Source organism: Papio anubis, chromosome 1 (assembly GCF_008728515.1).
Source record: "Papio anubis isolate 15944 chromosome 1, Panubis1.0, whole genome shotgun sequence".
Classification (NCBI taxonomy): Eukaryota; Metazoa; Chordata; class Mammalia; order Primates; family Cercopithecidae; genus Papio; species Papio anubis.
The window spans coordinates 98,096,968-98,169,056 of record NC_044976.1 but is presented as its reverse complement, the minus strand read 5'-3'; the positions used below and the strand labels follow the sequence as shown (position 1 = coordinate 98,169,056).

General features: G+C 37.4%; 1 long non-coding RNA gene across 1 annotated transcript; it reads left to right on the top strand.

Moving 5' to 3' along the window:
- Positions 1 to 36,259: 36,259 nt before the first annotated feature.
- Positions 36,260 to 61,226, top strand: LOC103887102. Its single transcript, XR_002515163.2, has 3 exons — positions 36,260 to 36,516; positions 49,459 to 49,557; positions 60,104 to 61,226. It is a non-coding gene; the product is annotated as an uncharacterized LOC103887102 (long non-coding RNA).
- The last annotated feature ends 10,863 nt before the right edge of the window (positions 61,227 to 72,089 follow it).

The following is a 72,089-nucleotide window of genomic DNA, read 5'->3' as shown; positions in this document are numbered from 1 at the left end:
ACATGAATAGCCAGTTATTTCATCACTATTGAATAAGGAGGACTTTTCCCATGGCTTGTTTTTGTTTGCCTCCCTAAAGATCAGATGGTTGTGAGTGTATGGCTTTATTTCTAAGTTTTCTATTGTGTTCCATTGGTTTACGTGCCTGTTTTTGTACCAATACCATGCTATTCTGGTTATTATATCATTATAATATAGTTTGAAGTCAAGTAGTGTGATGCCTTTGGCTTTGTACATTTTGCTTAGGATTACTTTGGCTATTGGGGCTTTTTTTTTTGGTTTCATACGGATTTTAGAGTAGTTTTTTCTAATTCTATCAGGAATGACATTGTTAATTTGCTAAGAATAGTGTTAAGTCACTAAATCTCTCTCCAGTGTTGTTTTGTGCAGTATTACCATTTTAATGACATTGATTTTTTCAATCTGTGAGCGTGGAATGCTTTTCCATTTATTTGTATCATCTCTGATTTCTTTCAGCAGTGCTTTGTAGTTCTCATTATAGAGATATTTCACTTCCTTGCTTAGCTGTATTCCTAAGTATTTCATTTTCTTTGTGGTTATTGTAAATGTGATCATGTTTTTGATTTGACTTTCCACCTGAACATTATTGGTGTATAGATATGTTACACAGATTTTTGTATTCTGAATTGTACTAATATAATTTACTAGTTCGAGTAGCCTTTTGGCAGAATCTTTGGGGTTTTCTAGATATAGAATCATACCATCAGTGAAGAGAGATAGTTGACTTTTTCTTTTCCTATTGAATGCCTTTTATTTCTCTCTCTTGCCTGATTGCTCTGGCTACAACTTCCTGTCTCATTTGTTAATGCATTAAGGAAAAGGTAACTAAATACTTCAGAGAAAAGTAATAGCATATATTAGCAAATTCCTTAGATTTTGTCTCTTCCAGAGCTGTCAAAAGAACTTTTGCCATGATGACAATATTCTGTATTTGTTTTATCCAATATAATAGTCATTGGCCACACATGGCCACTGGGCACTGGAAATCTGGCTAGTACAATAGAGGCACCGAATTTTTAAATATTGTTTAAAATAAGTAATTAAAATTTATATTTAAATAACCACATGTGTCTAGTGGCTACTGTATTAGAGTGCATGTCCAGAAGAATATATGCTTAATTAAAATTAAAAATAAATTTTAGAATTAAAATTTAAAAAATTAAAATTATAATTTTTGAGATAAGCTATTGATAATGTCAACAAATAAGACATCAGACTGAAAGCAGAAAAAGAAACTCAAAAATTGTAGTATGGGAATTTTAAAAAGCAGCAGGCTTAGCACTTACCATGTGTTAGACCCTGTGCTAGACCCATTCACATTTATCATCTCAGTGAATGCTCATAACAACTCTGCAAGTAAATATTTTATCTACACTTTATAGGCAAGAAGTCAGATATTACAATTTCCTCACTGAAAAAACTTAAACCCATCTGGTTTCAAAAGCCAGACTGTACAATTTGAGTGAGCAGAAGAAAAATATCCAGATATAATTATGAATGTGCATCTTATGAGAGGTGAGGTCAGGCCTGGAATGAATGTCACATCCAAATATTGCTCAGGAATTTCTTAAAGTCCTCATTGCTGAGTCTAGGCTTGGTTTCTGATGATGTAACAGTCCTGAAGCTAAAGGTGGGGTCAGGTGGTCCAAATTGGGTAGAAGAAGGTGAGGCTGGGGACCAGCCAACTGAAAGAGAGCACTGATGTTCTGGGTGACCATCACTCTTGTAGAACATTGCCTTTCGGGTACCTGAGCAACAATTGCTAGACTTGCTGTTTTCATTAGAGGTGCTGACTTATGACAGCATTCTCAGCTATAATTTTATGGTTGAGTACTTTGATGTTATTTTTCTCTCCAGTAATGCTCTGTGACCTGATTTTCTCCTCATTTGTCAGATAGCTTATGTGATGTGGCTTTCACTTGGTAATTGCAATTCGGGGGCATTTCCCTGTGGTAATGTGTCAAGAAACAGCTTCTGTAACACCAGAAAGCATGCTTCCTTATCATGAGGAGAGTGGAGATGTGCCTCTATGTGTTGACTGTGTCATTAAATCTAATGCTTCTGGATGCATATGTCTAGCTGAGCACCTAAATAACGTGTATTCTACATCCTTAGAATAAAAGGGTATCAGCATTTTTCCTGCTGGTCTTTGGAGTTCGTGCCACAAAAGAATGATACTTTGCTACCTCAACTATTAAATGAAAGCGTCTGCTTAAAGAAGACTGAATATCTTGGTTTAAGAACTTGACTTTCCCAATGATTGAAATGAATTCGATAGGAATGATGGCTCGGGTATCTATAGTGGGCTAGTCTTGTGTCTTGCTATCCTGGGATTCTTTTAGAACTAGAAATACAATACCAGAACTCTTTGATAAAGATTCAGATTCTGAGATGAAGCAATCTGATCCAGGCAGTTTAGGATTGGGGCTAAGTCTCATTTAAAAATGGGGCCATGAGTGGTCAGAGGTATCTGTGGAAGCCAAATATGAGTCTGTTGCAAGATGGGGAATCCTTTAACAGATTAACAGTCCATGGAATTAGTGGTCTAGGAGGCAGCACGCTAGCCAGAAATGGGATATGAAAAGGATTTCTGAAGTGCAGATAAAATCGTGCTTCAATCTTCACAATCTTCAGGGCCAAAGTAGGAGGGGAGCTGGAGAAGGAACACAGAATCAGAAACAAGATTGTTACAAGGTGGTTAGGGAGCAAATTGCTTGAATTGCAGCCCGCTTACATTTGAGCAAATGTGCTTCCTGGAGCTGGGGGCTTGTTCTTAAAAGAGCCAGTTCCGTAGGACAGGTAACTTGCCAAAGTCCAGATCGACTTCAGCGCCGGGAGGTATAAATACATTTTGCAAAATCCAAATGTTCAAGCTGAAAGAGAGCCCAGTTCCTAAGAAATGATTTTTTTTATTTGATATTCTTAAGTATCAACCGTATATTAGACAATATGTAGCCTTAGAGAGTTGCATGAAATTTCTGTAAGCACCATACAATTGCTGGATGTCTCCTGCAAAAATAAGAAGAAATTCAGCCGAAAACCTTTTTCTCTTCCTCTTTCCCCTTTATAAAGAAGGCTAATAGATCTCTCATTTTTCAAAATGTATCTCAGCTTCGGAATGGAGAAGTGGAAATGTGTTTTTTCTATTTGAAAGGAAGGTTATCTAAACAGTGTAGTGTGTGATTCTATTACAGCTTGCTTGATTTACACTCTGAGTGTACCTAAAACTCTCAATTCTACTTCACGTGTGGAAAAAGGTCAAATTCAGTCTTGTTCTACCTTCCAAACATTTACACTCCCTGTCCACCTTATACGGGAAGACAGACTATTATTCGCCTGTGGAAAAGGCATACTGGGATTCATGTCATATAGAGAGAATATTTATTTTTCTCTTATTTTGCCAAGCCGATGGTGGTGGTGTCTGCAGTACACAGCTGACATGGAGCTGAAACTAGATGTGGTCCTATGATAGGCAGGACAAGAAGCAGAAAGGCTGCTCTTCTGCTGGCCATAAATATCAGCTCACATTTCTCTTTCTCCTTCTCTATAAAATTCTCTATACATGTATACAGGCCTGTCAACATATACAAAGACATGTCAAACAGATTAATAGGATTGCGAGTTAATTCAAATCCAGTCGTTCTTTCAATATACGTAAATGTTGGGCACATTATTTGAGCAAGTGCTGCCCACATGAATTGTCTCTAGACATTCATTTTTTTTTTTTCTGCTGTATTTTTCTGTTCCTTCTTAGTTTAAGCAGATAACTTTTGTTTTTTGCTTCAAAGACATTTGCAGAATGGAAGGTAGAAACTTTTTGAAAGCAACCTTTCTGCTTTTTCGAAAAGACTATACTCACTGCAAGTGGAGAAGCGAGAATAGGAGTGTCATCTTTAGTGTCTCCAAGGAAGATTGGAGAGGCCTCGGACTGGGGTGGGGGCAGAGACTGCTGGGCCCACTAGTAGAATAGCCCTGCCCTGTTTCCTTGGCAGCGTCTTTGGGCAATGGCAACCTAGAAGTAACATCCAGAAAGGCTGTTCTCAAGCCATGGAATTCCCACTCCCAGAAAACATTCCCAGACCCCAAGCATAGGACAGAGCTGATAGGTGCTAGGAAAGAAAATGTGAGAATGGAAAATGGGCTTCTCTGAAGAAACCAGTGAGAACCACAAACAGGATGGACCTCTGTAGTGCAGTGCTTTAGGACAGAATAAGACATACCACTCAGATTGTTCATGGCACTAAGCAAATGGGAGAGTTGGAGCCCGGTAATCACTGGGATTAAAACTCTCTTCAGATTGGTGGGATTTAGATTTAAGCTGATTAAGCAGGGATTAGATTTAAGTTAATTTTGAAAAACAAAACAAAACAAAACAGTGCCTTATTTCTTGCACACCTGGATTGGTGGATTAAGTTTATCTGCTGTCATTATAGCAAGGAACACGAATATTAAACAAGTTATTACTGTTGTGAATTGACCTATGAAGTAATATTGTGGGTACTTTGGAAGCAGAACTGTGGGGCCTAATTAAAAGTATGTTTATGGGTAGGATGGATGGGGAGGAAATTATTCCCTGAATGAATAACATTTTAACTGTTATCTATAGGATGAATTAAAGTTAGTTAGCTTAGTTAAAATTAAAGGGTGATCCAGGCAATGAACAGTGCGTGGAAATGTCCTGAGGTGGATAAGAGCTTGGGCCAGTCAGTGTGGCCAAGACATGAGAGCGAGGGGATAAATGGCTGGTGCAGAGGCAAAGAGGAGACAGGGTTCAGGTCACACCGAGCCTACCAGCTGACGTTAAACAATGATCATAAGTGATGGAGAAAACCATGAAAGAATTTTAAGTAGGGAGTGAAATAAAAGATTTGAGATTTCCTAAGATTAACTTTGCTTGCAGTTTAGAGAATAAATTAGACAAGTGACAAAGAGGATTGGGAGGACGAGCTAGTAGGTTTTGTGATTATAATGGATTGAACAAGCTTGTGGCAGGAAGGATGGTGAGAAGTTTATAATGAAGAGATTTTGGACAATCGTATCAATGGACCCTGATGATTAATGTTGTGGTGAGGGGTGTGAGATAGAGAGGGAAAAGTGAGGATGCTTTATAAACTTCTTGCATAAGCAATAAGATAGAGGAAGTGAAATTATGGATCAAGAAACACTAGTGGAAGAACACATTTTGAGTTTGGTTTTGACCACAATGAGCTTGATCTGCTTGGGAGATATTTAAGCTTTTACATGTACATTGTAAGATCTACACTATTGGACATAATAATAATAATTCATTTTTATACTAAAGGTACTTGTAAGGAATACTGTGATACTAATAATTTAAAGGTAGATGATTTTATTTCATTAGATATATTAAAAAGACATTTTAAAAAGGAATTAAAATGGACATGAACCGATATTTTTGACAAAGTTAACAACTTTGACCTAGAAACTGGCCAAAGGTAAATGTTGACGTGAATAAAATTGCTTCTAATTTCCAGAGGAAAACAAGAAGCTGTTGGAAGACACATTCTGAACTGGCTAGCACAACACTCTGAAACTGGAGGATATCAACTGATAAGATATTAAGTTCTCCCTTAGTTTCAAATACACTGGGTTCATAAATTATTAACATAAACAATGGATGTTCCATCAAGTTACCGTGAAGACAGCTAGGTCTGCTGTCTTCACAAGTGTCGACCCCTCCAAGCACATCCTCCACCTGGAACTGGGAACTGAATGGATATATGTTGGTCAGAAAGGTCTTTACATCTTTGAATTGTAATGATCATGACTAGTTGCTGAGTTTGCCACCTCCCTACCTCCCTGCCTTCTACCTTCCAAGAATTATCATTATAAAAATAACCATTTGGTTTATGGCATAAGCTTTATCACAAAGCTTGACCCAGATGAAGAATCCAGGAAATTTCTAGCCAGCCTTTTATTTCCTTCATGCACAGAATCACGGTAGAGGCTTAGCATTTATCAAACTATAGCTTTTCCCCAAAGGAAAAGGGAACGGGAATAGACTAGCTGCTTCAGTAAGCAAAACAGGTAGATAACAAATAAGAGATTATTGGCAGTTTGTCAGAGTCTCTTTGCTAAAACTCCTTGTCAAATGGCTAAGGAGAGACATTGAGAGGAGGCAGGTGTGGGTGCCTTGAGAGCCCGTGAGATCTGTGCTCTTGAAGCATTTTGTACTTTTCTTAATGATGCTTATCTTACTCTACCTTGTAGTATAATTAAAAGGCAAGTTTTCTTCTTCTGAGGTGGCAAGTATAAATTTCAAATCGCAGACAGAAAAGAGTTAAAGGGCTTCTATGTGCCTATCCCAGCCAGCAGCATTTTGTCACAATCTGATTGCAAGGCTGGTTGCAATAGTTGGGAAGCATTTGGCCAGGGGGACAGTTTGAAATGGAAACAAGAAAAGAGTGTAGAGAAGGAAGCCTATTGTTCCCAGCAGTATGGTCTTCTTTATGGCCTTGGGCCTGGCAGCTCTTCTTTCCAATATAACACCAGTGGAGCAAAAGGCCTCAAATTGGGGGTAATGGGTAGTAAAGTTCAGTCAGGGGGCAGTTCAGATCTGTCAGGATGCAAATGTGTAATAAGCTTTGTGATCCAGAAAGTGATGGAGAGACTAGACTGCTTCATAATTATTGTCAGGAATGTTCTGGACGAACAATGTGCTGGTGACAATGGGAGCCATAGATTAGGTAACTTGGCTGGGTATATCTACTCAATGGATTGTTGTGAGGATGGACTGAGACAGTATGCCTGGGATGGTTGGTTCATTGTAAATGCTCAGTAAGTGTTAGCTGTTACCATGATAAGTCAGGCTCATTGCCAGGGCCAGAGATGAGATATGTCCGGCAAGAAAATTTAAACTAGCTGTATGTAGGACAGTACACATTTATTATGCTCAGGCACTTTCCTAGGCATTTTACATATCTACATATCTCCCTTCACTCCTCTATCAAGTATATGCAACATTATCAACATATCCACATACTAGAGGGAGAAATTACAGACTCAGAGAAGTTAAAATGATTTGCTCGAGGATACACAGCTTGTCAGTGCTGGAGCCAGCTTTAGAAGTCTTTCTGATTATGTGCTTTTTTCCAAGGGCTAGTTTTTTTACAGTACTAAGAGATCTGTGTTAGAGAGAAATGAGTTAGAAGGAAGTGGTCTGAACTTTGGAACATAAGGAGAGAGAAATATAAAAATATAAGTGCAGGGGTCCCTCTTCAGTGCTCCCAGGACACTGTGTGCTTCCATAGCTCATTCCATACTGCATTATACTTATGGATTTATTTGGATGGCCTTGTCTAGACTGTATACATCTCAAGAGTAAGGAGATAGCTTTCTATCCCCAGTGCCTTGTACAGTGCCTGGCACTTAGTAGGTGCTTATATATGTTGAATGAGCTAATTTATTAAACCAAGCCCATAATTGTATGGTATAGCAGGCAAACAAAACACGAGTTGAATTAATGGCATTGCAGCAGAGATCTTTGTACAACAAAGTAGCCTGTACTATAAAAAAATTCAGTTTGGGTCAACCAGTTAAACAGAGTGATATACACAGTAACTTGAATGCAGATCCGTTTATGCTCATCTTTGTAGTCCCCAAATTCTCAGAACAATTTTACATTGTAGACATTCACAATTTTTAAAATTCATTCATAAAACTAAGTTAACAGTTTAAAATAATGTATGATATTCATATCTTGCTAGGAATTAATATTTCCATAGTGGTTGAAATTTAACATCTTTAAATCTTAATATAGGAAATGTATATGCCATTTGTCATTTCAAAGTTCAAGTTCACCTCAAATCCAAATCTAGGCTCTAGATAAAAAGTGAAAAATGGAAAAAAATTCTAGGCCAAATGTTTAGATATTGGAGGAATATTTTGCATGATGCAGAAACAGCCTAAAGTATAATATTTTATTTTTAAACCTCAAGCTCAGTCCTACCATGAATATTACATCTACCTTTGCAAATGGGCACAGCCAGCTACCCAGCATTCCTCTGATAACCTCAATTAGTTTAGATTTGAAAATACAAATTGAAACAAGAAAGAAAGCACTTGAGATGCTGGGAAATGGTATTGATAATACTAAGACTCTGGTGCTTTTATTGTGCTGGTAAAAAATAATAATAGGGTCAAGCAATTGAAAGCTCAATGGATGAAAACAACCAGGAGCGGGAAGGAGGAGACAGGGGTGAGGGAAACTGGGAGGTTAGTATCAACTTCCATCTAATTTAGGATTTGGATTAAAAAGCAAAGAAGCTCAAACCTGCTTAAATCATGCTGCCATCTGTGGTTCTGATGTGGCATTTGGAAGAGTAAAAACACATGCTGGAAAATTACCAAGACAAAGAAAAATTCTGGAATCTCAGTACAGGATTTTCCTTTGTGGCTAAAAGGCTGAGTTGCTTTGGAAACATTTGGATTCCTTTTCTGCCTCATCTGTGCTGCAAGGGATCTCTTTTTAAGCTTAGATTTTGCCTTCTATATCAGAAGAAACCTCTGTGGATTAATCAGACATCATTTTCCAGGCTTGTCGAGAAGTTATATCATTAAGGAATATAAATACTGGTAGTCATTGATTGTCTAACAAGGGAAATTTAAAAAGTCTTGTTTAAGTGGCGTATTATTTAATGAGCTGTCAAGTGTTCTCTTTAGCCCCAGTTTCCATGGAAATTATTTAATTCCAAGAAAGAGTTCAAAGCATTGAGATAGACCGCATGTTTTCAGAGCATCTATGCAGAGAAGCAAAGCAAGAAAGATCTGCATCTTTGAATAGAACAACATTTTTTGTGTTACATGCACATCTTCATTTACACCTTAAAAAAGGTCTCCAGAAAGTTGGCTAAAAATGAAAGGCAATTTTAATTGAAAGACTAATTTTGTATTTTCTATATACATGATTCTATTATGAATCAAAATGGACATATTTTTTAGACATCAAAGGGAAATTATGTGGTCTGGGCACGGTGGCTCACGCCTGTAATCCCAACACTTTAGGAGGCTGAGGAGGATGGATCACGAGGTCAGGAGATCGAGACCATCCTGGCTAACATGGTGAAACCCTGCCTCTACAAAAAAAAAAAAAAAAAATACAAAAAATTAGCCGAGTGTGGTGGCGGGCACCTGTAGTCCCAGCTACCAGGGAGGCTGAGGCAGGAGAATGGCGTGAACCCGGGAGGCGCAGCTTGCAGTGAGCGGAGATCACGCAACTGCACTCCAGCCTGGGTGACAGAGGGAGACTCTGTCTCAAAAAAAAAAAAAAAAAGGGAAATTATGTGATTCAAAAATATAATGCAATACTAATTTCTGTGAACTCCCTGGCTTATAAGAAGAGTTTCTTTCAATTCAAAGGAGTTAAAAAAAATTCTTTCTGGACCAGGCTAGTGGCTGCAGGTATGGTTTAGAATGTGACAGATATCAAGGAAAGTATAATGCCCTCAACTCACAAACAGTTTAATACCTTTCCTGTGCCACCTGCAATCAATGTTTACTATATTCAATATCACCCCATTTAGTTACCGTCTCTCAACGGCAGCAGTGCTGAGCCTCATGATGAGGGAAAATAAGTTGGACTTCAGAGCCAGAAACGCTGGGTTCCATAACTGACATTGTTTCTCATTAGTTCGGAGGTGGTTGGTAAGTTACTAAATATCTCCAAACCTCAGTTTTCTCATTTGTAGAACAAGAACAGCATTGGCTATCACAAAGTTGTAAAAATTAGATAAGACACTTAGCAATGCTAGCAATTCTATTCACTGTTTTCCAACAGATAGCTAAACATACCATCCTTTACAAAATAGCACTGTCATAATACAAAGACCTCTTTATATTTGGTGCCCAAATGAAATCAAATTCTATTTTCCCTCTTTTTATTCTTTTCAGTAAAGCACACTGATTTTCTTTTGGGGGATAACTGTTATCATTTGAGGTGGATCCAGGCCTAAGAACACTACGTAGTTCCCCTGGCCACAGTGTTTGGTGCAGGTGACCCAATTTGGTCTTTCAGCTGGGGCTGCAGGCAGGCAGGACGGTGTAGGCCTAGAGTCTTTCTCCTCTGAGGAGCCTGACCATGAAGCCCATGGAGGAAAGAAAAGCTAAAACATCATGGGTCTTGACTTTTTGTGAGCTCTTGGAGCCTACATGTGCAAAGTTAAGTCCATTATATTCTGGACTTTTCATTATATGAGCCAAGAAATTACCTTTTTTGCTTTAGCAAGTTTGTATTGGTTTATAACACTTCCAACTGGAAGGTTTTTGATTAACACTTCCAAAGATGTAGATCAACTTGGGGGTTGGGGTAAAATTTAAATCTGGGGTAAGATCGGTTTTTATTTGCAACCTATTAATGTAGATGTTCCATGTATTGTGTTATTTCTTTAATGCATTTAGGGCAAAATAATCTAGGCTATTATCTTATTTTTGTATTGGAGTTACAATCAAAGAAGCACAGTAGGGTCTTGCATCATGAGGATAGAAACAGTACAGAAATTTTATTTGAAGCATACACAAAATAATTCTGCATCTACGCCAGAAGAAAGCACCCTAGCTGTGTGGGTGTGGCATGAATTAGAATGTGATGACTGTGTAGTTCCATCATGAACTTGCTGAACAATTCTGGCAGTCCATATTGGAGATTTCCCTCCCAGACTGGCAGCGGTAGACAGAGGTAAAGAGGGTAGGTCGCAGTAGAATCGGGACAACAAATTAATGTAACTTGTTATCCTATGGGTTCTATAATACAAATTAATAACGTGGAAAGACTTAAATTTATTCTTGTGAGATAGTGACCTCTTGAAGGATAGAAGACAACTGGAGAAACATCCCGTAATCTTAAGTGTCCACAGAGTGCATGAGGGGAGAGAAAAGACCTCCAGACTCACAGAGTCCTGAGTCTGGTTTAGCCTCTTCAAAACTTGTGTGATCTTGAGCCCACTGATCAATACAGGGTCATGACACTGCTACCTGACATCAGTGTGGGAAATGCGGAATGGATCATTATTTTATTGCTTTAAAAAGACAATGAACAAATTTGAAAGTGAAGTTCTAATATACATAAAAGTCTGCTCCTATCATGGTCACCAGGAATCTTCCTGGGCTAAACCCCCATGGTCATCTCATTCCTCAGTCTTTATTTGACAAGTTATCACTCTCTTTGAAACACTCCACTTCACGGCCCAGATGCTGCCCTTGCTAGATGTTTGCTTTCTTTTACTGGATACTCCTTTTCAGTCTCTTTGCTGGTTCTTCCTTATTTTTTCAAAACCTAAAAGCTAGAGATGCCTCAAGGCTGAGTCTTCTTTTCTTTTTAATCCAGTGTGTCTCCTCAAGGACAATTCTGCTCAGATCAATGGCTTTCTATACTGTCTGTATTCCAATGACACCCCAATTTATATCTCTTGGTGGAATTTCCCCCTGAAACTGGGGGTCCTTGTTTCCAGCTGCCTACCTGACATCTGCCCTGAGATGTCTAATAGGCCCATTAAGCTTACCATGTTCAAAGCTGAGCTCTTGATACTTTCCTGCAAGCCTGTTCTTCCTGAAACTTTCTTGCTAGTTAATGTCCTCTTAATTTTTTTAGCTGCCCAGTCCAAAATGTTGCTGTCATTATTGACTCCTGCCTTTCTCTCCTGTATTGAATTAAATCAATCCTACCAATTCTTGGAAATGTATCCAGAATTTGACCACTCGTCACGACATTCATTGCTCCCATCCTGGCCCAAACCCCCATCATCACTCACCTTGGATTACTAAAATGGCTTTCTGGCTTCCATTCAGATCCTGCTTTTGTCCTTCCTAACACCCACACCACATAGCCAGAATGGTCTGATGTAAGTCAGGTCTTGTCTCTTCTTGACTCAAAACTCACCAATGGCTCCCAACTCAGAGTAAAAGTTGACTTTACATGATCTGACCCAGTTACATCTCAAAAATCATCTCCTTTGTAGTTGCCATGTTGTTCATCCTACTCCAGCTGCACTGACCTCGTCACTATTCCTCTAATAGGGCAGGCATATTTCTGCCTCAGGACCTTTGTATATTCTGTTTCTGTTGCCTGGAATGTTCTTTTCTCAGATATTCATTCACAGGGGAGATCCTTCAACAACCTCAGATTTTTACTAAAAAGTGGCCGTTGTGAGGTCTTCCCTGGCCACTCTAAAATTTCATGACCTTACACAGTCCTTCATAGCCCCTTTCTCTTATGCATGTACTTTTTTTCCTTGAAGATAACTAATTTTTAATTCCAAAAGAATTCTAGGCGCCAGCAGGATATTGGAGAAATAAGGTCCCTCGTAACAGATATTTCTATTGGTGGATTTGCTGGTGTAAAGGCATGCTCACCTTCTGATGACTTGGCCTTGTACTAATAGCCCTGTTCACCATCTGCAGGGTGTGGGTAGGGGTCTTTAGACCCAGAAAGCCTGACCCATGGCACGTAGAGGGCTTGGCTGCCCTGTTAGTGTGCTGAGGCTGCTGCACAAAAGTACCACAAACTGGGTGGCTTAAACAACAGAAATTTATTGTCTCATGCTTTAGGTGGCTAGAAATGTAAGGTCAGGGTGTTAGCAGGTTGATTCCTTCTGAAGGCTGAGGAAGAATCTAGCTTCTGGTGTTTTGCTGGTAACCTTTGGCATTCTTTGGCTTGTAGAAGCATCCCCCATCTCTGCCTTCATCTTCACATGGCATTCTCCCTGTGTGTGTGTTTCCAAATATCTCCTTTTTATAAGGCCATGAGTCATATTGGATTAGGGACTCACTCCATTGTAGTATGACCTCATTTTAACTAGTTACATCTGCAACCACCAAGTTTTCAAATAAGGTCCCATTCTGAGGTACTGGGGGTTAGGACTGCAACATATGAATTTTGGGAGGGGCACAATTTAACCCATGACAGTTGCTGCCTTCACATCTCCACAGGGATGTCCAAACGAAGAACAGCAGGAGGAGCTATATGGAGCATAGAGATTGACTTAGCATTAGGAAGAATTTACATACTGCCTTCTTTGAGGGGAGGGGATCGCCCATTGCAACAAAAGAGCAGACACCAGATGACCATCTGGCAAGAATTTTGTGGAGCAGATTCATATCAGGAGGAGAGCTGTAAAATCCTTTTTAGCTCTGGAATCTGAAGTGACACCAGCTAGCAGGGATGCCTGGGTTTACCTGCAAGGCAAGCTAGTCTACATAGTATCTTGGCTCAAGATTATTGGGCTCATGGCCTCATTTTGAGGCTCGGTTGTACTTGTGCCATTGGCCTTGACAGCTTTGTTCCTTCGGGCTGACCTGCCTGATTCTCCAAATCTGGAGAACCCTAAGAAGCTGTGTGCTCCTGCATATTTTGCAAATATCAGGCACAGGATTTTAAACTGTGGAAGATGCCAGGAAGCAGTCAAAAATCTCAGTGTGAATTGTTATTTGTGGAAGGAGTGACTGCCACCTCACCTACCTTCATAAACCAGTGGTGAATGAATAGGGGCTTTATTGATGCGGCTTGGGAGGCTGTGACTGAGCCCGGCATACATACTATGAGAGCTTGGTGCAGCTGCCAGGAGACAGGGATGAGGGGACCAGCCTCAGTGGGCTCTGCTGCTTGGGGCATTTTGTCCCTTCTTTGTTCTTAGGGGCAAGTGTACAGGGAGAGGGCTCAGCACTTCAAAAACTGCTGCATGACCTCAGAGATTCCCATAGACTCCCTGGACCTTATTTTCATAGTCAGTCCAATCTTTCTCCTGCAGAATGTCACTGAAGACCGTCCCTAACTTCACGCCCTCAGCAGTAAACCCAGCCCAGGGCTGGAAATCAAATGGTTTGAAGCCCTGGCACTCAAACTCTACTATGGTTTTGAGTCTTTGGCATTGTAAGATTTGATGGTGCCACTCGAAATCTCAGTGGAGTTTCCTGTGTGCACAGCTTGCACTTTGGACCACGAAGGAGCTGCCATGGCCTCACCTTAGTGCCACACTGTCCATCAGTTGGATGTAGTGCCACTTCTCTGAAATCTCACTACCATTGTCACATTTCATCTTCAGGTACCACGGCAGTTACTTATTTATGCTTTATCCTTTGCACATAACATTAATATACTGCATATTTTACTTTTTATCTTGTTCATTATCACCTATAGTATAAACTCCACAGGGAAAACAGTTTTTATCGCTTCTGTTTTGTCTGTTCCCTTTACTGCCATACCCCTAGCACTTAGAGGAGTACTTGGCACGTGCTTGGTGCTCAGTACTTTTTATGAATGAATACTGAGCATGATTTGGAGGCTTCTGTCTGCTACGTGTGAGCCCTGTAGTTGCTGGGTGTCATTGTGACTGGGAGATGGAAACTTGTTGGGCAGTGGTATGAGCAGCTGGGTTGGTGGTGGGGACCCTTGAGAAGTTTGGGGCATCATCTATTAATCAACTGGCATAGACGTACTTGTGTAATTTGGCCAAAAATCAGCTCCGGGGGCTTCAACAATTCCTGAGTTTTCCTACTTCTGCACCTTTGCTTAGGCTGTGCCTTTTATATGACTCTTCTCCATAGCTTCCTAATAAAATTTCGCGTACATTCAATATGTAGTTTACAATCCATTTACCTTCTTATATCACCTAAATCAGAATACACTTAAAGTTTTCTCCCAGTTTTATTAGGGCATATTTGACAAAGATTGTTTATATTTATGGTGTACAACATGATGTTTTGATAAATGTGTACATTGTGAAATGATTAAATGAAGCTAATTAACATATTCGTCACCTCACATACTTAATATATTTCTGTGATGAGAACATTTGAGATCTAATCTCTTAGCAACTTTCACCTGTGCAATATGTTATTATTCACTGTAGTCACCATGCTGTACAATAGATCTCCAGGACTTATTTATCCTGTCTAACCAAAACTTTGTACCCTTTGTACCTACCAGAACATGCTATATTTATCAAGGGAGACAATATTCATTCAGCTGTTAATTCGATAATTAATTAGTGTATTCACTGAACAAATATTTTCCAAGTGTTTGGAATATGCCAAGCACTAGAGAATATGCATTCTACTTCTGAAGGTTCTTTTCTTAACTGTTCAAAGAAAAAAAAATCAAAGCAAAATGGAAACCTTTAACTCATCCTGTCTTGTTATCTTCCATGAGCAGGACTAGTTCCACTTTATGATATACACTCCCTGGAACAGGGGAACTTTTGGGGAGAAAAAAATACAATAACCAGAACCATTTTTTCCACGTCATTTGGACATTATAAAAATGTCCTTTTTTTTTTTTTTTTTTTTTTACCACCTTTTGCGGAAGTAAATTTAAATCATTTAGCTTCCAAAGTACAGACTGTGAGAAACTGAATAATAATTATTTCATATTCTCTTAGTATTTTATTTGTTATTCATTTGTGTACATCCCAGTTCACAATGGTTTAAAAGAACTTGAGGAAACATTTGAAATATAGATGATATAGAAGCGAAAGGCAAAAATAGAGCAAGAAAACAAATTGAATAGGAGGTTAAAATTTGAAAAAAAAAATACAGGACACACAGATGAACAAAATTGTTATAAGTGAATACCAACTTTGGGATTAAGTTGCCTAGTAGCTACAGTGAAAAAGTTTTTTTCACCATTTTATACCTATAGGAAACTAATGATATCTGACGAAAGGTCAGTGCAAATAAGTTCCCCATAGAATAATTCATCCTTTCTTTTTCTTTTTCCTCAGGAGAAAATAAATACTTTCTTTTGGGGAGAAGTTTCCCTGGCTATTAAATATATTTAAAAAGTTGAATGCTTTGAAAATAAAACTGCAACAATTACTGTTAACTATTAAGCTATTTATATTAGACTATTTAACTTGTCTTTGGTTGATTTCTATTAGCCTATAAGCATTTAGGCAACATATTTTTATTGGGTTTTTGTTATAATATGAATAGATATTTTAGCAATCCAATATGCAGTTCCTCATTATCTGATGTTATACAGTCACATTTATACAGTTTTCATGGTTGTGACGGCTAATTTTAGGTGTTGACTTTACTGAATTACGGGATAATTAGAGGGCTGGTAAAGCATTCTTTCTGGGCATGTCTATAAGTTTCCAGAGGAATTTGATGTGTGAGTTGGTGAACTGAGTGGGGAAGAGCCATCCTCATGTGGACAAGCACCGTCCAATTAGCTGGGGGCCCAGAGAGAAAAAAAGAGTCAGAGAACCTCTCCCTTCTCCTCCTGTCCTTGGACATTAGAACTAGTTTCTCTGACCTTCAGCTGCTGAGACCTGCAGCAGTGGTCCCCTTGGTTCCCAGGCTCTTCAGCCTCAGGCATACGAGTTACACTATCAGCTTCTTGGTTTGGAGGCCTTTGGACTTGTACTGAGCCCTGCTACCAGCCTCTCTGGGTCTCCAGCTTGCAGGTGATCTATCCTCAGCCTCCATAATCTCATGAGTTAATTCTGCTAATAAATCCCCTCTCATATATTTACCTACCTCTATATTCTATTAGTTCTGCTTCCGTGGAGAACCCTGACCAATACAGATTTTAAAATCAAGAGTGAGGACTCTTGGCAGCATCCACGTGGTGCTAATTCTGCAGGCGCACTGAGTGCATGAGCTATGGAGGCATGCCCGCCTCCCTCTAGATTTCAAAGGATGCTGCAGAGACCTGCTACAGGAGCAGAGTCACTGCAGAGAGTTCCACTAGAGGGCAATGCCTAGTGGAGCCATTGGGGTAGGTTCCACCTCTAAGATCCCAGAATTGTAGAGCAACCGGTGTGCAACACCAGCCTGGGAGGGCTACAGGCTTGAGACTCCAACCTAGGAGAAGTGCTGCATGAGCTGAGCCCACCAAAGCCTGGGGGAGGGGCTGGCCAAGACCCTGGGGGAACCAACCCTCTACTCCAGTGTTCTTAGAAGTAAGGACATGGAATCAAAGGAGATTATTCTCAAGCCTTAGAATTTAGTGTTGTTTTTCCTACTGGGTTTTGTACTTACTTGGAACCTGTTTCCCGTTTCTCCTTTGCTGTTGCTCTCTTTTGGAATGGGAATCCTGTGCCTGTCCCGCCATTTTGGGATGTATCATTGTTGAAGTGAACTTAAGTCACCTGACTGAGGTAGTGTTTGTCAGTTTTCTCTATTGTAAAGTTATTCTCTTTTTCTCCATTTCCATTTCCCATATAGACTTCTCTTTGAAAGGAAGTCAATATGTGAAGTCCACACCGAAGGAGTGGGGTGTTATGATGCACCTCCCTGACAGCAAAGTATTTACACAAACTATTTGGAATTCTTTTATAAGAGATGTTGTCTCTTCCCTCCCATTTATTTATGCATTCAATCAGTTGTTTATCGATATCAATTTGAACTCATGGATATTTACTTTACACTTCAGGTTATAATCCAATAGTACTCTACTTGTTTTGTTGCTCAATTTTTTTTTACCTTTGGCCACTGGGAGCACTTTCAGTTGACTCCTGTGTCCCTTTGACATACCCCCATCATTGTGTGTGTGTGTGTATGCTTCACACTTTCTTACTTTTTGACACAATGATGTACTCCAGGCTCATGTTGTATATTTCCTGCCCCAGTTCTAGAATCAACCATTTCTTTAAGGAACACTGTTCCTTTTGTTAGAATAGTGTTAAAAACCCAAATCACAATGCTAGATGTGTTTTTTGCTACTGGGTGTCATTGCTTCTAAGCCCTCTCAGCAGACAGAACAAGGATATATGTGTGTATACCAACTCATATATATATACACATATGTATAAATGTTTATGTAACCATCTGATCTCTGTAAAGCTACCATGAGTACTGATGTCTTCAACTGTAATCCACTGTCACATAAACCATTCTAGCCTCTTCTTTTTATTATTATTATTATTATTATTTATTTATTTATTTATTTTTGAGATGGAGTCTGGCTCTGTCATCCAGGCTGGAGTGCAGTGGCCGGATCTCTGCTCACTGCAAGCTCCGCCTCCCGGGTTTACGCCATTCTCCCGCCTCAGCCTCCCGAGTAGCTGGGACTACAGGTGCCCACCACCTCGCCCGGCTAGTTTTTTGTATTTTTTAGTAGAGACAGGGTTTCACCGTGTTAGCCAGGATGGTCTTGATCTCCTGACCTCGTGATCCGCCCGTCTTGGCCTCCCAAAGTGCTGGGATTACAGGCTTGAGCCACTGCGCCTGGTCTTTTTATTATTTTTTGTTTGTTTTTAAAATTTGTTTTTAGTTCATTCTTTGTTTATTGCATTTACCAGTTTCTGTTCTTCTACTTGGAAAAGTATTCTTTCTTATTCCAAACTCCCACCCCAACAGTGAGAAAACTGTGTCGACCCCGACCTTATATCCACTTATTTAATTGTTCAGTGTTGTTATGCATATATATAGCCGTATTAGAATTGTTAACCAATACTCCTCTGTGAAAAAAATGTATTAATTAGAGTGCTGTACCTCAGCATAGTTTATTTTCCCATTAGTCTTACAGACTGCACTCATTTTCAAAGTTTCTTTGATCAATAACTCACCCCCATCTTTTCCTTCAGTGAGGCTGTTTTATCCATTTGCAATACAGTTAGATTGTCATGTTCTGTATTTCATCCTGCAATCCCCCAACCTCCTAAACAATTTTAAACAATTTACATACATTCATGTTCACTCTTCTTGTTGTAAAGCTCTATGAGTTTCCACAAATGCATGGTGTCATGTGTCCATCATTATAGTATGAAACAGAATAGTTTAGAATAGTTTCTGAAACATGAATAAAAATTCCACTCTACCTCACCTATTTAATCCTTCCTACCTCATGCTCTTCCCCAATTCCTCCCCTTTATAATCTGGCAATCACTTTTTAAAGATATTTTCTATAGATATTTAAGATGACTTAAGCTGCTATAAATATTTACATACATCCTAAATATCTAGGAGTGTGATTGTCAGAGATTGTAGTAAGATTACATTTAGCTTTGTAGGAAACTGACACACTGTCTTCCAAAACGGATGCACTGTTTTTTATTACCACCAGCAATGAATGAGAGTTCATGTTGCTCTGCATCCTTGACAGTAATCTGTACTGTCGTTTCTTTTTGGATTTTAGCCATTCTAATAGGTGTGCAGGGGTATGCATGGTTTCTGACTAGGATTCCAATGTAATTCTTATTCTTGTTCTTCTATAGGTAAGGTATTTGTCCTCTCTTCTAAGTTCTTTCAAGATTTTCTGTTTGTCTTTGGTTTTCTGAAGTTTGAATATGCTATATCTAGTTATGCTGAAGTTTTATTTGTTTGTTGCTTTAGTATTTATCCTGGTTGGTGTTTTTTGAGCTTCCTAGATCTGTGGTTTGGTGTCTATCATTAATTTTGGAAAGTTCTCAGACATTATTACTTTACACATTTCATTTGCTTTCTTCTTTCTTCTTCTGGTATTCCAGTCCGTTTGTTACACCTTTTGAGATTTTCCAGTTTTTGGATATTCTGTTATGGATTCTTCATCCTTTTTTATTTTGTTCTGTTTTACCTTTGCCTTTTGGTTTGGGAAGTTTCTGTTATCATGTCTTCAAGCTTATTGATGCTCTCCTTGGCTGTGGTTAGTCTCGTGATAAGCCCATCAAAAATGTTCTCCATTTCTGTTGTAATTTTTAAAGATTCTAGCATTTTCTTTTGATTCCTTTCTAGAATGTTTATCTTTTTACTTACATTGTCCATTTTTACTTAAAAAATGTTATTTTAATCAAATTTTTTAATGTACATTACAGTATTGTTAACTGCTAATTTTAATGTACAATACAGTATTGTTAACAGCAGGCACAGTGTGACCCACCTATTCTTGCATGTTGTTTAGTTTTGCATTGGAGCCCTTAACATTAAATCATAGTTATTTTAAATTCCCTCTCTGGTAATTCCAAAATCTATGTTATATCTGAGTCCGGTTCTGATGCTTGCTTTGTCTATTCATACTGTGTTTTTTTCTTTTTGTATTATTTTGTTGAAGATAGATATAATACATTGAGTGGTAGGAACTGAGGTAAATTCTACTCTTTAACTTTGAGGTTATGTAACTCTGGCCAGAACTTGTGCCAAGTTTAATGTCTGCTACAGTTCTAGGTGCCAGAAGCTTTAAATTCCTTTATTATCCTTATTTTGTTGTTTTGTTGACTTTGGGCTTCCCTAAGTACTCTACTGAGGGAAAATCTGAGTCTTGCAATTGTTTCCGTTTTAATCTACTTTTATTGTACTGGAGCCCTATTGCAGTGGTAGTAAGGTATGAAGGAGGGAACATATTCTATAATCTGATGATTACATTTCAGTTTTCGGTGGGCCTGAGTTCCTGGGCTGTGACCGCATTTCTTAGCCTTTTTATTTCCCTTAGGTGAGACAGTAATGCCAGAGGGGGCTGGAGTAGGAGAAATGCCTGCTGCAAATGGGCAAATGTATTTGTAAACAAGTAGTTAATTGTTTGAAACATATTAAATTCTTACTAAAGATGAATAAATTCCCTAGCCAATACTGAACTATCTGAAGCTACTCAACTGTTGTTGGCCCCTGTTTTTCAGCCTTCTCCCTGTTCTTAATAAAGGACAGAAGGGAGAGAGCAAATTTTGGCACTACCTAGGGTTTGTTTGGTTTGGTGTTGACTCCTCTTCCTTGGTTGAGAAGCTCTGGTATAATAAAAAGATCGAGAGAATGCTTTGTGTAGGTCCTGATATTATGCTAGATTAAATCTGAAAGTAGGATATGTCAACTGATATGCCCCAAACCACATGGTTAATCTATGGTGCAGTAAACTCCAATCCAAGTTTTACAATTCCAGATAGGATGATCAGCCATCCCAGCTTGCAGGGGACTGAGGGTTTTCCTGGGACATAGCTAATCAAACCAGGAAGGCCCCAGGCAAACCAGGAAGTGCCAGTCACCCTCATGGGGAATTAAAAACCCTTACTTAAAACCAATTTAAAAAGATAATGTAAGATGATTAATTTTCCCCTTTGCACTTATTATCTGTGTGCTGATAATAAAACTTGCTTAGAGCTCACCTATAGATGTAACATGGCAGATTATAGGAGGAACAGTGTGCTGGCAAACAGTTTATACATTACTTCATTACTCATACCAGAGTCATCTGAGATTTCTGTCTGTCTGACTAAACTAAACAATAAAACAGACAGAGGCTTCTCTTTTCATGGGAACTGCATAAGTGCTAAGCCTATCTGCCTACTAGCAACCTACGCTTGGGTGGGAGTTTGATGGCAGCTCTGAGTAAATCTTTCTCTACTTGAGATTTTAGCACCAGAATCATGAGTGGGAGGAAACAGGATGGGGCTGAAGGGAAAGATCTTTGCATAGCCAGACTTGGGAACAGCTCATCCTTTCTCTACTGTAACCTCCACTGCAACTGGATTGTGTTTTCCTGACTGTAGTAACGGATTGAGGTCACTGACATGTTCTAGCACCCACAGTCCAGTTAATCATCAGAAAGCTTATATTCCCAGGACCCTCAAGAGGGGCCTGGGAGTGTTATTAAGGATAGAATTTCTGGCTGTGCTAAGCTGGTTATGTGAGCCAGGTGCTCTGATCTGGGACACCATCACCACTACAACCGTGGATCTGTGTGCCCCAATTCTTACAACTGGGATTAAAGCCTCAATCCCACTACCCCAATTACAGTTATTGTAATCACCTTGTCTCTTATTTTCCTCCAACCTGGGACTGAGGAATAGTGTTTTTCTAGGCAGTTCCCTCTTCAAAGGACAAAAATCTTGCCAGTGACCCCCACAAAATTGCTTAGGACCCTGTGTACAAAGACTGATATTACCTATCACTTGTAGACTGCAGCTTGAAATTCACCATCTCTTTGAGCCCTCGTGGTCACAGACAATCTGCTTTAAATCTAGTTGGAGATGAGTCTATCTCTTAGGCACTATTTTGTATCCAGCCTGCTGAAATTGCAATGTTTGTTTGAAACTTCCCTCTCACTCTCCTGGTCAGAAGGTCTAGTTTGTGTCAAGCTAAACCCGGACAGATGCCATATGGGTGAGTGCACTGTCTGGGAAACTAGAGCATGGAAGAATGAAGTGGGTTCCTGGAATTTTGTCAAAGGTTGGTTACTTGGGCATCAATCCAAGTGCTTTAATGGAGAATCAGACCCAACAGATGGAAGCAAAATGGGAGCCAGGGAATCAGGAAGTGGTGGTAATAGGACTAGTGGAACTGCCAAATGAGAGACAACTAAGAGGAATTGTGGAAGGGTTGGTGAGCAGACGGGCACTGCAGCTTTTATCCTGGGATGGCTCAGACTCATGGGGCATGTGGAATTTAGTTAAAGGGGATGTAATGAAATGACCACTGACCCGACTTAATAGGCATGTGTATTGTCATATCCTGCACTTTTGTGGCAAATAGTCTTACTGTGAGGGAACAGCAACATCTCCCCAGTAATTATGAATCCATGATTCAGATTTTTGCTTTGTAACCTCCTAATACTCTCATATTTGTTTCATCTAAATAGAGTTCTGTTATTGGCCTTTATCTATGCTGATTTCAAATCTTTAGGGAATACCTATTTAGATGAATTTTCCTCTAAGGCTAGATTTTTGGTAATTACTTAATGATCATGCAACTAACAATGAGAAATATTCTAAAATAATAATTGCCATGTTAGAAAAAAAGAAATTGAGACTGCCTTAGGCAAGAACCCCTAATATTCATGTTTTTACTTTTTGATGTTATGAATAACCATGGAAATTTTTGCTTGAATATTTTCCATGCTTGGAAAAGGAGTTTCCAACTTGTTAGGAGGTAAAGTAGCACCTCTGCCTCATAGTCATTAGAGTTTGGGGGAGGTATTTGTTGATAAGAAAATTTTTTACTGAAAGATCATGTATCTTGTGGCAACCTCTGTTCAGCTGGAAATATTACAAGGATGTGTCCCTGGGGTGTGTGTTTGCTGGGGGAGAAAGTTTGGCTGAAGGCTTTTCCCCAGTGAGCCGTCATTTCAGGGACTTATCTCTATCACTTCGGAGAGAATATTCTGCTTATGCGGTCCCTGTTTTTTTGAAAGAATGCTGCTGGGAGTCTCTGCTGCACCAGAGGAAGGAAGCTCTGATATGACACCTTCATTTATTGTTTAGGACTTTGCTAAAAAGTACCAGAGCACGGCTGGGTATGGTGGCTCATGCTTGTAATCCCAGCACTTTGGGAGGCCGAGGCAGGCAGATCACAAGGTCAGGAGTTTATGACCAGCCTGGCTAACATGGTGAAACCTGGTCTCTGCTAAAGATACAAAAAATTAGCCGAGTGTGGTGGTGCGTGCCTGTAATCTCAGCTACTTGGGAGGCTGAGGCAGGAGAATTGCTTGAACCCAGGAGGCAGAGGTTGCAGTGAGCCGAGATTGCACCACTGCACTCCAGTCTGGGCAACAGGGCAAGACTCTGTCACAAACAAACAACAACAACAACAACAAAAAGTACCAAAGCACAGCTTTTCAAAGCTCTCTCGTTCAGGATCCCATTTCATTGAAATTAAAAAATGTTCTGAGATGCAGTTACTGTGTGTTCGCCCTTGTAGGTTCAACATAAATCTAAGTCTTTTATGTGAAGAGATTCAGGTCCTTATAACTGACTTGGGGAATATGACAAACGGGATGGTGTGTGTGAACGTTGTTTTGATGACTTAGGGGTGGTGATCATATCTGGACACTTCTGAGAACTGTTGTTATGGCTCAATACCTTGCCTCCCTTCCTGTCATTTTTATTCATTTTTATAAACAAATAAAACAATTATTAAGAAAAAGGAACTTAATGAAACCTTTCATTTTAAAATACATTATCCCATAACTAAGAGTTAATGGAATGAATCTAATCAGTCAGTTTGAAAGAGAGCTAATATCCCCTATAAATATTATGCTATTGAACACTTACATGGTGTTTACTTTGAGCTTGGTGCTGGTTTGAGCACTTTACATATGTTTACTCATCTAATTTTTATAGCAGTCATATGAAATAGTTGCTCTTATTATTCTAATTTCATAGATGTGGGAACCGAGGCTTGGAGGAGTTAAGCAAGGTTGGCGGTTGCACACACAGAGCTGACACCAACCCGTAGGGTCTTACTCTGTAACTCTTTTAGACAGTGTTAGAGGAACAAAATTGTCATTTGATCATGATGAGCTCAGGCCTTGATACAGTTCTCTGGTTTGTGTAAATCAACTCTGCATTTTCTCTGCACATTTAAAGTCACACGATCAACCTTGGACAGGTTGTCTTAAAATCCACACCAATGGGAATCATTAAAACAAATGACCTTTAGGAGGATTACATTTACTGACTAAATATGCTTGGGGCTTTAATAATGCCAGTTTTGTTTAGTTCCCATCAACTTCTTGATCATGTGGATGTGCTTTTGTCAACCATTTTTGCACTTATTTTCCTCAGTGACCCTGATGACCTCTTCTCTTCGTTAATTGGCTTCTCATATTCGCATGACCTTACCAGAGTGCTGATGCTTACAGCTGCAAGAACAGAATGTGCTTCTAAATTATAATTATCCCAACACTGGACTCTGAATCTTCTCTTTTTCCTGTCAACAGTTTGTCCCCTCTACAAAGGCCCTGCTGTTTGTTCTTCACTGGCACATGCCCTCTGCCACCTGAAATCCATTGCTGGCCTTCTCACACTCTCCTTTCTTCTTTCAACTTCAACGGCTTTCTAATTTGTCCTTTCTGCCTGTCCTTTGTTATTACTTATCACATCTGTCCTGGTCAGCTTCACCCCATCTTTGTTTGGGTCTCCTTCCTTATTTCTGGGTATCTCTTTCTTTCTATCAGACTCTGACCTTCTTCATGTATTACACTGAAGAACAAATCTTCTACTTTTTCTTTTGTTAAAGTAATTCTTAACCTTTTTTTAAAATCCCAGTCACTAAAATAAGCTAATGAGTATTAATGTTTACATTAGGCATCCCCTTCTCTGTTGCTTCTCTTCAAAATACCCAGCCTACTTAGAACAGAGGCATTTCCAATATAATAAAAATAATAGCTAACCTTATCTGTGCCAGATGTAGTAGTCCACAATAGTCTTTACAACTCGGTGGGGTAAGTATCATTATTATCTTCACTTTACAGATGAGAAAGCTGAGGACCACAGAGGCAAAGTAACTTGCTGAAGTCACACAAGATAGTTAAGTGGTGGAGATAGGTTCTGAATGTGAGTAAGGTGATTCCAAATTCATGATTTTAACCCCTGCACTTTACTGCTGTTTAAAGATAGTAATCTGGCTATGTAGCCCTTGCCATTTCATTGCAATAAATATTTGAGTCTCTGCATCACTTAAGTAGATTGATCGGCATTGCCAAGTATGGAATTTTCTCCTTCTAAAAAATGAAGAGGCCTCTCAGCCAATTTAGTTTTTGTGCAATATAATAACTTGTCCTTTATTTTGAAGGGAATGTCCCAACATGCCTGAGACCGGTGAACTCCAAAGAACTTCATGGGTATAGCAGGCTCTAATATCTTTACAATGTTTATTTCCCTCACTCTGGGGAGTATGTTTCTTATTAAGACAGCTAGAATACTTGCCACGTTTTACTCATTGGGTCCAATTTACATGATGTCATCAATAGAGTACATTCATGTGATTTTCTGCAGAGTGCACAGATTGTTCATGCCCCTTCATATTGTGATAGAGGACATAGTTCTGCAGCAATACCATTAATATTTACTTTATTTACTTGTCCACATCAAGTGAATGCAAAGTGCTTCTGATCTCCTTTCCTAATGGATATTGACTAGAACACATTTACCAAATCAATAGGCACACGTGACCTCCCTGGGACTTCATTCACGTGCTTAGTGAAAACATCAGATCTGGTACAGAATCTGTAACTGGGGCTAGTGCTGGTTATGATTGTGTTAGTCCACTGTCGTCTGTCAGGATCTACCTGTTTTTTCCACAGGCCAAACTAATGAATTAAATGGGTATAAACACGGACCACCATTTCTGAGTCCTTTAAGCCTTTGACTATGGCAATAGCCCATTCTACTCAGATTTTTTTTTTGTATTCACTATCTCAGCTAAATGGCTTCTGATGTCAAACACTCAGAGAGTCTCTCTGTATTTAAATGGAAAATTGTTTAAGTATTAAATTAATATTTAAAGACTGAGCAAAAGATGTGAAATTAATCCATTCTTAAAACAAATTGTTTTTGTATATACCTATTAAAGCCTGGTGAAGAATTTTAAGAATTAGCCATACTTAGAGGTGAGTGATCAATGAAAAATATAAGAAGATATAAACAGAGATTAGGCAAATGAAAATATGGTGAAGAGCTTTAAAAGTCAACAGGAGGTCTGCAGGCAGCATCCAGGAGTTGCTGGAGGGCCTCGATAAGGAAATATATAACTATTACTATTATTATGGTGATGTTTAACATTAATGAACACTTATTATCGGCTAGGCACTTTATTTACATTTTCTCAATTAATCTTTACTTAATCCAATGAATTGAATTCCATTACAGATCTCATTTTACAACCAAGAATACTGAAGTTAAGAAATGTTAAATAACTTACTTTAATTTAAATCTGGTTACTGGTGCCAATGGGGTTCAAATGCTCTAAATTGATGGCTATTAGCCCATGCTCACCACATCTCTATTGGTAGTGATGTGTTCTGCTGGAGACTGTAATAATCTAAGTCTGTGGTGACTGGAGTGGGAGGATAGGTTATTAAAGAGGGGAGGAAGAAAGATGCAGGAATACATGTTAATACAGCCCCTTGAATGCCTGGGGTATTAAGTAATCAGCCTCCACCTGAAGATTATAAATGAGGAGTGAATAATTTCAGCGTTGAACCTGCTGAAGAAGATAAGGGCATAAGAGGAATTTGGTTACTAGAATTCCCGTGTCCTACAAAGGGTTGTCAACATAGCAATACTTTGTACACTTTGTAGATATGATGCAAAGAAGCAAAAGACATTTATGAGGATAACCTCTTGAGAAGGCAGAGAAGGCTTATTACGGTCTCTTTTTTCTGTTAGGTATATTGTAATCCCTCTGTTCCTTGACCACCCTACAAATTAATCATCTAACAGGGTTTCAACTTAATGCTTACTTGTTCAACAACAGTGTACCATTTTTCTTTTGAAATAGGGATGGTTGAGGTGGTGTTTAAATGCAAACACACTGGTTAAAAATGTGGTTTTCACATACTATCAACATATGCTACTGTTTGCTTTTTTAAAAGTAATTTTAAGAAGGCTACGTTAAATAGCAATAATGGAAATTAAATACATTACCCACAAACACCATAAAATATGTTGCTTAATATTTTACTCCCTTCCAGTTCTTGTTAATATGTACATTATTTCTACATAATTATAATCAAAGCAGAAATATAATTTTGTTTTCTTTTTTTCCATCAACCTATGAGCAATTTCCCATATAGCTATTTAGTTTTTTAAATTAACATTTTAGTGGCTGTATTAACTCCATAGAGTTACTGTAGCAAAATGCATTTAACCATTTTCATATCATTGAACATTTAGTTTTTTCTAAATTTTTTTTAATTTTTAATTTTGGTGGGTATGTAGTAGGTGTATATATTTATAGGGTACACAAGATATTTTGATACAGGTGTGCAATGCATAATAATCACATTAGGGTAAATGGGGCATCCATTACCTCGAGCATTTAGCCTTTGTGTTAGAAACAATCCAATTATACTCTTTTAGTTATTTTAAAATGTATAGTTAAATAAATTATTATTGACTATAGTCACCCTGTTGTGCTGCCAAATACTAGTTCTTATTCATTCTAACTATTTTTTTGTACCCATTAACCACCCCACTTCCTCCCCACCCACTAATACCCTTCCTGGCCTCTGGGAACCATCCTTCCACTCTTTTATCTCCATGAGTTCAATTGTTTTAATTTTTAGCTCCCACAAATATGTGAGAACATGTGAGGTTTGTCTTTCTGTGCCTGGTTTATTTAACTTAACATAATGATCTCCAGTTCCATCTATGTTGTGACAAATGACTGGCTCTCATTCTTTTTATGGCTGAATAGCACTCCATTGTGTATAGGTACCAGATTTTCTTTATCCATTCTTCTGTTGGTGGACACTTAGGGTACTTCCAAATCTTGGCAATTGTGAACAGTGCTGCAATGAACCTGGGAGTGCAGTTATCTCTTCATTATACTGATTTCTTTTCTTTGGGGTATATAACTAGCAGTGGGATTGCTGGATCATATGGTAGCTTTATTTTTAGTTTTTTGAGGAACCTTCCGACTGTTCTCCATAGTGGTTGTACTAATTTACGTTCCCATCAATAGTGTACAAGGGTTCCCTTTTCTCCACATTCTCATCAGCATTTGTTATTGCCAGTTTTTTGGATATAAGCCATTTTAACTGAGGTGAGATGGTATCTCATTTTAGATTTGATTTCCATTTCTCTGATGATCGATGATGTTGAGCATCTTTTCCTATGCCTGTTTGTCATTTGTATGTCTTCTTTTGAGATATGTCTATTCAGATTTTTTGCCCATTTTTTTAAGTTGGCTTATTAGATTTTTTTTCTACAGAGTTGTTTGAGCTCCTTATATATTCTGGTTATTAATCCCTTGTCATATGGGTAGTTTGCAAATATTTTCTCCAATTCTTTACGTTTTTGATTGTATCCTTTGCTGTGAAGATTTTTTTCTTTTTTTCTTTTTTTAAATGGAGTCTTGCTCTGTCGCCCAGGCTGGAGTGCAGTGGTGCAATCTCGGCTCAGTGCAAGCTCCGCCTCCTGGGTTCACGCCATTCTCCTGCCTCAGTCTCCCGAGTACCTGGGACTATGGGCGCCCGCCACCACGCCCGGCTACTTTTTTTTTTTTTTTTTTTTTTGTATTTTTAGTAGAGACGGGGTTTCACCGTGTTAGCCAGGATGGTCTGGATCTCCTGACCTCATGATCCGCCCTCCTCAGCCTCCCAAAGTGCTGGGATTACAGGTGTGAGCCGCTGCGCCCGGCCTTGCTGTGAAGATGTTTTTTAACTTGATGTGATCCAGTTTGTCTATTTTTGCTTTGGTTGCTTGTGCTTGTGGTGTATTACTCAAGAAATCTTTGCCAACTCCAATGACCCAAAGAGTTTCCCCAATGTTTTCTTGTAGTAGTTTCATAGTTTGAAGTCTTAGATTTAAGTCTTTAACCCATTTTAATTTGATTTTTATATATGGTGAGAGATAGAGGTCTAGTTTTATTCTATTGTGTATAGTTATACAGTTTTCTCAGCACCATTGATTGAAGAGACTATTTCCTCAAATGCATGTTCTTGGCATCTTTGTCAAAAATGAGTTCACTGTAGATGTACGGATTTGTTTTTGTGTTCTCTATTCTGTTACATTGGTCTATGGGGCTGTTTTAATGCCAGTACCATGTTGTTTTAGTTACTATAACGCTATGGTATAATTTGAAGTCAGGTAACGTGATTCCTCCAGTTTTATTCTTTTTGCTCAGCATAGAAATGGCTATCTGGGTCTTTCATGGTTTCATATAAATTTTAGAATTGCTTTTTCTATTTCTGTGGAGAATGTCATTGGTGTTTTGATAGGGATTGCATTAAATCTGTAGATTGCTGTAGGTATTATGGACATTTTAACAATATTGATCCTTCCAATCCATGAACATGGAACATTTTTCCATTTTTTTGTGTCCTCTTCAATTTCTTTTATCAATGCTTTTATACTTTTCTTTGTGGATATCTTTCATCTCTGGCTAAATTAATTCCCAGGCATTTTAAAAATTTGTAGCTATTGTAAATGGGATTACTTTCTTGATTTATTTTTCACACTGTCCACTGATGGCATATAGAAATGCTACTGATTTTTGTATGTTGATTTTGTATACTGCAACTTTACTGAATTTATTAGTTCCAACAGTTTTTTGGTGAAGTCTTCAGGTTTTCACAAATATAAGATCATTGTGTCTAGTTTTTTACTGGCATAAATAATGATTTACAAGCAAATGGAATTTGAAGTCTGAATGCCCTGAGTTTGAGTCCTGACTTTGCTATTTACAAGGCATGGAATGCTGAGTTAGGTACTTAGGTTCAGTAGCCAACAGTATAATGTACTCACACATATCTGTTATGTTAGAAACCATGCTTGGTTCTGGGTACATAGTGGAGCACAAGAAAGATGTGGTTCTCTCTCTGCACAAATACATAGGTAATAGGTTAGTACAGTCTATAGTGATGATAACAATAACATCTATCTCACATGATTATTGTGAGAAGTAAAAGAAATAACAATTAAACTGCTTAGCATAGTGCCTGACATAGTGTTTATATTACTTTTATTACTATAAGCATTATTATCACTATATTGCTTTTATTACTGTATTATATATGCTTAGTACTTTCTTCAAAACTACTGGTTTTCAAATATTATGAACCTACCGGTTGCTTTTATTATGCATAATTTAGCATTTCTTGAAGCTGCCTTAAGATAGATTGGTTTAAAAGCCTAGTATGGTGCACTTTAAATGACAGCTGCAAAGGAGACCACTGTTTTCATTTAATGAGCCCCATCTATGCACTGTCAGGCACTGTGCCAGGCACTAGGGGTCCAAGAGTAGAGGCTGACCTCCATCCTCACCCAGCCACAAGCTAGGTGTTTCTTCAAGAAAACGAACAGAATTACAATGGTCTCTGTTGTGTTTTACATAAAACCACATGATCAATTTTCAGTGTTTCAGGATATGGAAACCCTGACCTTGTACAGAAAAACTTAAAATCTCTTGTACTAGGACATCACATTTTTAATAAAACAGTATACTCATTTTCTGAAGTTTACTTAAGTCTGCGTGACTTAATTATTATGGTCATCTTGGTGATGGTGACTTTCTTGGGTCACTCAGTATAGTTATCATGTTGGTTTTAACTCCCAAATTATGAGTCAACATTGCCACTATTTAAAACCCCTGGAAAATTTAGCCTTTTAATGTAGCCAAGGTGACATTTAAATAGAACAATTTTATTACAGTATAAATTTTATTCATTGGCTTTATTTCCTAATATGAGACTATATTAGTCACCAAGAGCCTGTGTAATTAATTTTTGCTTATGAATTTAATAACTCTTAAAAATTAAATCTGAACACACATATCTGTGTAGTTTAGTGGAGATGCTTAAGCAGTGGGCTTGTACCATAAGTCATAGTCTGCATGGGAAAGTGGTCAAATGTAGTGTGATCCATGTGCCATTTGAGGAAAATAGTTTATCTGTGCGATTTCTCTTTTACCTCTCAGCCCATAGTTGTTTTGTGCATATTTAAAGTGTTACAATGTAATGTTTTGATATAATATGAACCCAGGAAACCATCATCACAGTCAAGATAATGAACATTTCCATCACTCTCAAATGTTTCCCTATATATACTTTTATAATCTTTCCTCCCCAATCTCTTTGCCTTTACCTTCATCTTCAGGCAACCACTGATGTGCTTTTTTTTTCATTATAGATAACTGTTTTGCTTTTAGAATTTTATATAAATTGAATCATATAATATGTGCTCTCATTGCTTGGCATCTTTCCCTCTGCAGTTATTTTGGGATGCATCCATATTGCATGTGTATCAACAGTCTATTCTTTAGATTCTTTTGATCCTTGAGATTTAGTCCGTTATTTAATACGCTGAGATTTGTTACCCATTACCTATTGAGGGAGGTTTGACTTGTTTCCAGTTTCTGGTTATTGTACATGAAGTTGCTCTGAACATCATGCATAAGCCTGTGTACTTTCGTTTCTCTTGGGTGAACACCTCGGAAAGGAAGGACTAGGTCATGTGGCAGGTGAGCTTTTAAAATATTTAAATATTTGAGCTTTTAAAATACTGAGGAACTGTTTCCTAAAGTGGGTTCCCACCAGCAGTATATTTTCATATTGAGGTTCAAATATATGGCCCTTGCTTTAGAAAATACTAGATACCTGAAATGAGAAATTTAGACTCTGTTAGGAAATCTCTATCTGTTAAGTGCACATTAATCTTACCAGACTAAAGCTTGCTGAAAAAAAAGTGAGGATGTTCCTGTACCCCCAACACAACATGAAAAAGATTTTCCTGATATCTTAATTTTTGGGCTTATGTGAATTGATCTGTATGAGGACATTTATGGAATATCTAACTATGCTTTCTTTTTTAACTTACTGAGAGATGAAAAAGTGGATTTCCTCACATTTCTTTTCTTTGATGCTTCCTCAGGCATTCCTAAGGGGTATTCAACAGAGGAGGAGCATCAAAGTTGGCAATTAGTGTTTTGATCAAGCTAGTATGCCACATTTCATTATTCAGCTTGCATCAGATACTTTAACCTTTGAAAGGATTTTTTTTTTTCTACTTGAAGACCAAAGGATTTTCTTTCATATGTAATAACCTTACTCAACCAATAAGGTATTTTGTTGATGACTTTTTGTAAAAACCAATGGATAAGACACTTGACAAAGGTCAACAATAGTTGAATGTCCAGGAAAGCTCTTGGAACACTTCAATTCTGTGCTTCTCGTCAAGCTTTCTCCAGTCCCTAGAACAATGCTTGACATATGATAGGACTTCAGAAGCTAGTTACTGAATGAATATTATAAATTTTATGAGTCCTTGTGTCATATTCTTGTCTTCTGTCCCTAAAACAAAGATATATCTTAAAAAAAAAAAACAAAAACAAAAACTGAGCACCTTTTAGTTCCATGTTTGCCAAAAACATTTGTTTTAAAATAATGAGAATAGAGATAACTTAATTTATTGAGATGGAGCTATATGACAATACTGTTTGCATTTGTTGCATGAACACTGGATCTCATTTTTGATATGGTCAGAAATAATGTATTCCCTTTTCCTCCATTAAGAAAAAATAACAGACAAGTAAAAAATGATCACCCAAGTTTCTTTTTGAATGTTCAGTGAGCACACTGGAAATGACCACAAGAAACACTTCAGAGAAAAACAATAGTGAGGATTGTCATTTCTGTTAATGCTGTGAGATAAAGATTGTGATGGAAATCTAAGCCTAAAGGACAACAAATTTAATTTGCTCTGTTGTTTTTATAAGCCTTGAATGTAATAATAGTTTTAGTTAGATTTTTCCCACCCCCTTCCTCTAAGCTTTAAATAGACTAGAAAGACAGGAAAGCCTATTATTTGGTTATCTTAATGTGTCCAGTACTTTTGTTTATGCTAAATATTACAGTAGATGCCAAGAAGAACATCTGCTCTTAAAAATTACCAACATTCCTAAGATTGTAGAGCTGTAAAGTACAGTAGAATTTTCACGCAACACTGAGCCACCCACACAGTTTTCTTCAAGCATATATCTTATAAAAAATTCTCAAAATATAATTGTTCATGAGAGCTTCTAAAGTAAAACAAATTGACATTATATATTTACATGTGAATTGCTGTGTTTTGAGATTCTACACCATAATTTCATAAATTAAACTCTTGTCCAAAATATTATCAGGTTATATAAGAACAATATTTCAAACTCTTTCTCCAGCAAAAATTCCCATGCTAATTACATAAGCTTTAACAGTTCAGCCAAGTTTCTTTACTTTCTTATGTCTCTTGAAAAGATGGTGTAAGTCTACTTGTATAGGTGGCTATATATGTAAAATGATAAAAAGATGATTTTCCTCTTCTATCTCTGTATTTTATATTTTCTAGGATAGTGGTACATACAACTGAAAAGGAAGTAAAACTGAAAATGAGTACGATTTCTGTATAAATGCTTTTTTTAAGAGATAGCATTCGAAATAATTTTTAGAAAGAGATATTTTTAGCTTGATAAGTTAATTTAAATAGGCATGGGCAAAGACTTCATGACTAAAACACGAAAAGCAATGGTAACAAAAGCCAAAATTGGCAAATCGGATCTAATTAAACTAAAGAGCTTCTGCACAATCAAAGAAACTATAATCAGTGTGAACAGGCATCCTACAGAATGGGAGAACAGTTTTGCAATCTATCCATCTGATAAAGGACTAATATCCAGAATCTATAAAGAACTTAAATTTACAAGAAAAAAAACTCCATCAAAAAGTGGGAGAAGGATATGAACAGCCACTTCTCAAAAGAAGACATTTATGTGGCCAAAAATATATGAAAAATATGAAAAAAACCCTCATCATCACTGGTCATTAGAGAAATGCAAATCAAAACCACAATGAGATACCATCTCATGCCAGTTAGAATGGCAATCATTAAAAAGTGAGGAAACAACAGATGTTGGAGAGATGTGGAGAAATAGGAATGGTTTTACACTGTTGGTGGGAATGTAAATTAGTTCAACCATTGTAGAAGACAGTGTGGCGATTCCTCAAGGATCTAGAACCAGAAATACCAGTTGTCCCAGCAATCCCATTACCAGGTATACACCCAAAGCATTATAAATCATTCTACTGTAAATACACGTGCACACATATGTTTATAGCAGCACTGTTCACAATAGCAAAGACTTGGAACCAACCCAAATGCCATCAATGATAGACTGGATAAAGAAAATATGGCACATATACACCATGGAAGACTATGCGGCCATAAAAAAGAATGAGTTCATGTCCTTTGCAAGGACATGGATAAAGCTAGAAACCATCATTCTCAGCAAACTAACACAGGAGCAGAAAGCCAACCACTGCATGTTCTCACTCATAAGTGGGAGCTGAACAATGAGAACACATGGACACAGGGAGGGCAACATCACATACCAGGGCCTGTCAGGGGGTGGAGGACTAGGGAAGGGATAGCATTAGTAGAAATACCTAATGTAGATGATGGATTGATGGGTGCAGCAAACCACCATGGCATGTATATACCTCTGTAATAAACCTGCACGTTCTGCACATGTATCCCAGAACTTAAAGTATCATAAAAAAATCAAGCATTAATCACCTATAGTAAATAACTTATAAAAATAATGTAAGACAAATCTAAATATAAGATTTTTGTGGAAATTTATCTCAGCCTTATAGTAGGAAACACTTAGAAAGCATTTCTGAAATGAGTCTTCAAAAATGCTTTTTATTGCATAATTCTTTACTCACTTTAGAGTCTATGTTTAGGGATTAACAAAGAGGTTGGGTGCAGTGGCTCATTCCTGTAATCCCAGCACTTTGGGAGGCCGAGTAAGGCGGATAGCTTGAGCTCAGAAGTTTGAGACCAGCCTGGTCAACTTGATAAAATCCCATTTCTACAAAAAATACACAAATTAGCAGGGCATGATAGCATGCACCTGTAGTCCCAGCTAACTGGGAAGCTGAAGTGGAAGGATTGCTTGAGCCGGGGAGGTTGAGGCTGCAGTGAGCCATGATTGTGCCACTGAGGGTCTTGCTCTGTCACCCAGGCTGAAGTGCAGTGACACAATTTCAGCCTGTGTGACAGAGCAAGACCCAGTTTCAAAAATACATAAATAAATAAATAAATAAATGAGAAAAAAGAAAAGAAAACAAACAAAAAAAAAACAAATCAAAAGAACAACAAAAAATTTATAAAGGTCTATAGATCCCTAGGGGCACATGGTTCTATCTTTTGTTCTGTTTACTATGACTCGAAGATAATTCTGGGATTTCTAATCCAGCTATGTTTCTGTTTTCTCCTAACAATAAAGTTGAATAGATAAAATGTTCTTGAAAATATATTTTGAGATTTCAAACACAATTAGAATATTTGACTAAATGAAATCTCTCTCTTTCTTGAGTTTGTTGATGCTGATATTTATACGTATTTGTTTTCTTGCTTTTTAAACTACCCACTCTAGCATTTCTTATAAATAGTTATGAATAACTATTTATTAGTCACGTTAGCATCAACTATTTATGAAAAGTAAGAGAGTATCTAGCATGAAAAGTCATAAAGTTATAATTTAAATGACAAAATGTGTGCTTTGGTTTGCCATCTTGAATTAAAATAGCTGTTCATAAAAGTTTTCAAATGGGCAATAACAGTTTTCTGTTCTTGTTCACAAATTTTGGTAAAAATGAAAGTGGTGTGGTGGCTCATGCCTGTAATTCTAGTGCTTTGGGAGGCCAAGGCAGGCGGATCATCTGAGGGCAGGAATTTGAGACCAGCGTGGCCAACATGATGAAACCCCGTCTCTACTAAAAATACAAAATAAATTAGCAGGGCATGGTGGCATGCTTCTGTAATCCCAGCTACTTGAGAGGCTGAGGCGGGAGAATTGCTTGAACCCAGGAGGTGGAGGTTGCACTGAGCCAAGATTACACCACTGCACTCCAGCCTGGGCGACAGTCAGAGACTCTGTCTATAAAAAACAAAAAAAAGAAGAAAAGACAAGGGGCTATGCCAATCAACCTCTCAAAAACACTAACCTTCTTATAACTGTCAGCCAAGCATGCTATTGTGGGTACTGGAATTCTCTGATTATTGAACTAACCATGTTCTTAATGCATCTCTTTAGGAACAGCATCCAGCTGTGGCAAAAGAGAACATTAACTGTAACTTGAAGACTGAATCCAAGGTGAGCATAAGAAGAAAGCTACTGGCATCGAAGTCCAGATGGCCTCAGTTTCCAGGACTATGTTTCTTTAATACTGTCTGCCTGGAGTCTCCTCTCCCTTTAATCCCCTTCTTACTCCTACCTTGTCTTGACATCAATCCTTACATGTTTTCTGGCTCCTGACAACCTGCTTCAGAGAGTCTAGTCCTGTCTCTGGCAGTGCTGCCTGGGATCTCTGTCCAACGCAGAAACCAACACAACAATACTTGGGAAATTCCTAAATTAATAATAAAAAAACTTAGCTTTTTTTTTTTTTTTGGAAAATTAGATGAACATTAAAGAGCACAAGCTTCAGAGAAAAACAGATTTAACTTAAATTCCTCTCTCTGTTATTGATTAGCACTGTGGTTGTCATCTGGAAAGTGGAGGCAATCATAGTAATATTATAGGGTTATCATAAGAAGTAAAGAAGATAATGCATATAAAGTGCCCAGTGCTATACCTGCATAAGGAAGATAATAATATATATCTATTTTATAACCATGTGCATGCCACAGGTCCTTTAACTAAGGGTTCATTTCACAGCCAAAGGCAACAGGCAGTGCACAATTTCTTTTCGTAAGACTATGTGCTTGGGGCCCATCTTTAAGTTTTAACATCCCTTTATCATGAGATGCCTTCAACACATTTATACCTTTAACCAGGCAGTCAGAGGTCAAAGTCACTCTAGTGCACGTAATAAAAATGGACTCAGGACCCCTAGCACGCACTGCACACAGCGTGAAAGACTGTGGCTGACACAGTTCCAAGACCCACTTAGAAGTAACTTCTCTGAACCATCTTTTCTTTCCTGGAGGGAGAGCCCCAGTTAGCTCCTCTGAACTGGCCTGCCCACTTCCCACATAAAAGATGCGATACATCAGAGTAAAAATTGTTGTAAAAACCCACATGAGTCATTCTCAGGAAGCCAGAACTATTTTAAAAGGAAGATTGATGTAGCATTTTAGGATACAGAGGTTTGGATCCCGACTTTGGCATTTCTAGCTATGTGACACCAGGCACATGACTTATTCTGTGTCTCAGCTTTCTTCATGGTATAATGGGAGATAGTATTGTTAGTGAGGATTAAACAAATTAGTATGCGTGAAGCACTAAGAATGGTGTCTGGCATCTAGTGATCACTAGATGAATATTAACTATTATTATTCTGCTGAGGTCAACCAAAACAGTTTATTATGATTTTTTTAGAAGACCTGATTCTCCACTTTTATTTCTTGTTTCCTGTAAGTTTTGAAAACATTAGGAAGTACATTGACTATCTTCAGCAGTAACGAGCCACTTGAAAGGTTCTCGGTGCTATCCAAGGAGGTTAATATTATGTGGTATTTCACTTGGAGCAATTACATTGGAAGGAAGTTTTCTCATTTCAGGGCTTAAGAGCAGTATGTTCCCATGTTTAACGAGGAAAGTTTTCAAAGCTGCTTTTGTGAACTGTTGGAAATCTGAAGTTTAATTCTTTAAAGGGGAGAGTAACTGTCATTAAACTAGGTAGGTTTGATCAGGGACCAAATCTTTTTCAAAATCTTTTTGAGATTTTGTTAAATAAGCATCCAAAAAACATTTAGTTTAGCTTAATTATTATCACCAAATCTAACAATTTTTTCTGAGTTTGTCAGTCATAAGTGACAGAGTTTGTTTTGTGGAGATGTTTGGACCTTTAATAACAATAATGTCCCATTGCTGGAATCTGCTGAACCCGCAATGTTGCATCTGGGGCTTAGGATCCCTTTAAAAATGGAAGAAAGCAGAATACAGTGAAACTCCATTTTTAGGTATTTTTGGTAAGTAAATCTTAGGAGGGACTTGTTTCAAAAGGTCGCTCTGGGTTTAATTAGTTTGCCACCAGCCATTCTTCTAGAGATCCTTGCCAAAGAACTCTCATTCATGTTGAAGCAAAATGATCCAACACAGGCTGGGTGCGGTGGCTCATGCCTGTAATCTCAGCACTTTGGGAGGCTGAGGCGGGCAGATCATGAGGTCAGGAGTTTGAGACCAGCCTGGCCAACGTGGTGAAAGCCCATGTCCACTAAAAATACAAAAATTAGCCAGTTGTGGTGGCAGGCACCTGTAGTCCCAGCTACTCGGGAGGCTGAGGCAGGAGAATGGCGTGAACCTGGGAGGTGGAGCTTGCAGTGAGCTGAGATTGTGCCACTGAACTCCAGCCTGGGCGACAGAGTGAGACTCTGTCTCAAAAAAACAAAAACAAAAACAAAAAACGATCCAACACAAGCCTGGGTCATGACTGCCTTGTCCTTTGGCCAAGACCAATGACATAGTAAGTTTTCTCCTATGTCACCTACATCAAAGTTCAGAATGTGTGAAGAAATTAAAATCTGGAGATACAATTTAAATATTCATTCCCCAAATTTTAAAGCTTGAACTTGGTGAAAAAAAAAAGCCATCTTACATTCTATACATTATATAATGACGGCCATAAAATAAGTATAATCTACAAACTATAGGGCAGATATTAATCACTGAATATCTAAACTTTCCAAATAAAATATATTCAAAAATATTAATAAGAAAACAGAGCTTTCCTACAGGAATGTTCTTTGTTAACTTTTTATTGCAATAAAACAACATGTAGAATAGTATGCAAATTATAAGTGTATAGCTTGAAATTGTACAAAGTCAATTTCCCTATGTAACCACCACCCACATCAAGATGTAGCAAGTTGCTTCATGCTCTTTCTAGTCAGAACCCCCTCCCCAAGTGCAGTGGACAGAGTTCTAAAGATGGTCCTCCAAGATTCTCATTCCCTGATTATCTTCTCAAGCACTAATCTAGGCATTGTAGTGAAGAGAGCTTGCAGATGTCAGTTGACCTTAAGATAAGGAGATTATTTAGGAGAGTCTGTAGAGCATCGTCTCTGCTTGATGTCAGAGAGAAGCCGGAGATTTGAAGTGAGAGGGGAATTCAAAGTATCTTTGCTGCTTTTGAAGATGTAGGTGGCCTTTAAGAACTGAGAGCTTATACACAGCAAGCAACTGAATTTAGCCATTAACATGAATGAGCTTGGGAAGTCTATTCTTCCCCAGAGCCTCTAGATAAGAGCTCAGCCTAGCCAACCCCTTGATTTAGGCCCTGTGAGACCCTCATTGGTGACCTCAGTTATGACTGTGAAGACTTCTGACCTATAGTACTGCGAGCTCACAATGATTTAATCTCAGAAAGAAGTGAGGGACGTATTATTAGAAACTGGAGGAAAGGGGATTCTTGTTAAGCAGAGGCAGGGAGTTTAGCAGAATTGATTCTTGCAGCTATGTGGAAAGCAGAACTTGTAAACAACGAGCTTGGATATTTAACAAAGATTTCCAAGTACTGAAGGTGTCGCCTAGATTTTTCTTATAGCTTATAGTAAAATAAGAGAAGTGAGATATAATTTGAGAAAAGAATTACACAAAAGAGAACCAGAACTTGATGCTTTGGGATATTCTCAATCTATCCAGGTGGTGAAAGAGGCTAAAATTCACAAATGACTGCCAAAAGCATGGCATAGAAAAAAGGCTGAGAGTGTCACTGTACAACTTTTCGTGGAAATCTTTGAAAGATCAAAGATCATTCAGTTGCAAGAGATTAAGGGTGCAGCTCACAGATTTCAAGTTTAAGAGTGTTGAATGGTGTGATCCCTTGGCCATCTCAGCAGAAGCTAAAAATAGAGATGGGATTAGCTCAGAAAGATCTGTTGGTGAGACTTTAGTCTAATGGAGTGAACCCTCATGAAATTCATGAAAATCCACAAGATTCTAGAGAAAATGATGTTGGCAGAAACACTACAAACTAGACGAAAAGGAACAGAAATTGTATTAAATAAAAGGTGACTGCCAACCCCCGTAAACCTACTTATCTGCCAACACAAGCTACATTTCATGCATAAGGGAAAGACGAATCAGAGGGTACAACTAAGAGCTTGGAGAGCAGAACTTGGAACCCACAGGATGGGGTTGAGGACTGAGTGTGAAGCCCACAGCCTGGAGGACAGAGCTAAGAGGCATAGGGGATTATTCAAGACCTTCAATCTGGTAGCCACTGCCTGGATTCTGGTTTTTAAACCTGCTTTGCACTCATGACTTCTTTTTCTTTTCCATTTCCTCCTATATATTCATCTGTCAAATATTACCAGTCTCTCAATTACTGTAGCTTATGGTCAACCTTGGTATCTGGTAGATTGTCAGTCCTCCAACTTTGTTTTTCCTTCTGTAGAATTGTCTAAGCTATTCTCAGTCTTTTGCATTTCTGTTTAAGTTTTAGAATCAGTTTGTCAATTTCCATAAAAAAAATTGCAAGATTTTGACTGGGATTTCATTGAATTTATGTATATAGTTGAGGAGAAGTGACACCTTAGCAATATTGAATCTTCCAATCCATAAACTTGGTATATATCCTGATGTATTTAGATTTTCTTTAACTTTCCTCAGTGAGGTTTGTAGCTTTCAGTTTAGAGTTCTTGCACAGACTTTGCTCAATTAATCCCTAATATTTAAAGGTTTCGATGCTACTGAAAATAATATTGTTTTAAAAACTTTAGTTTCTAATTGTTCATTGCTAGTATATAGAAATAAAATTAATTTTTAAATGTTGATTTTGTGACTGTGAAAATTATTTAGTAATTATAATAATTTGTTGGAGACCCTTTTGGATTTTTAATGCACAAAATATCTGTGAATAATAACAGATTTTCTTCTTCCTTTTCAATCAGTATTTGTTTATTTCTTTTTATTGCCTTAGTAGTTTGGCTAGGATTTCTGATACAATGTTATATAGTAATGATGAGAATGATGGACATCTTTATAGATGGAAAGCATTTACATTTCAACATAGTATAATGTTAAATGTACGTACATATTATATATGCATATGTAATAGATTATATATTGTTGACATTCTTACCAAATTTAGACAGTTTCTTTCTATTTCTAGTTTGTTCAGAGATTTTATTATGAGTGGGGTTTATTTATCAAATATATTCTCTGTATCTATTAAGTTGATTATATGCTTTTTCCTCCTTATTCTATTAAATTTAATATAAATAATGTCAACAGAAATCCTTTGCTTTTAAAATGTTAATCCAGTCTTGAATCCTTGGAATAAACGCCATCTATTGTTATGGATTGTGTTATTCAAAGAACTTGTCCATTTTCATAAAATTATTGAATTTATTGACATAAGTTTCTTCATAGTATCCACTTATTGGCTTTTTAATGTCTGTGGGATCTATAGCCAAGTTCCCATTTTCATTTCTGCTACTAGAAATTATGTTTTCTCTCTTTTTTCTTTGACCAGTCTTGCCAGGGTTTATTAGGGTTTTCAAGAAACTCACCTTTGGCTTTGCTTTTTTTTTTTTCCTTTTGTATATTAATTCTCTATTTTATTTATTTTGGCTCTTATCTCTTTTCATTTAATATTCTGTTCTTTTATTAGCTTATTGTGAAGAATACTTAGTTCATTAATTTTAATACTTTCTTTGTTTTAAGATGGAGTCACGCTCTGTGGCCCAAACTGGGGTGCAATGGCGTGATCTTGGCTCACTGCAACCTCCACCTCCTGGGTTCAAGTGATTCCCCTCCCTCAGCCTCCTGAGTAGCTGGGATTTCAGGCACCTGCCACTACACCAGGCTAATTTTTAATACTTTTCTCTTTTTCTATGCATTTAGCCTATAAACATCTTTTCAAGTATAACCTTAGCTGCATTTTATAATAGTATTTTAACTTGTATTTAGTTCACTATAGTTTCTACTTTCTATTTTAATATTTCTTTGATTGTGAGTTATGTAGAAATATATTGCTTGATATCCAAAAACACAGTTTAGTTTTCCCTTTGAAACTCTTTAATTTTATTTATGCTCTATTATATTTTTGACAACTGATTTGGTATTTGTAACATAAATATCTTAAATATTATACTATTGACAAAAACAATTAGCACTGAAAATCATTAGTATATATTTTGTTCATGATGCATTCATTCCACATTTATTGAGCGTGTGCTAGATACAAGCACTGTACATGCTAGTGACTAAGTGAGGGATTCAAAGGGAATGTATGGACCCTGCCCTTGCCCTAGGGGAACTCACAACCTACTGAAGTGACAATCCCAGGAAAGGCAGTGTTCACTGATTCTCCTTAGCTTTGTTCTTTTCAACTATAGCCACCAAATTAAAATGTTAATGATAAAACCTCACAAGCTTTGAGTGAGGTGAAAATTCTCATATACAACTAAATGTTGACTGCCTTATGGTTGCTCTATAATGCTCACAGATAATACCGTAGCAGGGATAAGCTTAAACGTGCAAGAATTTTTTTTCTGTAACTGAAACTTATTTGTATTCAAAGCCCCCATTTAGCTGCAGTGACAAAAATCTTATCAATGGGAGTCCTCTCCATCAGAAAGTCAGAAACATTGACTGAAGCATAGTCATCAGTGGGCTGCGGATTCTCCAAGGCTCCTCTGCACAGCCTCTGCCCTGGAGGTCGTGGGAGGGCATTCCCAAACAGTCTCTCCTTCCCCTGAAGTGGGGAAGGAGGGTATGAGTCTCATTCTAATTCCTCCTCTCTTAATCTTGATTTTGTTTTTCTTTTTTGCCTTAGATGATGGTACTCCTTCCAGCCCAGGATTTTTGCTTCAGAGGCACCTGCCACAACTCATTTTTGCGAATGAAGAGTTTGAGGCTTCAGATTAGGTGAATGGCTTGGAAAACCACAGGGAGAAGGAGCACAGTAAGAACCTGGCCCATAGCAAATGTCTAACAAACATTTGGCTGTCAGTACTGGTGCTCCCCAGCTGGTATTATTTTTCATATGTGAGCAGACTAATTCAGAGTATTATTTTAGGCAACAAATACTTGAATATTTGTATGTCCAAGGGTGCCAGGGTTACAGGGAATTAACTAGATAAAGTCTCTGGCCTTACTGGGCTTACATTATATAGAAAGGCAAGTAAGAGACAATAAACAGGTTAAAAAGAAAAGAAAAGAAAAGAGAAAAACAAGGTAATTTCAACCACAACTGGTGCCAGAATATTTTCCCTCTAGGGTTCCCCAGGACTCTCTTTGGCCTCTGTCATTGGATATCACAGGAAGCAACTCTGGTAGCTGGCCCTTCCCTCTCTTCCTGTAAAACCTGACAGGCCATTTATTTCTCTGTCTGACATACCTTTCTTTTCTCTTGTCCTGGGAGCATTTACCAGGCACAGGCTCCAGCACCCCACCCAGCAGCCTCTAATTACTTTCTGTTATCGATTTCCTACTTAATTTCTTAAGTGGAAAGAACATACTATATAATTTTTATTTTTAGAAATGTGGTTTGTTTTATGGCCAGCATATGGCTTATTTTGGTAAATATTCCTTGTAAACTTGAGAAGAATGTGTATTTTGAAGTAGTTAGGTAATTTTTATGTATAATGTATATCAGTGAGTGTGCTTTTGTCCATAGTGGTGTTCAAACATTTGCAAATACTACACTGATTTTTTTTCTTCTATCATTTTCTTTTCTTTTTTTTTTTTTTTGAGATGGAGTATCACTCCGTTGCCCAGGCTGGAGTGCAGTAGCGCAATCTTGGCTCACTGCAACCTCCGCCTCCCGGGTTCAAGTGATTCTGCTGCCTCAGCCTCCTGAGTAGCGGGGATTACAGGCGTGTGCCACCAAGCTCAGATAATTTTTGAATTTTTAATAGAGATGGGGTTTCACCATATTGGTCAGGCTCGTCTCGAACTCCTGACCTCAAGGGATCCACCCGTCTCAGCCTCCTAAAATGCTGCAATTACAGCTGTGAGCCACTGCCCTGGCCTCTTCTATCATTTTCTAAGTTGGGTTACATCCAAATATTTTCTTGGATTTTCATATTTCTCCTCTTAGTTTTTCTGATTTTGGCTGTGTTTTTAGTGCATGTTATTAAGAGCATACACACATAGAACTGCCATACCTTTCTGTTGAATTATTAAAGTCTGCTGTATCTGGTATCAGTTTGCTACACCACATTTCTTTTACTGAGTTTTATGTGAAGTGTGTGTGTGTATAATATTCTTTTAATGTTTCCTGTGTCCTCATTTTAAAAGCATGTCTCTTGTAAGATAACCAAACTATAGACACACACCCACACACACACACCATTTTCTTGGTATTTTTTACACTTAATAAATAAAAGGAAAAGTTTCTTGAGGAAGCCACTCTATTGATTTTTAAAATAATCCGTGTGGCTTCCTATCACCTACTTAACTGCTTTGTACTCTCAGCCACCATGCTGACTGTACCACTTTGGGAAGCGTAGGTGGGACAGGAAGGGCTGGGAAAGAACCTGAAGATGGAAATGGAAAAAAAGATAACAGGTGAAGAGAAGATGGAAAGAATGGATGCCATTATGTTTTTAAAAGAATTTTTACCTCTACACCCTCTCTCCTGTCCTTTTGCAACTTCAGTTACATATATTTGGCCTTCTTGTGAATGCTTTACATTTCTTGCCCTCTCCTTTATTTTTCCATCTTTTTGTCTCCCTCTCCCTCTATGTATGTTCTTCTGACCTGTTTTCTAGTTCACTAATTTTCTCTTCTGTTATGTGTAATTTATTATTAAGCCCATTCTTTGGGTTCTTAATTTTATTACTGTATTTCTAGTTTTCTCCAAAGCCTTATCATCTTCCAAAATACAGATCTCCTTCTCTTTCTCCTTCTTCTTCTTTACTTTAGGCTTTTCTTGATGTTGATTTTCATTTAGCTCACCCAAAGGACATTCATAGCAATAGCATAGACCTTAAAAGATAATACATAACGAATACTTAACAGAAAAATATTTTATAGCTCGATTCTGTAGGAGTTTCTTTTCTTAATTAAGAAGGTGACTATGCCTAAATGGTGTCAGAACATCAGAGCAGATTGTCCAACTTGGTCAAATTTACTTAGGAACAAAAAAGGAAAACTGTCAAAGGATTTAAGCTTTTCTGTTTACTGAATATTAATGCTTTTTAAGTCTTCTGTACCAATCACATTATTTTCTCCTAGGGCATAGACAGATAGGAATTGTTTTATTTGTACAAAGTTTCACTTTCTAACTTTTACAAGAAATGCTTCTACTCTGAGTCCTCCCACAGTCCAAAGGCCTGAAAGTTCAAGCAGATGTTGATTCTCTGGTATTAATGACCTCTTTAAAGGTGTGTGTCTGACTGAAGCTGGACCAAGCAGAGCTCTGTCCTGGGATTTTATAATTTTGCATTGGAGAGACAGGTTATAGGCTCCTTTTGATAACAGATATTGGAGATTCTGGCAGTGATGGATGAAAATGCACCCTATCCTGAAGAAGAAGCTAGTTTGTAGCAGATGATAATGGAACCAAGAAACAGAAACAGAATCACTTGAGGGCTCCCCTTCAGCTCTTTGGTTACCAGAGTTAATAAATTCCTCTTTGCCTAATTTGGATTTTTGTCAGACACAGCCAAAAGAGTTCTGACTAAGGCGTCCTCTTTTTGTTTTGCTGAGGCCTGAAAATTACGGGGTGGATTTTATAGTTTGATCACTATGACTTAATCCAAAGGTATTTACACATTTCAAAGGCCTTTTTAAATTTCACATCTGTTCCTACAATAGAAGCAGCTTGGTATATTGAAGGAATACCATTGATGAGGTCTGAAGACCCAGAAAACTACTTTTTCTCTCAGAACCTCCAATTTCTCACCTACAAAATGGGGATGAATATTTTCCTATGACACAATGTGTGGCAAGGGTTAATTGAATTAATACAACTGACGAAATCTGAAAGAAAAGCAAGACAAGTATTATTTCAATTTGTTTGAGAGAAAACTCAGCTTCAGAGAATTCAATCAATTAAATGTCCACAGTACTGTGCACATTGTCAGCACTGGCCTTAGTTGTACATTATGAGCATCTCTACGAGTTCCCTAAGCCATAGTAGATACTTGGCTCCTGTGAAGAGGAGGGAAGTGAGAAAGAAGTTAACATCCCCTGAGGCAAACGTCAAGCCTCCTAGTCCTTCAGGAAGATAAATCTGAGGCATGTTCCACACAGTTTCTCAGAGGGCCCCCACCATGATTTGAACCCCAGTGGTCCAAAGTGGTAACTGGCTAACTAAGGCACACTTTATTGCCTTTCCATATGTCACTCTCCCTACTCTCTTCTGCTTCCCACATTTTTCTCTCAAATAAACTACTTTTGCTCAAGATGACATCATCTCAGCCTCTGCTTTCAGGGATTGCCAGAATAAGATATAATTATTGATTATCCAAATCAACAAAAATGAGAAGAAGCATTGACAACACTCATATTTATCAATCTTGAGTACTCATTGGTCTCAAAAATAAGACTTGAACCCCCAGGACACTCAGGATTTTATCTGCATAAGCCACAGTAATTAAGAAATTTAATTTGGTTTTGAAACGGAGATTGATATATAGAAACACAACCCCATACACACATCCTCACGCAGTCTGTGGGAAGTGTTTCCAGATCATTCTTGTTTGTGGTATTTGTTGTGTGGTCCTAGTGGGGAAGAAGTAAAGAGTCTTTGTTCACCTCAGACAAATTTATAAACTAACTGAATAGATGGTTGGCCAAGAGATGGGCTTTGTCTACAAGCCTGCTTAAAAATAAAATGATGTTCTAATTTTTATTAATAGGCAGTAAAACAGCAATGAAAATAAGTATATTAGAATTAAACAAAGAGGGAGGTTCATGTCTCACTTTAAAGTGGTCAACTGTTTTTCCCCTAAACCCCAAACAATCCTCTGTCTTCTCTCACCATTTTACTTTAGAATTGACTACCAACTATTGCAGGAAATTGAACTGTTTTTGACCTACATTTGTGATGAGTCTGGCGTAATGTAATTCTGATTGTGCTATCAAAGAAAATCACATATTCCCCCCCCCCACAAATAATTATGTGTAAAACAAACGTAATTATCATTGTTAGTGTGGAAGGATACTATTTAAAATTATGAATGAATATTTTTCCCTTTACATTTGCTTTTCCTCTTTGACCTTTACTCCTTTCAAGCAACTGGGCAGTTTCATGGAGAAAACACAGAGCAGAAACTAGAAAAAAAATAAACAAGTCTTTTTCTGAATGTTGCTCCTTCGAGAACTATGTTTAAGTCTATTTACAAATAAAATGATTTTCTAATTTTTGTTAAGTAATAGCAAACAGTGAAACACTATGAAGAATAGTTCTAATAGAATTAAACATGGGAGGAAGTCCAGAGCTGGTTGTAAAGAAGCCAACTGTATATTTTTTCCCACTAACTCCCAAACTAAATGTAACATATCCACTTCCCTTCCTTAGAGAAACAAAAATTACTCATAATTTTGATGAAAGACATATAAAAAAATACTATATGAGAAAGAACAACCCTCCTACCCCACAGACCTTGGAAAGAAGGTTTTTTGGGCCTGTGAGAAGAAAGAGTCAGGAGAAGTGTTAAGAATGTGGATGTCAGTAGTTCAGGGTGAAAAGTCCTTTATCTTACTTCCATGATAGATCCCCCCCACCAGCGCCACCCGCCCCACCACCCGCCAGAGGCAGAAAAATCAAACCAAACCAAACCAAACCAAACCCAGATGGCCTGGGGTAGGGGGTATATCCCAAAGGAGGAAAGGCACTGCCTCCTTTCCTAGTTAAGAATCTGAGCAATGACAAGGTCCCCCAAAACTGAATTGGCGGAGTGGTATATCTTAGCACACAAGACCTTAAAACAGACCAGCTAGGATTTCCACACTCTGTGGCAAGAAAAATGAATAATTCCTTTGCACCGAACAGGAACATGGAAGTCATGGAGGTTGCTGCTGGACCTGAGGGGTCTTGTGGCAGAAACCAAGCAAAGCTAGTGCAATACGGGAACAGATGACTGAGGCCCAGGAGGGATGCTGGACGTCTCTGTGGATTCCAGGGCTCATAGCTGCTGACAAGAAAGCCACATCCCCTCCTGTGCCCCCAATACCTTGGCACGATGTAAGCTCCCTGGAGCATATATACAACTCCGAGGAAAAATGGAGGGGCCACTAAGTTGGCTAACATGAAGTTTTCACCTCCCTGGAAAAGTTAGGACACAAAGTAGAGATTATGTTTAATTGTAGCATATAAGAGATTTTTTTTCCGTATACTTGAAGATGCGTGAACATGTGAGGCACAAACTAATCATAATTTTGTTTTTAATAGAAATTTTGTTTTGTTAAATTCCATATTTATTCTTCCAACTAGACTTAAAAGCAAAAAAACAAGCTCCTTACAAAGAACATTAGTGTGACTTTTTAATTCTATTTAACAGTTGTCAAATAAAAATAAACATGTTGAAGGTTTAAAAGAAAATGACGTCTGCTTGCCTTTCTTTGACTTTTGCCTCTGCTATGCTGTAATAATGAAAGTTTTGTTCTGTACACTTAGGGCTAAAACTCACTTATTATCTCCATGTTACTAAAAGCTTTTGGTTTGATTCTTTAGTGTCACGATGTAGAAAGATGGTTGCGTTTTGCCTGACTCTTGTGTACCGTTTGACAGCCTCCTACTCAGAGAGGATTGGCAGACTGGGCTCAGTAGTTATTGTGCTGTACAAAGGAAATTATTACAAAGAAATATTCATACAAAAGGAAAGGAAAAATGAAACTCACAGATTTTGGCACAATATGAATTGATTTACTTCAGACAATGAATATCTTCATGTTAAGGTTATGTAATTAAAATATTTCGTTTTAAATTCTTTCAAATGTTCTTTAAAGAAGTGAATTTTCTTTCATTAGGAAAATTAGAATAATCTCTGTACTCCCACACCTCTGTATGTATAACTATTGCTTAAATTATGATAATTATGCCTAAGAAATGTCAGCCCTAATTTATCCCTATATGGGCCAACCCTCCCACCTCCATTTCTGTGCATACATTCATTTTATAAATTGCTTTTTCAGGTTCTCTAATGTAAATCAATGGCATTGAAGTCCACAATTAATGGCCTCCCTGTATTCATCCCCTTTGCAAAGTGACCTTGCAGATTCTTCCATCAAGAGGTAAGTCTATTGCCTTACTGCCTTAATCTGGGCTAAACCTTGTGCCTTGTTTTGGTCAATAGAATGTGACAGAAGAGCTAAGGTGCCACTTTTAAGCTTAGGCTTTAGGCAGTCATGAATGCTTCTGTTTTTTCTTTTGAAACCATACCACTGCCATGTGAATAAGCCTAGGCCAACTTGTGAAGAATAAGAGACTATGTGGAAGAAAGTCCCATTATTCCATCTAGAAGCCAGCCCAGAGTTAGATGATTCTTAAATGTGTGAGACAGTCCACCCAAGACCAGAAGAGCTGCCTACTAGACCCACGGCTGATTCAGATGCATGAGTGAATCTAGCAAGAATCCAAGAGTTACCCTGATGACTCCTAATATGTGCATTTGTTTAAAGCCACTTAGTATTGGGGCTTGTTTGTTATGCAACAGAGCCGACTAATGCATCTAATAATTAGTGTTTTCTTCAAACATTTCATTTTACCCTATGATTTCTTAAAAGCCCTTGGATATTTGGACACAGATTTACAATTTGTGTAATATTTTATAACATGGCATTGAGATTTTTCATGTGAACTGGGTGTGTGGGGTATTCCTTTCAGTATTTATTTATGTTGTATTTATGTGGCATTTGTATTAGTCATCTTGGGATGCCATAACAAAATATCATTAAGCTCTTTGTGTAGCCTAGGTTGGCTTAATAAAAAGTAGTTAATTCTCAGAGTTCTGAAGTTTGGGAAGCACATGATCAGGGTACAGGCCAGTTTGGTTCCCGGAGAGGGCTCTCCTCCTGGCTTGATGACAGCTGCCTTCTCACTACGTCCTCCTCCTCGTGTGGTGAAGAGAGAGAGAGGGAGAGAGAAAGAGGGGGCGGGGGGGGGGGGAGAGAGAGAGAGAGAGAGAGCGCTCTGATATCTCTTCTTATAAGGACAGTAATTCTACCAGATTAGGATCCCAACTCTATGACTGCATTTAACCTTAATTACTTTCTTAATCTGAATAGAGTCACATTAAAGATGGGAAATTCAGCATATACATTTATACATTTAGGGAGACACAATTCTGTCCATAACAGCATCTGAAGAGATCATATTTTTGCAATTGCAAATTATGCCGCTACAAACATGCTTGTGTGAGTATCTTTTTTGTATAATGACTTTTCCTCTGGGTAGTTACCTAGTAGTGGAATTGCTGGAGAAAATGATAGATCTACTCTTAGTTCTTTAAGGAATCTCTGCATTGTTTTCCATAGTGGTTGTACTAGTTTAAATTTACACAAACAGTGTAAAAGTGTTACCTTTTGCCACATCCATGCCAACATTTATTATGGTTTGATTTTTTGATTATGGCTATTCTTGCAGGAGTGAGGTGGTATCGCATCGTGGTTTTGATCTGCATTTCCCCACTATCAGTTAGTGATGTTGAGCATTTTTCCATATGTTTGTTGACCATTTGTATATCTTTTTTGACAATTGTCTATTCATGTCCTAAGCCCACTTTTTGATGGATTGGTTGTTCTTTCTTGCTGATTTGTTTGAGTTCTTTGTAGATTCTGGATATTAGTCCTTTGTCAGATGTAAAGATTGTGAGGATTTTATCCCACTCTGTGGGTTGTCAATTCTGCTGATTATTTCTTTTGTTGTGCAGGTAGTTTTTAGTTTAATTAAGTCCCATCTGTTTGTCTTGGTTTTTGTTGCATTTGTTTTTGGGTGTGTAGTCATGAAGTCTTTGCCTAAGCCCATGTCTACAAGGGTTTTCTGATGTTGTCTTCTAGAATTTTTATGGTTTCAGGACTTAGATTTAAGTATCCCCATTGTATGTTTTCATTTGCTTTGTTGAAGATCAGTTGGCTCTATTTGGCTTTATTTCAGGGTCCTCTATTCTGTTCCATTGGTCTATGTGCCTGTTTTTATACCAATAAAAACGTGCTGTTTTGGTGACTATGGCCTTATAGTATAGTTTGAAGTTGGGTAATGTGATGCCTCCAGATTTGTTCTTTTTGCTTAGTCTTGCTTTGGCTATGCAGATTCTTTTTTGGCTCCATATGAATTTTAGGATTTTTTTTTCTGGTTATGTGAAGAATGATGGCAGTATTTTAATGGAAATTGCATTGAATATATAGATTACTTTTGGCAGTATGTTCGTTTTCACAATATTGATTCTATCCATCTATGAATATGAAGTATGCTTCCATTTGTTTATGTAGTCTATGATTCTTTCAGCAGTGTTTCATAATTTTCTTTGTAGAGCTCTTTCACCTCCTTAGTTAGGTATATTCCTAAGTATTTTGTTTTATTTTTTGCAGGTGCTGTAAAAGCAGTTAAGTTTTGATTTGATCATCAGCTTGGTCACTGTTGGTATACAGCAGAACTACTGATTTGTGTATATTAATTTTGTATCCTGAATCTTTGCTGAATTCTATCAGTTCTAGGAGCTTTTTGGAGGAGATTTTAGGGTTTTCTAGATATATGATCATATCATCAACAAACAGTAACAGTTTGACTTCCTGTTTACTGATTTGGATGCCCTTGATTTCTTTCTCTTGTCTGATTACTCTGGGTAGGACTTCTAGTACTATGTTGAATAGAAGTGGTGAAAGTGGGTATCCTTGTTTTGTTCCAGTTCTCAGGGGGATGCTTTCAACTTTTCCCCGTCAGCCTAATGTTGGCTGTGGGTTTGTCACAGATGGCTTTTATTACCTTAAGGTATGTCCCTTCTGTGCCAATTTTCCTGAGGGTTTTCATCATAAAGGGACACTGGATTTTGTCAACTGCTTTTTCTGTGTCTATTGAAGTGATCATGCGATTTTTGTTTTTAATTCTGTTTATGTGATGTATCACATTTATTGACTTGTGTATGGTAAACCATTCCTGCGTCCCTGGTATGAAACCCACTTGATCATGGTGGATTATCTTTTTGATATACTGTTGGATTTGGTTAGCTAGTATTTTGATGAGGATTTTTATATTTATGTTTATTAGGAACATTGATCTATAGTTTTCTTTTTTGGTTATGTCTTTCACTGGTTTTGGTATTAAAGTGATACTGGCTTCATAGAATGATTTAAGGAGGATTCCCTCTTTCTGTATCCTGTGGAATAGTGTCAATAGTATTGGTACCATTCTTCTTTGAATGTCTGATAGAATTCAACTATAAATCTGTCTGGTCCTGGACTTTTTTTTGGTGGCAATTTTTAAATTACCATTTCAATCTCGCTGCTTTTATCAGTCTATTCAGAGTTTCTCTATCTTCATGGCTTAATCTAGGAGGTTTGTATATTTCCAGGAATTTATTGACCTTCCCTAAGTTTTCTAATTTATGTGCATAAAGGTGTTCATATTGGCCTTGAATAATCTTCTGTATTTCTGTGGCATAAGTAATAATATCTCCCATTTTGTTTCTAACTGAGCTTACTTGGATCTTCTCTCATCTTTTCTTGGTTTATCTTGCTAAAGGTCTATCAATTTTATTTATCTTTTCAAAGAACCAGCGTTTTGTTCATCTTTTGTATTTTTTGTTTGTTTGTTTCATTTTCATTTAGCTCTGCTCTGATCTTTGTTATTTCTTTTCTTCTGCTGAGTTTGAGTTTGGATTGTTCTTGTTCCTCCAGTTCCATGAGGTGTGACCTTAGATTGTCTATTTGTGCTCTTTCAGAATTTTTGATGTAGTGATTTAATGCTATGAACTTTCCTCTTAGCAACATTTTCGCTGTATCCCAAAGTTTTATAGGTTGTGTCACTATCATTGTTCAGTTTAGATAATTTTTTATTTCCATCTTGATTTCATTATTGACCCAAAAATCATTCAGGAGCAAGTTATTTTATTTTCATGTGTTTGCATGGTGTTGAGGGATCCTTTTGAAGTTGATTTGCAATTTTATGGCACTGTGGTCTGAGAGAGTACTTGATTTAATTTTGATTTTCTTAAATTTACTGAGACTTGTTTTGTGGCATATCATATGGTCTACCTTGGAGAATGTTCCATGTGCTGATGAATAGAATGTATGTTCTGCAGTTGTTGGGTAGAATGTTCTGTAAATATCTCTTAAGTTCATTTGTTGTAGGGTATAGCTTAAATTCACTGTTTTTTTTTGTTGACTTTCTGTCTTGATGACCTGTCTAGTGCTGTCAGTGGAGTATTAAAGTCCCCTACTATTATTGTGTTGCCATCTATCTCATTTCTTAGGTCTAGTAGTACTTGTTTTATAATTTTGGGAACTCCAGTGTTAGGTGTATATATATATATTTAGAATTGTGACATTTTCTTGTTGGCCTAGTCCTTTTATCATTATATAATTTCCCTCTTTGTCTTTTTTAGCTGCTGTTGCCTTGAAGGTTTTTTTTTTTGCATGACGTAAGACTAGCTACTCCTGCTCACTTTTGGTGTCCATTTGCATGGAATATTGTTTTCCAACCCCTTTTCTTAAGTTTATGTGAGTCCTTGTGGGTTAGAAAAATCTCCTGAAGACAGCAGAAACCTGGTTGGTGAATTCTTATCCATTCTACCATTCTGTATCTTTTAAGTGGAGCATTTAGGTTATTTACATTCAATGTTAGTATTGGGATGTAAGGTACTATTCTATTCATTGTGCTATTTGTTGCTTGAATACCTTTTTTTAAAAAAATTGTTTATTCTGTTTTTGTTTTATAGGTTCTATGAGATTTGTGCTTTAAGGAGTTTCTATTTTGGTGTATTTTGAGGATTTATTTCAAAATTTAGAGCTCCTTTTAGCAATTCTTGTAGTGCTGGCTTGGTAGTGACAAATTCTCTCAATGTTTGTCTGGAATAGACTGTATCTTTCCTTCATTTATGAAGCCTAGTTTCGCTGGATACAAAATTCTTCGCTGATAATAGTTTCGTGTAAGGACCCCAATCCCTTCTAGCTTGTAGGGTTTCTGCTGAGAAATCTGCTGTTGCTCTGATAGGTTTTCCTTCATAGGTTACCTGATGGTTTTGCCCCACAGTTTTTAAGATTCTTTCCTGAATCTTGACTTTAGATAACCTGATGACTAAGTGCCTAGGTGATGATCTTTTTGTGATGAGTCTCCCAGGTGTTCTTTGAGCTTCATGTATTTGGATGTCTAGATCTCTAGCAAGGCTGGGGAAGATTTCCTCGATTACTGCCTCAAATATGTTTTCCAGACTTTTAGATTTCTCTTCTTCCCCAGAAATACTAATTATTCTTAGATTTGGGCACTTAACATAGTCCTAAATTTTTGGAGGCTTTGTTCATTTAAAAAAAATTATTTTCACTTTATCTTTGACGGATTGTGTACATTTGAAAGCCTTGGCTTCAAGCTCTGAAGTTCTTTCATCTGCTTATTCGATTCTATTGTTGAGACTTTCGGTGCATTTTGCATTTCTTTAAGTATGTCATTGATTTCCAGAAGTTGTGATTGTTTTTTATTTATGCTATCTATTTCACTGATGATTTTTCCTTTCATATCCTGAATCATGTTTTTGATTTCTTTAAGTCAGACTTCACCCTTCTTTGGTGTCTCCCTGATTAGCTTAATAATTAACCTTCTGAATTATTTTTCTGGCATCAGATATTTTGTCTTGGTTTGGATCCATTACTGGTGAGCTGGTGTGATCTTTTGGGGCTGTTAAAGAACCTTGTTTTGTCATAGTACCAGAATTGTTTTTCTGGCCCCTTCTCATTTGGGTAGACTGTGTCAGAGGGAAGATCTGGGACTCAAGGGTCATGGTTCAGATTCTTGTGTCCCACAGGGTGCTCTTTTGATGTGGTATTCTCCCCCTTCCCCTAGGGATGGGCCTTCCTGAGAGCAAAACTGCAGTGATTGTTTTGGTTCTTCTGAGTCTAGCCACCTAGCAGAGCTAACAGGCTCTGGGCTGGCACTGGGGAGTGTCTGCAAAGAGTCCTGTGATGTGATCCATCTTCAGGTCTTTCAGCCGTGGATACCAGCACCTGCTCTGGTGGAGGTAGCAGGGGTGGGAAGTGGACTCTGTGAGGGTTCTTGGTTGTGTTTTTGTTTAGTGTGCTAGTTTTGTGTTGGTTGGCCTCTAGCCAGGAGGTGGTGCTTTCAAGAATGTATCAGCTGTGATACTATAGGGAGGATGCAAACTTGTCCTAGGGTTGCCTGGTTAAGTATTCAGGTTTCTCAGGTGGTGGGCAGGACAAAGAGATGATGTCCCTTGTCTTCAGCAACCAGGGTGGGTAGAGAAAGACCACTAGGTAGGGGCAGGGATAAGCATGTCTGAGCTCAGACTCTCCTTGGGTAGAGTTTGCTATAACTGCTGTGGGCGATGGGGTGTGGTTCCAAGGCCAATGGAGTTGTATTACCAGGGGGATTATGGCTGGCTCTGCTTCATCATACAGGTCATCAAGGAAGTAGGGGAAAGCTGGCGGTTCACAGGCCTCACACTGCTCCCATGCAGCCCACTGTCCTAAAGGCTGGTCTCACTCCCACTGTGCCCCCCAATAGCACTGAGTATATTTCCAGGCAGCCAGTGAACAGGGCTGAGAACTTGCGCTGGACTGCCAGCCTCCCTTCTGAGAAAGCAAGCAGACTCTCAGTTTTTTGGAGTCTCAGGGAGCCTACAGCATCGATCCAGTTCCTTTAAAGCCTCTGTGGATTCTCTCAGCTTTCCTGGTATCTTCCTGCGGTAATTTTTGGAGCAAAAGCTCATGATGTGAGTCTCCATATGCTTCTCTGTCTGTCCGAGTGGGAGCTGCTAGCTAGTTTTGCCTCCTGTCCTCCATCTTCCCTATTACCTGTTGCTAACATCTTATTTTTGTTCCCTATAAATGACTAGCAGTTTGCCGTAGGGCCTAGGATACCTCTTTAAATTTTCTTTTTCATTTTATCCCTGTCAGTCAGAATAGGGTACCTTCTAAGTGCTCACACGAGCGATGGCAGCTAGGTAGGGTTGTGTGTGTGTTTGTGTGTGTGTGTGTGTGTGTGTGTGTGTTACCTTTTTTGAGGACATTACAATTTGAATTTGGCCTCTTGACCTGTACCTTCTCTTTATTTCACATTCTGACAGAAATGAAGAGTGATCAATATTTTATAGATATTGTAACTTTATTTTCTTCCAAATATCTGACAGTTTACATTTTTGATTTGAACGTTTATCTATATAGTCTTATAAAGGAGAAATAACATATTTAATTATATATTTTTTTAACTTTAATGTGGGGAAAAGAAAAAAGATATGAAATATATTCTTTTCTGGTAAATCTTTTAAATATGATGATAGTATTCATGGATTTATGATTTGGATTAATTAAATTAATCTCTTTAAACTTTCAGCAATATAGTTAAAAATACTCTTTCCTGTAAGGCAAATAAAAATGGTTCTTACATTATGAAGCTCAATACCTAAAAAGCTTAGGGTGGAATATCAAGTAAGAGGTCTAAAAGAGAAAGACCCATTTCATGGGAGTCTATTTCTATTTCTGTGGAGATTTCTGAATGCACTTGTTGAAGGCCTTTTTTTTTCCTGCTAATCTATTAATGGGGAAGCTATTGATGATCTGATGTGGATGGGAACAATGGAAATTTTAGGACAAAGAAGATGAAGATTAATGAGGAAAAAATGTATTTCATTGATAGACTTGCTCTTGCATGAGCTTGGAATGGGCTGACTTACAGGACAAAGCTCACATCTGTATAACTTGATTTTTGTTATATGTATAATCACTTATCTTGCCAGGATGTCTTGGACATCAACAGGTGCCACACACAGGAGCCCCCCTCTGCCAATGTGTGTCATTCAACTGTCTCCTATTGATCACTGAAGAGCTAGGATAATTTATAAGAATATAGCCATGTGTTGGCAGCCTTCCTGACTCTCCTGTATTCTTCCTGACTCTTCCTGACTCTTCCTGACTCTTCAGCCTTTCCCTATTAATTTTAGCTTTATTTCCTTAAACTTGAAATATATCCAAGGCTCTCTCACATGTGTAAGTAAGCAATGACAAAAAACCAAAAAAGCCAAAAAGGCTTTCTTCATGCTTCAGGGAATTATCTTAATTATTTTTGTTTGTCCCTATTCCTTTTTTCCCTACTCACTCATTAATCTGGTTTCTCCCTCTGCTATGGTCCAGCACACACATTCTAGTAAGGCTACCCCCTCCTAGGTCTTTAGGGACCTTTAGTATGGTGAATCCAATGGACAGTGCTCAGATATCTTCATACTTCACTTTTCTGCTGCATTTGATACTACTTAAAATTTGTTACCATACTATTTCTTTTGTAGAATTATTTTCTTCCATCTGCCTCTTAAATGTTGATATTCTGTGGTTTAATCCTTGGTTCTTTTTCCTTACTTCCTAAAGCTTTCTTGAGTGATCTAATAGATACCCTGCTATAATGCCAGTGACTCCTACAATGTCTCTATCCCAAGGTCCAAGCCTATGTTTCTTACTACTTATTAAGTTGCCCTCTATGGATATCTAATAGCTAAATTAAATATACTAGGTCTAAAATGAAAATATTTTTCTCCCTAAATTTGTTTCTTCTGAAAACTTTTTATAAAGTATTGCTTAATAATAATACTATTCATTCAGTAACACATGCAAATTCAGAATCTTACTGTTAAAGTTCTGCCTGATCATCAACTGACCATCAGCTACTCCCTCTATTACTGCACATATCCATTCCCAATCTCCTCCCATCTGTTTGTGTTGGGAATCCCCAAGACCACTCTCCAAGTTCTTTAATTTGCTAGAATGACTTGCAGGACTCAGCATATAGTAGCATTCATGAATAAGATTTATTATAGCTAAAAGATACAAAACAAAATCTGCAAAGGGAAAAGGTACAAGAAATGAAGTCTGAGTGGAAGCCAGGTACAAACTTCCAAGAGTCCTCTGCCTGTGGAGACACGTAGGACATGGTTAATCTTTTCAGCATTAATTTCAGACAACATATATGAAGGTTGTTTACCAGGCAAGCTCATTAGAGACCCAGTGCCCAATGTTTTTTGTAGTTGACTGGTCATGCAGACACCCTCTGTCTTTTACTTACCCAAATTCCAAGTTCTTAGAAGGAAATCAGGTGTTCCCTGAACAACCACACTGTTCGTATAAACAATTTAGGCAGAGTCATTTTAATAAGTTAGGGAATGCTGAAGACCTTCTTGAAATCCAACTTCCCAGACACAGGCCAAAAGCTAATCTTGTAAGTGGCTCTTTCTGAGACTATCATCCTCAGGCTTGCTATGTAAACTCTTTTCTGTACACTACCATTGTATTGAATGTCTTTGTAAGAAACATATGAGTTCTCTGGCTAAATGTTTTTAATCTTCATTAACTGTACTACAAAGTCCAACCTTCCATTCAATGATGTGTCTGAAAGGTCTATAATGGAGCCTAGAGCATGGCAGACACTCGATATACTTCATAATTGATTTGAAAACATACAAATTCCTCATAATTTTGTCGTGTTCCACATTTCCAGTGTCATCTCTTATCTGTCCCCAAAGCATACTCCATGTTGCAGACTTTCCAAAGACTGTTCTTCCCAAGTTTTCTCACATTTGTCAGCTGTTTGCAAGGGAAATTTCTTTCTAGAGTACTCTTCCCTCCCTTAGCTACTAGGCCAAGTTAAGCCTCAGCTGAAGGGTTAGCTCCTATTCTTTCATCCCTTATGATGTTCTCCAGGTAGAGTTAGGTATGCTGTCTGCACATCTATGATATGGCCTTCATCAGTTTAGAAGATTTAAGAACACGTGTAATGAGGATGAATAGGTGTTTTCATGTGGTAGGTCAATGGGTTACCTATATACATTGCCACGGGGTGGTATTCATTTATTTGCCTGGTGACCTCACCACAGTGCAGAGTCAGACCCTGAGCTATGTGTGCTCAGAATCCAGCCTCAACCACGTCTCTGTTAATAAGAATGATTGGATGTAAAGATGCTAACTCACACTAAGAGACCTCAGAGAGGCCATTCTGTCAACTTAAAATGAGAAATATCTGTGAAACTGACATGACATTCACATTTGTCTGTTAAGTACCTTTGCTCTCTGTATTTAAGCTATAGTGAAAACCGAACTATTGAGGAGATGCTTGATGAGCATGGAATCAGAACAAGGAGATTTATATTCATTGTGTAATTTCAATATTTTTTGACATTAAGCTCCAATAACTGGACACAACTACCTCAGCAACAGGGACGTGCCTTCAGGCAGAGCAGATAATCCTGTAAACCCTCATAAAACTCTTCTTCTGGGTAATTCCTTTGGTAATTGGAGTAAAACTACTGACCTTTCCCCCTTTTCCCCTGTATATGACTTTCTTTTTCTCTGTATATTTAAATGGCTGAAGTACCCCTGTCTAATTGGCAAATTATTTCTGATTTTAGTGTATTTAAAACAGATAATAGTCTGAATTTTACTGACCTGAAGTTCAGTCTATTTCTTTAAGCATAGTTTCCAAATCTCTGTTCTGATAGATTGTGTTGATTTTTGAGGCAAAATTTTTTTTTCTTATTTTCTATTATTTTCTGGATATGAGGTGACCCCTGCATTGTGAATGCTTATTTATTTTACATTATTGATTTATCAAAAAACCTGTTTCTTTCTACAGCTCAGGGACTATAAATTCCTAATCCTGGTGTCCCAATCCCTAAACCAGAATTGGATTACAGACGAATATGTTGCATAAATGAATGTGAGTTGACAATTTTCTTTGGTGGCAAAGCGATGTTAATTTTCATTGGTATTTTAAACTATCCTTAAGTAAAAGTGTTATTTTGCAGTCTGTAATTATTTTAACATTTTAGAAATTGTGATTTTTTTTGTATGTTTTCTGCAATTCAGCTTCCTTTTCAGGAAGTGTTATTCCATCAGTCAATAATGTATTGATACAGAGAAAAAAAGTGGTTAAAAGCAAGGCTGTTACCTTATAATTTATGACATTACAATATTCACATGTTAAAATTATGCAATAAGCTTTGATAAATAATACTTGGCTTAGCAGTAGTATAGCATTATTTGTTAAATTTCTTAAGTTGGAAATAGCCAGACATGTGTGATATCAATGGGACCCTAACTTTGAATTATTCTGATTACCAAGATTTCTGAAAGCCACGAATATTTTTCTGACAAAGGAAGCAGATCAATTATTCTAAATAAAAGCCATAATGTTTATCAATTTTAAATGGTTTATATGTGACAAGTTTATTCTAGTATGGTCAGGTATTTAGGCCTGTGTTTTACAGTCAGTTTATCTTGCAGTTTATACTGGAATGTTAGAGCTTGTCAGATATTTACGAGGTTTTTCTTCGTGGGTTTTTTTTGGAATCTTTACAGTCACTGTGGCCATTTTACTGCAGGTGAAATACAATAGAGAGCTAACAAGCATCATGTACAATAGACTGTTGTCTACTTTATCTACAAAGTAGTGGACTAAGTAAAAATGAAAATAGACAATTAAAATATCTATTAACTAAATTGGAACATGATAAGAGAACGAATGAATGGCTTGCAAGATTAAATGAATGCATGTTAACACTGAATATACATGAAAGTAAAAGAGGATCACCACTGGATAAATTGTTGAGATGACTCAAAAGAGGGAGTGGGGGTTAATATAAGACCTTAATTGATACAATTCAACATCACTTCATGTTAAAAACTCTCAATAAACTAGGTATTAACGGAACATATCTCAAAATAATAAGAGCTATTTATGACAAACCAACAGCCAATATCATATTAAATGGGCAAAACCTGGAAGCATTCCCTTTGAAAACTGGTACAAGACAAAGATGCCCTCTCTCACCACTCTTACTCAACATAGTATTGGAAGTTCTGGCCAGGGCAATCAAGCAAGAGAAAGAAATAAAAGGTATTCAAACAGGAAGAGGGGAAGTCAAGTTATCTCTGTTTGCAGATGACATGATTTTATATTTAGAAAACCCCATCATCTCAGCCCCAAAACTTCTTGAACTGATAAGCAATTTCAGCAAAGTCTCAGGATACAAAAATCAATGTGCAAAAATGACAAGCATTCCTTTACACCAACAATAGGCAAGCAGAGAGCCAAATCATGAATGAACTCCCATTCACAATCACTGCAAAGAGAATAAAATACCTAGGAATACAGCTAAAAAGGGATGTGAAGGACCTCTTCAAGGAGAATGACAAACCACTGCTCAAGGAAGTCAGAGAGGACACAAACAAATGGAAAAACATTCCATGCTCATGGATAGGAAGAATCAATATCGTGAAAATTATCATACTGCCCAAAGTAACTTATAGATTCAATGCTATTGACATTCTTCACAGAATTAGAAAAAACTATTTTAAAGTTCATATGGAATCAAAGAAGACCCCATATAGCCAAGACAATCCTAAGCAAAAAGAACAAAGCTGGAGGCATCCCGCTACCTGACTTCAAACTATACTACAAAGCTACGGTAACCAAAACACCATGGTGCTAATACCAACACAGACATATAGACCAATGGAGCAGAACAGAAACCTTAGAAATATCACCACACATCTATAACCATCTGATCTTCAACAAACCTGACAAAAACAAGCAATGGGGAAAAGATCTCCTATTCAGTAAATGGTTCTGGGAAAACTGGGTAGCCATAAGCAGAAAACTGCAACTGGATCCCTTCCTTAAACCATATATAAAAATTAACTCAAGATGAATTGAAGACTTAAATGTAAAACCCCAAACCAGAAAAAACCTAGAAGAAAACCTAGGCAATACGATTCAAGACATAGGCATGGACCGAGACTTCATGACAAAACGCCAAAAGCAATCGCATCAAAAGCCAAAATTGGCAAATGAGATCTAATTAAACTAAAGAGCTTCTTCACAGCAAAAGAAACTATCATCAGAGTGAACAGACAACCTACAGAATGGGAGAAAATTTTTGCAGTCTACCCATCTGACAAAAGTGTAATATCCGTAATTTACGAGGAACTTAAACAAATGTACAAGAAGAAAATACACAACTCCATCAAAAAGTGGGCAAAGGATACGAACAGACGCATCTCAAAAGAAGACATTTAGGTGGCCAATGAATGTATGAGAAAAAGCTCAACATCCCTGATCATCAGAGAAATGTAAATCAAAACCACAATGAGATACCATCTCACACCAGTCAGAATGGCAATTATTAAAAAGTCAGGAAATGATAGATGCTGGCCAGGCTGTGGAGAAACAGGAAGACTTCTACACTGTTGGTGGGAATGTAAATTAGTTCAACCATTGTGGAAGATAGTATGGCGATTCCTCAAGGATCTGGCACCAGAAATACCATTTGACCCAGGAATCCCATTACTAGGTATATACCAAAGGATTATAAATCAGTCTGCTATAAAGACATATGCACACCTATGTTTATTGCAACACTATTTACAATAGCAAAGACATGGAACCAACACAAATGTTCATCGTGATAGACTGGATAAATAAAATGTGGTACAAATACACCATGGAATACTATACAGTCATAAAAAGCAATAAGATCATGTCCTTTGCAAGGACATGGATGAAGCAGGAAGCCATCATTCTCCACAAACTAACACAGAAACAGAAAGCCAAACGCTGCATGTTCTCACTCATAAGCTGGAGTTGAACAATGAGAACACGTGGACACAGGGTGGGGAACAACACACACCAGGACCTGTTGGGGATGGGGGGTGAGGTGAGGGAACTTAGAGGATGAATCAATGGGTGTAGCATACCACCACTGTACATGTATACTTATGTAACAAACCTGTACATTCTGCACATGTATCCCCCCCCTTTTTTTTTTAGAAGAAATATAGGAAAAACATACATAAGACCTTATGTAAACTTCCTTTTTACTTTTTTATTTTTGTTTTCTCTGCCTGATTATATAGTGCTGGGACCTGTATTTCATCTAGGAGTTCCAGAGAAAGGATCAATTGACAAGCATGACACTATGATAATATATCAAAATATAACTGTCAAATCTATAGAGAAATGGTGGGAGGGGTGTTTATTTCTCACCTAAGTTGAAATTAATGGTGTCTGCCTTTTTCCTACACAGTGAGTAAAAATATACTTTTCCAATCCTGTTCCAGAGAAAGGATGAAGAACTTGCTACCTGTGTTGCAGGTCATTCCTCTTGCTGAATCTGGTATTTATTTTCTATGGCAAAGGGTCTGAATTAAAATTAATGACAAATGGAAAGAAGGTGAAGTAATTGCTGATGCAAAGAGAGTAAATAAATAGATAATGCTAAAAGGGAAAGCTAACATTACCTTGCTTCGTTGTGAGATGATGAGAGCAAGGGAATGATACTATCTGTAAGCTGTTTTTACACATGAGCATGGGACTGGCTACAAAATTTGTGGAGCCCAGTGCAAATAAAAATGCAAGGCGTTTTGTTCAGAAATGATAAAGCATTGGTAGTCAGTCAAGCATTAAACCAAGTATGTCTCTTGTAAGCACGAGGCGCTGTATGACTGCACAGGTCTCAAGCTCTTGAAGCCAGCCCTGAATCCTAGAGGAAGGAATCTATTTGCCTGAAGAAATATACTCTTTTATTTGGAGCTAAAGGTCAAGGATGGATCCTAGCATTCAATATAGAGTTGGCTGTGTGATGTGCCTTGATGACCTTAAGGCCTTGTGGATGAGCACTTGGAATAATTCTATTTTGCTTTGTCTTTTGTTTTCATTTGGCACATTACATACACTACAGAGGACTCCTATTAGAAGGTAACATGGGGATTGTTGCTCCTGTATGCACACAAAAGACCTGTTCTATAACAGAGCCACTGTGTAACTATTAACCTAAGTGACAATCTGTTGAAAAGTGCCTGGAATGAGTGGACATAAAACATTCTCTCATGTTTCCTCGTGTTTATAGACATGTTCCTATAAGTGGACACTGGTGGCTAAAGTAAAGATGAAAAACTGGAACCACTGTTTAGGGATGACACAGTGAAGTCGTCTACATACTGCTGATAGCCCTGATACTCACCAAGGGCACCTATGAGAAACTCTATGGGATGTTCAAAGTGGAGTATATTTGAAAGTGACTATTAACTATGTGACACTGTCCTGGGACACTGATATCTGTGTTCAGATTTATTGGGAAAATGGAAATGGAAATTTATGTAATTAAATTATACTCTAATACTAAGTCCTCAACGACAATGAAACATTTGGTGGAAAAATAAACATCAGTAAAAAAATTTTCTAAAAGGTAATTAGAATAAATTGGTACAGATCCACATCCTAGAATAAACCACATTTACCTTTAATGAAGAGAGCTGTATTGAGAAAAAAGATTTACTTGCCATATTGAATGCTGAAATGATGCTATTTTGGCAAAAAAGGAAAAGGATGGCAATTGGCCTGGACAAATAAGACAGCTTTAGAAAAACACGTAAAACAAACTCAACAGATAGGCAGCCAGTTTGCTAATGGGGCATAAATGGAGAACAGTATACAGGCTGACCCCAGAGGGGCTATTAGGTAGCTCAAAGAAAAATTTTGGCAGTAGAAGCCAGGGAATAAATTTGTGGGAGACTTATGATATCTCTAGTAAATTGGAATTTATAAATTAAAGATGTAATTGATATGGGTTGCTCTCTGACTTGCAAGACCACATAGAATACACACACACACACACACACACACACACACACACACACACACACACACACACACAGTTAGCCCTCAGTATTTAAGAGTTCCACATTCACGGATTTAATCAACCACAGATAGAAAATATTTGAAAATAATGCAACTGTACTGAACACGTAAAGACTTTTTTTCCCTCATCATTATTCCCTAAACAGGGAGGAATAATGTATAACAGAAATACATTATACCAGAATAATGGAATACAGGAATAATGTATAACAATACAACAATTATTTACATAGACTTTACATTGTATTAGGTATTATAAATAATCTAGAGATGATTTAAAATATACAGAGCATGTGCATAGGTTATATGAAATACTACATCATTTTATTTCAAGGACTTGAGCATCCACAATTTGGTACCCATGGAAGGAACAACTGTATACACATTATCCATCTACCTATATACATACACACTATATAGTGTGTATACAGTTGTATATATAGTTGTATATATGTAAACATACACCATATATAGTGTATAACAGTTGTATACACTGTATATATAAATATACATATTTAAATTTGTATATTTATGTATATATAAATTTATTTTTTATCTTTCTTTCATATATATATATATACACAATATATTGTGTCTCCCTATCCACATCTCTATCATCTATCTCTATCTCTGTCTGTATTTATATCTAGAGTGTTCAGTCCATGACAACATCTGTGCAAATATCATTTTTTTAGAAGGGTAAGAAAATTCTATTGAAATTCTGATTAATTTTGTTAGGATCTTAGGATAAGTGATAATGGAACTGGATTTTGGTGTAATACTGGTATAACTGGTAAGGTGAATTTGATTTCAACAAACCTGTGATAAGCTGATATCAGTGTTGCAATTTTTTGGGAGAATGAAAAAGCTCCCACGAGCTGTTCTTCTGATGAAAGCTGATTGGTTAGAGAAAGAACAGATTTTGTTAATCATCAATCAACTGTTAAATTCAATTTGTTTACATTGATAACTTTCAGAAAGTTCATATTTAGTTGTGGAAGGAGGTAAAGGAGCTGTCAGGTTTGTACATGATTTTGAATGCCTATGGTGGAATATTTGGTAAACTCAAATGACTCTGTAAAGCAATGCCTACTCCTCAATGGAAGATACAAATGATTAGTGTTTGGGTGTGTATCTTTCTACTTCTTTTATTCTGTAAATGTTGAAAGATGCAAAAAGAATAGTGCTATGTGGTTTGGAATTTAGGAAGCTGACCAAGGGTCAGGGGCTTGGACTATGTGAGTATAGGTCTAATTTCGGTTGTCCTGTTGTATCCCTGTACTTATCTTCAGGACCCCTAGAGCCATAGTGCCAACCACTGGCTAAACCTGAATGAAATGTGCTAACTAGTGATTGATACAGATCTGTACTAGGGTCTGAAAAACATCAGGAAAAACCTTAGCAGTTTATCAGCATTTATTTCAGAAAACGTACAGATTGATTGTTTGCACCTGGTTTTTGCTATTGAGCCTGATCATGCAACTTGCTTTTGGCTGTGTGATCAGTGTGATATTAAAAACTCTTGCTCAGGTGGGACTGTGGCACCACTGAAAAGATGTCTCACACAGTCTTTGTGATTCATGTTCTGAAGATGAAATGTGTTCTGCGAGACTGGGAAAAACCCTGGGAACCATAACTGGAAGTCTCAGGTTGCTCTGATGTTGGCCTATGATTTTCCTGCTGTACCACATTCTTCACTCTTTTAAATGTCTTATGTGAATACACTGTGGAGTATGATGAATCCTTTCAATCATTAAACACGCTATAATTGCTGCTATATATATATATATATATATATATATATATATTTGTTTTCCAGAACCATTTCACAGTAAGTTGAAAAGGTGATGACTCTTTACCTCTAAATATTTTCATATGTATTTCCACAAGAAAAAAAAATTGTCTTACATAACCACAGTGCAATTATAATATTAAGAGATTAACATTAGTATCATATGATTATTTATGCAGTATATTACATATTATCTGTTATATAATCTGTGGGATTTATTCAAATTTGTCTTTATATGGACTTCATTCAGACTTTATACAATAATGTTCTGTCTAGACAAAGTAAATACAAGGTCATGTATTATATTTGATTACCATATATCTTAAATGTCCTTTAATTTGGATCTTCCTAAGTCTTTGTCTTTCATGACATTGACACTCTTGAAGGGCAAGGCCATTTATTCAGTAGAATATTTCTCAGTTTGGGTTTGTCTGGTGTGTTCTCAGTTTATGCAAGTTTGGCAGGAATATTATAGATGTGAGCTGAATTCTTCTTAATGCATTATATCAGGAAGCACAAGCTATCAGTCTCATTATCAAATATATTAAACTTGATTAAGATGGTGTCTGCCAGACTTTTCCCCTGTGAAGTTACTGTTTTATCCTCTGCAATTAATATGTATCCTGGGGGTAGTATTTTGACACTATGTAAATATTCTGTTATTCCCTTAAATTTTATCCTCCAATTTTAGCATTGCTTGCTAATTCTTGCCTAAACTAACTGTCATAATAGTTGCCAGTTGATGATTTTCTAATGGTATCATTCTGTTGCTATTTATTAGTTGGCTTTCTATTGGAAGAAAGGGCCCCCACTCCTACCTTTCTTTTTATCAGTGTGGATGCATGGATTCTGGCTCTATCGATTATCTTTATTTATGTTGATGCTCATCTCGTTCCCGATTTGGCCAGTGGGGACTACTTTAAGCTGACTTTTGTGTCCTTTTGGCAAAGTCAATAGATAATGCCTAAAATGGAAAAATCAATAAATAACTATTTCAACTTTTTGTGTGTTTTTTGTTTGTTTTTGCTATATAGTTGCCCACCAGAAACAAACAAACAAACAAACAAAAACAAGTGGAGAAGTTGAAGACAGTTGTTTCTGAGGAATTGAAGAGAGCGTGATGGAGAGGCTGCAGAAAACTACATTTAAAAAAAAATGGGGGAGAATACTTGATGGATTAAATTAGGTGTCTCTGTTATAACTACTTTTAACATGTTGTCTAACCATCTCCCTATAGATCCAAACATACTTTGATAATAATAAAATAAAAGTTCTCTTAGGAGAAATCACACATATGAATGACTATATGAAAATATGCAAGTTATTAATTTTTCTGGAATCTGCTCTAAAATATACCCTTTAAAAGACAGGTCAGCAAACACCTGTGCCAACTGGCATTTTTAATGCTCAATTGCACATTGGAATGAAACTATCTGCCTACATTGCTGAAACTTTTCATCTTGTTTACTCTAAGTGGAGAATGTCACACACTTGTAACGTTATGTAGGATAATCTTTTTCTCTGCTTCATGCCACATGTTGTGTATTTCTCCCAAGTGAGTGGTTTGCTTTACTGTATGACATGGCAAACCAAAAAGCTGACAGCCTTTGTCTGTGTAGGGTGTTAGAAAATTCACAGCAGCATTTTTCTCTCACATTGCAGGATCTCTCAGCAGGTATCTTGTTTACTAATTTTTCTCCTGGGCTTTATTACAGCCTTTTCCACCCAGCTGTTCTTTTTTCCCCTTGATTTCATTACATATTTCACCATAAATTGCATGAAATTCGATAAACTTCCTAAATGTCTTTTGAAACAAGGAAAGGTATAAATGAATAAATGATGAACTAATTGCATATCTTTTTATTCACTGAAACAGAAAATTATACCTGAGGTATTTATAATCCCTAGAGATGAAAGATGTATAGTTGTAATTCTTCTAATTGTTTACTTGGAACTTCTCTGCTTTTCTTAATTTAGTTAACATTTTCTGTAATCTTGCTTTTAATTAAATTTTGAGGGAGACATTTAAGATAATTTAAAATCAATGTACTTAATATTTATTTTTAAACGATAGGACAATAGATTCTTGAGTGAGAAATGGTTGTAGTTTTTTTTCTCTTTCACAGTCCTGTGATTGGCTACTTATTTTATTCCTGTTTTCTTTCTCTTGTTTTGTTGGAAAATCCTTTCCTTAAACTAAAACACACACTCTCTCACACACAATAAGTTTTATAAAGTGCTCAGCACTGGGAAAATTCAAATGAATAAACGAAGCTCCTTGAGCAAGTTACTCTAAAAACCTGTTTCCTGACCTGTAAAGCAGGGATAATAGTAGCACCTATCTCACAGAAATTTGGTCTGAGTGTTGAACAAGATAAAGCAACAGCCACATAGTGAGGAGCTCAAGGAATGTTTGCTGCTGCCACATTTCACTGGCTTGTTGCTAACGCTAAATAAAGACCTCTGAAAAATGCACAGCACTGTTAAAATGTAAGGAAGTATGTTACATTAAATCTTACTAGTAGTATGTTATAATTTCAGCCAAGTGAACACTTTTTGAATGTGAACCTACCTTGAAGCATATTAAGTATTTATGTAATTTTTTTTGAAAGACCTATATACAGGTCTTAACACAGCTCCATTAAAATTTCATACTTAACCCTTTGTTCAAGTTTAATACCTTATGGAATCTTCATCCTAATGTTCAATTCATTACCTCTAATTTTCTAGTTTTGTGTGTTTGTAAATGTTATAAATAAATATACTTACATCAAAGCCAGTGATAATTCTATTGATTTGTGTGAACATTATCCTGCTCCATATTACCACTAAATATTTAATAAATTGTCTTAGAAAATTTACTTTTTTTTTTTTAAAGTAGAGCAGTCTCTCAATTTTTGTCTGGAAAGAAAGTTTATTTATTTATGTTCCTCAGACTCACAGAAGCAGAGGGCTGGGCTAAAGACCTATTTAAAGCCCTTTGTTGTAGTAGGTAGGTTATCTCCCACTGGGGTTGTTCTGGCCAGCAGTCTGACTGAAGCTGGCCTTTTTAATAGCTAAATCAATAGTGGAATTTAGAACCAGGATGACTTCTAAATGTAATGTAATGTATTTAGTAATGTATTTAGTAATGGCTGTGCGCAGTCTTACTGCTTATATTTACTGAGGTGTTTGATAGTAATTTTGGGGAAAAAAGCTTCACAAAACCATAATTATTTAATTTGAATTTATTATGACATTAGGTATTTTGTATTAGGAAAGACAGTCTTCCCTAAAGCTATGTCATATCTGTAGGAAAGGTAATTCAGGGAGTGAGAAATGGTTCATGTTCAATTTGAGGTTATGGGTTTCCTTTTACGAAGAAATGTGTAAATCTGTAGCTTAAAGCATCAAGATTAGGACATTTATTTCTTCCACCGCTACACTTACAAATAGTCTGACCCAAATCTATCTATCCAACCTTATTGCTGTAATGTGGACCCTTTGCTCTATTTCATGCAGGTTTCCATCTTTTCCACTTAAGCATTTCTGAATTTTCTGTTTCTTTTCTGCTAGAACCCACTCCTTAGGATCTCTCTACCTATATAAATTCTATTCAAAACTTTTCCCTAAGTAAATCTCTTTCAAAATGATATTTTTTCCTTCCTTGTTTCCGCTGAACCTTAATGTTTGTAACACATTTTATCGTATGGATTGTTTTGTGTATAGAAGTGTTAACTTTCCAAATAATATCTCATTAATCCAAGATGAATAGTTAGCTTTATAAAATAACTGAAATAACCATTTTGGTAAGAAACTTTTAAAAAATGTTAATTTTGTTAAGTTTTACAGAAGATGTTACTCCCCTACTTCAGTAAACATCATCTATATTAAAACAACTTAGGCTTTTCTTGGTGACATATGATCATAAACATGTAATTGTTGTTTTCTCCTGATACAATTAGCCCCAAAACTACTGTCAATTATTGCTCCTCAAGGTATAAACATTAAAAAGATCCCCTATTTCTCATTCAAGCCTCTGCTTCTAAGAAGATTCAATTATTGGTTCATTTAGTGTTTATTGATCACTGTATTTCATTATTACGCTAGTTACTAGACAATAGTAAAGCAGACATTGCTAGGTCTTATACTACTTATAGAGTATAGGTACTAAACAAAAAGCACATAAATAGTAGTATAAATTAGAGAAGGCACAAAGAAGGAAAATTACAGGGATGTTACGATGAAGTAAAACAAAGGTAAGTGATTTAGATGAGTGTGTCAAGGAAGACCTCTACAGAGAAGGGACATTGAAGCTGAAACCCAAAGAGCAGGTGAATCTTAGCCAGATGAGGAACAAGGGAAGAACATCCCAGGCCAAGGGAATATCATATGTTAAAGCCCCAGGTTGCAAAAGAGTTTCGTGCTTGTAGGAATTAAAGAGAAGCCAATGTTGCAGGAGTGTAGTGACACAAAGCAATGTGCAGCTGGTGGAGTCAGATATTGCATGGCCTTTTTGGCTATTTTATGGATTTATATTTTTCCTAAGTACAGTTGGAAATAGGTTTCAGCAGGAAAGTGGGAAGATCTCAAATATATTTTAAGAAGATTTCCAGCTGCATGGGTTGAACAGGTAAGGGAGAAATTCCCTAAACAGTCGCTAGGCTGATTACAAGGTCCAGGCAGCAGCTCCACATATTATTGGTGATAGTGGAGGTGGTGAGAAGTGGATAGAATCAGGTTTGACTTTGGAATTCTGAGCAACAGAATTTGCTGATGGATTTCTTATGTGGGTGAGAAGGTAGAGATCAATGATAAATTTTTTTTCAGGGCATGAGTGAGTGAAGGAGGCAGTTTGGAGACAAAGACATAATTAGTGTGTATAACCAGGAGATACAGAATTTCTTGACCTGTGTAACTGTTATCTGTCACCTGAAGTCTCAATTTAGTTATTTTCAGATCCTTGGTGTTATTACTGAGGGCTGAGGCCCCTAGATATTGGCATTCTAGACATATGAAGGTCAAATTTTAGAGCTTAAGCTTTTTGGTACCAGGGACCAAGTATCACACTTCTGAATTATCTTAAAGTGTTGTTCTCAGCACAGAGTAGGTGGTCACTAAGCTAATTTCACGTTAACTAATTAGTGTTTC